This window comes from Chelonoidis abingdonii, chromosome 25 (assembly GCF_003597395.2).
Source record: "Chelonoidis abingdonii isolate Lonesome George chromosome 25, CheloAbing_2.0, whole genome shotgun sequence".
NCBI classification, from domain to species: domain Eukaryota; kingdom Metazoa; phylum Chordata; order Testudines; family Testudinidae; genus Chelonoidis; species Chelonoidis abingdonii.
Window position 1 is genome coordinate 19,564,629 of NC_133793.1, and position 61,797 is coordinate 19,626,425.

The 61,797-nt window shown below is 42.1% G+C and overlaps 3 pseudogenes; 2 read left to right on the plus strand and 1 right to left on the minus strand.

The window, feature by feature from the left end:
- The first annotated feature begins 6,466 nt into the window (after positions 1-6,466).
- Positions 6,467-7,414, plus strand: LOC116833355 (olfactory receptor 4D2-like; annotated as a pseudogene).
- A 38,056-nt stretch (positions 7,415-45,470) lies between these two features.
- Positions 45,471-46,416, minus strand: LOC142045938 (olfactory receptor 4D1-like; annotated as a pseudogene).
- Positions 46,417-57,010: 10,594 nt separating this feature from the next.
- On the plus strand, positions 57,011-57,944 carry LOC116833361 (olfactory receptor 14A16-like; annotated as a pseudogene).
- The last annotated feature ends 3,853 nt before the right edge of the window (positions 57,945-61,797 follow it).

Here is a 61,797-nt window from a genome sequence, read left to right on the forward strand (position 1 = left end):
AATATGGACACTCAAGAGAATCTGTGCTCACAAACACATTATAGTCTGAAGGCAAGAACCCCCATGGAAGTCAAAAAAGGAGTCGGTATACATAAGACATAGCTCCATGAGGGTAAATGGGTCAGTTCCCAACGGAAGGAAATGGGGGCATCCTTCCTAATTGGCTTCCACCACTTGGGCTTTTGACACTGAGAATTGCTAGCTGAAATCCCTCTAAGAATGATTTCAAGTAATGAGGAACTCATGAAAATCAGTTCCTTCTCTGAAAAAAGATCTGTTCAGTAAATTGTGTATCAGAACTAACGTACTGATTGTGATGAGGAAATTACTACAGAATGTTCCAGCAGTTGAACAGGAACAATCTTTTGCTTTATGGCTTGTTCTTTTCTTCTTTTTACATATATACCATTTATCCACATTTATCATGTGACTTCATATCAGAGTGCTTTAATCCCACTGAGAGATTATTATAAGAATTAATTGGTTTCAATTTTGTTATATAATATTTCAATTTCTGTCTATGACTTCACAGGTTAAACTAAATTCATCTTTGGTGGCCTTTTCTGCTAATCATGCAGTTATAAATAGAGGAGGGAAACATTTTGTCTTGGATTTGTTATAGTGTCCTTTTCACTGGCAATCTATAAATAATCTATAAATAACATTATAAAATGTTTTCATATATTTTCCAGATTTTTATTTTCAAGGGAAAAAAGCAACTTTCTTTCTTAAATATATTCAGTTTTAAATTTTTCTACATTTCATCCTTTTTTCTAAGAAAGAAAGAAAGAAAGAAAGAAAGAAAGAAGCAGTTATGAGATTTTTACAATATGAGGGAAACAAATGAAATAGTTCTGTTAACTTTTCAAAGAAAATGTTGCTTTTTTTCCTTTTCCAAACAGTTCTATATTTTCAGATTTGATGCAATAAAGAAAGTTCTGTAGTGAAAAATAGTTAAAAAGAGTCTATCTTTCCTGAAAAGATGGACCCTCCATGTGTATCAAAATTGGCTTTTCAGATCCAAAATGAATTATGACTATTTATAGTCCTGTAAGATCTCATAACCAATGTGGCTCTAAGAGAATAGCTGGCAGCTACTTCTGGCATTAACATCTTAAAAAAAACACTGTTAATGAATTTCAGATCAAGTACACCTGTATATAATGAATGAAGACAACAGGAATGTAAAAAAATAATAAAGGAATGGTTTTCGGCAGAGCTGAGTGGGGGTAGAGAATGAGGAGGACGGGGCTACGAAGGAGCACTGAGACAGGGTGTGAAGGGGACAAAACATTTTTAAATATGTTGAAAACATTATGTATCATAAATATTACTTTACTGGCATGATGATTTTAAAATAAGGTGGTTCTTGACTGAAATTAAAAAATAAAGTGAAAATATTCTAATACGTTTTTGAGGATTTTTGAGGCATAAAAATAAAAAGCAGAAAATCATAATACAATTAATTCACTCTCTGGGTTTATTATTCTTCCCCTTTTTCTCTTCCTCGCTTTCATTTCTCATTAGAAAAAGGAGAGAAAGTAAAAAAAAAGATTAAAAGGGGGCAGGAGTGAAAAACCAAGAAAAGAAAAGAAAACTGAAAAATCAAAACCTAATCATTTTAGTCAAATATGTCACAAATATTTATTTTTAAAAGAATAAGTTATTTTTGAAACCTTTGAAACGCAAATGTTGTTGAAAATTTTTGTGAAATATTTTGTCTATAACTAGGTTAAAAATATTTAGATAAATTCAGAGAGGATATGTCCATCAATGGCTATTAGCTAAGATGGCCAGGGATGCAACCTCATGCTCCGGGTGTCTCTAAGCTACTGACTGCCAGATGCTGGAAGCGGACAACAGGGAATGGATCACTCGATAATTGCCATGTCCTGTTCATTTCCTTTGGGGCATCTGGCATTTGGCACTACTGAAGGACAGGATACTGGGCTAGATCTACCATTGGTCTGACCCAGTATGGCAGTCCTTATATTTATAACTTTTAAGGAGTTAAATTGTTGTTTGACTGTGAAAATTAATTAAGCAAAGAAAGGCCTTTTCTTATTCGACAGATCTGCAATCCAGGTGTATCAGTGATTTTCAGTGGGACTTGTGCTCCTAAAATCTTAGAATCATAGAATATCAGGGTTGGAAGGGACCTCACGAGATCATCTAGTCCAACCCCCTGCTCAAAGCAGGACCAATTCCCAACTAAATCATCCTAGCCAGGGCTTTGTCAAGCCTGACCTTAAAAACCTCCGAGGTTTTCCCTTGCCCAGTGACTATCCACTGTCATCATGAATGACTGTAAATTGCCAATATGAATGGCAATATCTAGTCTTTGGCCTGGGTGATAGTGAGTATTGCTCCACCGCTTGGCTGGTGATGTGGTCCCCTGAGATGGGGGAGACACAAGGTCATGTTTCTGCTCTATTGTAAGTTTAATTATTTATAAAAAAAAGAATATTGAACAGCTTCAATAGGCGAGACTGAGAAGAACTCAGCCCAGACCATCCCATAGCCCAATGTCAGAGTGTTTTCCTATAATGGGGGAGATCCTCATTGAATTCCTTTATTCTCATTAGATGGGCGTTGAGGGGGAATGAATCCAGGTTTCTTACATTTTTGATGATTCCCATGACTGCTGTGTATGGCTTATGAGGGAGCACCCTACCACTACCACCTTGCTGTTTGCCTGAAACAGTGGTTTTGGAAATATTTTGTTTGCTTTTGGCAAAATGCCTGAAAGTCTAAACAAAATTTCTCAGCTTGATACAGAATGGAACACTTTGCTTTGACATTACCAATGTGTCAGTTTGTTTCGAGGTCAAAACTTCTTGGACTTTTCAATCACCAAAATGTTTTTTTTTTAAATGTTATTTTCTGTTTGACCTGAAACTGAACATTAATTTCAAATTTGTAAACAGCCAGTAAACCAAAAAAGTCCGTTATTCACCCAAGTCTACCTGTAATGACTTGGCATGGTCAGAACCCAACAGGTTAGATTTCTATTCTATTCTATTCTAAGCACTAAAAAGGAACCCATCACTTTTGTTACTGAAGTGCCTGATAAAATTAGATAGAAGGATGTTCTAACTGAGATGTTTATACCTCATTAATACAGGCTTCCCCAGGTGCCTGCTGAGCCTCAGTATTGACATTTCAGGTCTCTGATTGTATATTGGCTGCTGAGCCCGAAAGCAGACCGACTTCGGACTTTGATCTTTTTTAATCATATCTCACCAAATGTTCCCAGTTCTTCAGTAAAGCTCTTGGACAATATATGTCAAAGGGGGCCATGAGGAATCCAGAAATACAATTACCCCCTGCTCTAATCATTGAGATCACTCCCAATCCAGAATTGACATGGAACCTAGAAGCCTTGAATTTTTTCTCTCCTGGTCTAACTCCTTGTTCAGATCTTTCCTTCTCAGTGCCAGGAACAAAACCCAGCAGTCATGGGATTTCCTCAGTTTCGGAGGCCAGTCAACTATCCAGGTCTTCCACTGTGTCCCAAATAGCCTCTCAACACAAGAAGGAATTGTCAAAACTTCTAAAAATTGCATGGCTAGAATAAACGTATAAAGAGAATGAAAAATGCCATGAAGTTATTAACAACTCCTCTTGTGAATGAATCCCCAAATCTCCAAAGCAGCAACTTTCTTGATTGTGCCTACCAAAGCTCAAGGGTATTTCAGAAACTCTTTGCTCCTAGTGTCAGCCTTAGCGGGGGTAAATAAGCATATAAAGGAAAGATTTCTGGGGCTGTACTCCTTGGGATCAGGTCTTCTTCCCCTGCTGCTCGGGACCACAATGATCAGCTCTGAGGTTTGACTTCCCAGGCCATCCTCGATCGTTTGGAGGTGGATGGCTCTGAGATCACAGACACGACAGGTCATGTAAGGTATTCACTCTTGATTCATAAAACATGCAATGTGATACTAGGGATATGTACTGTTATTATAGGGAGGACGGATGCTCAGAGACCTCACTGATAAAGAAGGAATGACCTGGTTGGGGAGATAACATTTAACACTCACAGAGTCATCTGACCTCTTCCTGTCCGTAAGTCTCTCAGACTAGGTTTCTCCCATGGCAGGGCTGTAAGCTGCTCAGATCTGAGAGAGATGTCACTGGGAGAGTGTGAAGGTGTGAATGACAGTGAGAAAGAGCCCAGGGAAGTGTCCAGATATGCAGATAAAGCCACAGTGAGATTCCCACTGTGAGCTTCTTGCTTTTATAAAAGCTTACCTGTTTTAGTTGTCTAATAGCGTTAGTCTGGGATTTCAAAGCTATCAGAATTTCAACAGGAGCTAGGCACCTAACTCCCTTAGTCTCCTTGGAAACTCCCAACCTAAAAGTGCCTGAAATGTTCAAAAGCCACGTGTCTAACAGAGATCAAGGTGCAGCCCATGCTAATGCAGTGTGCCTCTCTATTTGATTGGCATGAGCATGGACAGAGATTTATGGGTCTCCTACGGCAGCTGACCTGACAGCTGTGGTCACTTAATTTGGCTCATGCTTTTACATCAAGATAGCCTGAGTTCAGTCCTTGGACATGTCCCCTGTAAACCTCCAAACCTTAAAAGCTGCATCAAAGTAGGGAGTCTCTGAGGTCTACAGGATGCTGATGGACAATGCCTCCTCCCCACAATTTCACTGCCTTCCCCTCAAAGTTATCCACCTCATCGCCATTGTACCTGGAGTGTTTCATGGTCATTAGAGGATTGAGCCTCACAGCACTCCTGCCAAGCAGGGGAGCTGCAGAATTACCCCCATTTCAGATAGGGAAACTGAGGCATCGAGTTTGTGATTTTCAAAGGACTCTGGAGAGGTTAGGAATGCACTGATCAAAGGGAAGATGAAGTGGAATTGGTCACTTAACTTCCTCATTCTCTTTGGAAAATCCGACACCAGGAGGGGATGTGAGTTATCCATGAGCACAAAAATTGTCTGTGGCAGGACAGAAATCGAACCTCACTCCTCTGAGCCCAAGGCTAGAGGTTTACCCGCAAAACCATCCCCACACACTGCTCATAGCAATATCTCACTGCCGTTTAGAGCTGGTTGACATTCTTTTACAGAAACACATGAATAAATAAGTAAATACATAATGCTGTCAACAAATTGTGGATGGGAAAATCTGTTTTAATATTTTTTTTTAAAAAAAATCATCTGAATATTTCAAAGACAAATATTTGTTTCATGAAACCTTGAATCAAAAATTTCAGTCTTTACATTTTCAAGTGGGCAAAAAGTAAAGTAAAGCCATTTTTTTCACCTTCTCACACTTTTTTCTTCCCTCCTCCTTCTCCCCCCATTTTTCCAAATGGCAAACTAAAAATGGGAGAGAAAATGTATGGGGGGATATGGAGAATACAAACCCAAAAAATGAAAACTAGAATATGGTTTTTTTTCAAATGCTGAATGAAAATTAAAATGTCAGTATGAAAGGGATCAAAAAAAAAATTGAGTTTTGAATAGCAATGAAATGAACACTAACATTTTGTCACATTTAAAAAAAATCCCTGTGAAAAAGTTTGAACCAAAAATATCATGTTTTTCCTTTGAAAGATTTTTCTGGAAATGTCTTTTTCAAGCAGCTATAGAGATTTTCCAAAATTTTAATGAAAATCAGGTGTCCACATCCTCTCGCTAAGCGCATACATGGACATCATTGTGTTTACAATTTTTAAATGCTGGTTCACCATTTAAAGATCAGCAGCAGAATCCATAGGCACCGAAACACAGTGACCCAACTTATCTGCTCACCTCAGAAAAGATCAGTCAGTAAGATGTAATCTCTTTGGTGGATGAGCCACTATAAAGGGAAAAAGTTAATATGCTCAGTACCTCTGGTATTGAGGCCATACATTCAGCATCTGAATCCCTTAATTTGGTGGCTCTCAAGTTTTTCCATTCCAGCTCCCATCCCATCTAGTTGAGACCTTACTCCCATTTAGCAATATATGTAGGTCAATCTGGTCATAATGACCTTCTGACACTTGTTTGTGACCCTCAGTCTGAGAACTCCTGGACTCTGAGAATCTCTACCTAAATGCAACTCTTTGCAACTCCTATCCTTCCCAATGCAGAACCTCTAGGCTCCAAGAAGACTCTATGGACCTTTGGAGCACTGCACCACCAGGGCTGCAGGAAAAGGAATTCAGACTGGAGTTAGCTAGTGCCTCTTTGATGGGCAAACCACTCCTCTTCACTCCCAAGCACCCCATGCAGATCCCCAATGGGGTAGCTCTTAGGGTCTGCCGAAGCAGGGTTCCCCTGCAGTGGTACTGCAGAGATAGTGTTTAGGAAAATCAAGAATTACCCATAACCAATGTCTTTCTTACGGTGGAGTTAACATTGATTTAATATCAGTAATTTAAAGGTGGAAAAAATAAAAAAAAACATTTTATTAATTATTATTATTTTCCTTCCATTTCCAGGTACATTTTAAGGACACAAAATGGAGCAGAAGAACCTCACTGCCACAGTGACAGAATTTGTCCTCTTGGGCCTCACCCAAAGTCCTGAGTTGCAGCGATTCCTCTTCATCATCTTTTCCATACTCTACCTGACAACCTGGCTGGGTAACTTCATCATTATCACTACCGTGATCTCCAACCACCGACTCCACACCCCGATTTACTTCCTGCTGGCCAACCTAGCTTTCATAGATATTAGTGATTCTATAGTCAGTGTGCCGAAGATGCTGTTGGGTCTCCTCTCCCAGCATAAAACCATCTCATTCAATGAGTGCATCCTCCAGATGTTCTTCTTCCACTTCATTGCTGGTGCTATGGTCTTTTTACTTGTGGTGATGGCTGCCGATAGGTACGTGGCCATCCATAAACCATTGCAATACTTGACTATTATGAACCGGGGTGTGTGTGGGGGGTTAGTGGCAGGCACATGGATGGGTGGATTGGCTCACTCTGCTATTCAGATTGGACTGGTCCTCCAGTTACCGTTCTGTGGGTCAAATGTCCTGGACAATTTCTACTGTGATATCCCACAAGTTGTCAAACTGGCCTGCACCGACACCTACCTGTTCGAGTTGCTTATGGTCTCCCAAAGTGGAGTACTTGCCATAATTATCTTCATCCTCCTGCTCATTTCATACACTATCATCTTAGTCAAGATAAGGACACACCTCACGGAAGGAAAGCGCAAGGCTCTCTCCACCTGCGGAACGCAGATCATGGTTTTGTGTTTAATATTCATACCCTTCATCTTCATCTACGCTTGACCCTTCCGGAAATTCCCCATAGACAAGGTGGTCTCTGTCCTTTATACTGTAATCACCCCAATACTGAACCCTATAATCTACACACTGAGGAACACTGAGATGAAGAAGGCTATCAGGAGACTGATGAGCAGAATTCTCTTCTCAGGGAGGGAAATGAAGACATAATTTTTTTTAACTATCACTTTTTAAAATTTTGTTTTTCTCAAGTTTCATGAACTTGTTAGTCTGTAAGGTGCCACAGGATTCTCTGCTGTTGTTGCACGGTGTTAACAAATCTTATTCAGAATCTGTGTTTGTTCCCTGTATAAGAGTGTCACCCATGTGCTTTTAGTTCTATCATTAATATAATGGAAGAAGTACCTAACTCTTTTATGGTAGTACTAGAGGCCAGGGCCCCATTGTGCTGGATATGGTAGAAAATCTCTGTCCCTTAAAGCTTACAATCCAATGGCTAGACTATTCACTACCTGAAAACTTTGTTAACACAAAGCTAAGCTGACTGTCAGTGCCTCTAGTACCTGTCTAGAAAGTCAAATGCCCTTATACTTAAACCTCTGAGAATCAGGACATACAGCCCCATAACCTTAACTCTGCCCCTGGAGCTGGGAAGAGCCACTGGGGATATTCTGTAAGCATGGTTCAGTCAGGAGCTGCTCTATAAGAAGTTACCACAAAGAATGACTAAACAAAGGTACCCTTTTATCTGCTGTGAGTTGTCCCACAGATTTCATCTACACTATTATCATTATTGTGCTAGTCCCAAGTGGTATGTCTTCTCTGTAGCTAAGAGTGAACCTCTCAGCCCAGGTAGACAGACTAATGTGCTAGAAACAGCTGTGTGGACTTGTGACATCAACAGATGCTCGGGCTATCCACCTGAGCTCAGATCCAGGGGATCTCCTACTAATCTCCTTGCTTCCAGGCTATCTTGTGACTGTGAATTCCACTGGCCAATTGCTAGTGGATGATGATCTGTGTTTTATGTTATCATTACAGTATCTCAGTGACGCATTCAAAAACTAAGGTTTAAATGAAAAGAAACCCAAGCATTTTAAAGTACAGAAAATAACTCAAAAGACCTATTTAGGTCTTTGCAGGATCAGGGCCTTAGACTGTCGGCTCTTCAGGGCAGGCCACTGTTTTTTTTCCCTTTCTTTGTACAGCTCCTAGCACAATGGGTGCTACTGCAGTACAAATTAGAAAGAAAGAAACAAAGAAAGAGGGGTTATGTGTCAAAATGTGTGTGTGAGAGAGAGAGAGAATGAGATGGCATTTTGTGTGCCCTGAAGATCTGCTTCACTCAGACAAGGGCTGTGCCCAACCAGTCTCATGTCCCACAGTCACCTAACAGCTACTGCATTCTCAGATTTACAGATCTGAATTGAGAATGTACCTGATTTTGCCACTGACCTTCTTCGTGGCTTTGGGCAATAGTCAATACTTGGTACTTCACAGCAGGTCAGAAATCCTCTTGCTCAGCTCTGAAAATTCTTGTATGTAATTTACTTGTATGCCCTGAGGCCAGAATTTTCAGAAGAACTCAGTACCCTGGGTGGTGAGTCGAGCTGTTTGTGAAATGATTTTCATCTTTGTCAAGGTTTTTCCTGGAATTTTTTGGAGGTTTCTTTTCAAGAAAAATCTGACAAATTTCAATGACAACTGAATTTTTTAGAGCAACTTTCAGTGGAATTTGGATGCCTAACTCCCTTTGGCTCAATAAAACCAATCATAGTGACTGTAGCTGACAGGGACATTGGAGGCACAAAGGTTGTGTAGCTTGTTTAAACTCACACCATCAGTGGGAGACCTTAGAGCAGAATCTAGATATCCTGATTTAAGATGAGAGTTTCAAAGGAATGAAAGGAAGTGATATGCCAACACCACTGAATTTCAGTGGGCGTTGGGCATCAAACTCCTATAGTCTCCTCTGAAATTTCCAGTCTACTTCCCCCTTTGAAGACTGCTCAGGGATGAAATAAGCCTCATGATCCACTCTAGTGGCAGGAACTATCATAACTCAACTCTAGAGCTGGTCACAAAATCAAGACCTATTATATGGCTACAGTGTCTGTGCCAGGAGTGGTCAAAAATGTTCCATTCAAACTGTTTTCAATGGAAAATTGCAGACGTGACAAAGCAAAAGTGTTCCCAGAAAGTGCCTACAATTCTTGAAAATCGTCAAGATTTCATTTTAAAAAAAGATGAAAGCATAGAAAATGAACATTTTTGGCTGAAAATATTTTTTTTTAGAATTTAATGTACTTTAATAGTTTTTGTCAACTTTCAGATGTAAATGTTCAGTTTTAGGAAATTTTGTGTTTTTGACAAAAAGTCAATTTTTTTCTGAAAGGAAAAAAAATCCACTTTCCAGCCAGTTCTATTCTAGGCCAATCTTTAACCCATTTATCCTCGCAATCCTGCTGCGAGGCAGGGAAGCATTAATATCCCAATTTAGCAGATGGGGAACTGAAGCACAGAGGCCTAGTTTCACAAAGTCTGAGTTTAGTTTCCTGAGTCACAGTTTTAGGCATCTCTGTGATTCACACAACTCCTGCTGAACCCCGTAGGCCCCTAAACTCATGTGTCGCCTCAATTTTCAAGGTAAATGTTACCTCAGCACCTAAGTTTATGCCTTTGAGAATGGGCACTGCTGAATCACCCCAGGCATCTGGATGTCTGTCTCCTAGAGAGATCCACAAATGAGAGAAAATACACACTTTGTCTAACTAATTAAAGAGTTGTTGGCCCAGAGGGGATAGACCAAAGGCAGGGATGAAAGTAACTCACAGGACTTACCGGTGCGACCAAAGTCCTGGGGGAGGGGGTGGCCTCAAACTGAAGAGGTGTGGCCTCAACTGGAAGAGACAGGGCCTCAAGATTTAAAGGATCTGGGGCACCAGCTGTGGCTGGGAGTCCCAGGGCCTTTAAATTACCCAGGGGGCTCTCAGCTGCAAAGGTGGCTGGTAGCCCCCGGGTGAATTAAAGGGCCCGAGGCTCCAGCCACCGTGGAGCTCTGGGCCCTTTAAATGCCGGCCCCAGCCTGGCTGCCAGAGTTGTGGGCCGGGGCCAGGATTTAAAGGGCTTCTCCGAGTTCCCTGCCACCCGGCCTGGCCACCGCAGTGGGCCGGGGCCGGGATTTAAAGAGCTCCTCCGGGCTTCCTGCCACAGCAAAGAGCTTGGAGAAGCCCTTTAAATGCTGGCCCCAGCCCAGTCCCCGGAGCTGTGGGCCGGGATTTAAAGGGCTCGGGGCTCCCTGTAGAGCCCTTTAAATCCCCGTCGCAGAAGCTGATGCTGTCCGGCACAGTGTACTGGGTCTTACTGGTACGCCAAACCTTACCATACCGGCTTACTGTCACCTCTGACCAAAGGCCTCCAATCTTGTCACTCTAACCATTAGATTACTACAGAGACATTCTCTCTCTCTCTCCTCCCCCGTGTTTTTGTAAGTATTCAATTCACAGTGGAATAGCTTCAACAGGAGTGCCCATTTCTTCAGTTAAATATTGCCAGGCGTAGCACTGAAGTCAATGGAAGAACTCACCATAGTAAAGACTATGCCTGAAGGGAAGTGCTTGAAGAACTGGGTCCAAAACTGCTATGTGGTTAGCAATGAACTAGTTCTTCCCTTCCAGTCATGGAAAGTTCTTGCTCTGGCCATAAAAAAAAAAAGAGCCTGACCCGGAAACACATAAGAACATGAGGAAAATTATTGATAGAATAAGCCTATTGATTTCAGTGAGATCTGCCGCAGACAATGACAGAAATGTAGGGCAGAGGACCTTGAGAGATCTATAGCCAGGCCCCTCCTGAGAGGATTAAGTATGTCTGACCAGGGGTAGGCACCTATGGCACGCCAAGGTGGCAAGCAAGCTGATTTTCAGTGGCACTCACACTCCATTGGTCCGAGGGCCTCTGCATTTTAATTATTTTAAAATGAAGCTTCTTAAACATTTAGAAACCTTTTTTACTTTACTAAACAATAATTTAGTTACATATTATAGCTATAGAAAGAGACCTTCTAAAACATTAAAATGTATTACTGGCACGTGAAGCCTTAAATTAGAGTGAATAAATGAAAATTGCACCACTTCTGAAAGATTGCACCCCTGGTATAGACCATCCTGAAGGTGTTTGAGACAAGTTCTTCACAGGCATAAGTATTTGTTTGCAGCATAGGATCCTGATAGACATTGTCAACCCAATCTCTCAGTCTGATAGATACATAGATAGATAGATGTGTGTATGAGTGATGATAGATGATAGATTTTAAAGAGTTGCAGGAGGTGTGGCACATGATTCTGAGTGCTCCTGCTATCTGCTGGGGATTTATGATTTATTTTAAATAGCTTCTTTCCTGCTGAACATAAAAGTAACACAAACAACAGAGACAACTGGCCAGTTAAGGGTGGAAACACAGAAATATGACTCTACACAAATAGTTTATGTCTAAAACAGCAGTGATCTCCTGGAATCTGATAATATTTGCTCTCTAAGCTCTTTTACTAACAGTTATCTCAGGCGATATTGTGATATAAGGCAAAAATTCCAGAAGAAGTTTGATTTGTAAGATGTGCAGTCCCTTGAAGAAAATCTCTTTAAAAAATCCTATATAATATCCAACAGGAAGTCTCTCCTTTCTCTCTCTTGTAAGCCATTATCAGCCTTAGAAATAAGGGAGCTCAGAATGTCACCTGTGGATGAAATGGGGGAAGAGGGACTGTCATAATATAAAGGTAAACCTTATGTATGCAGCAAAATAAAATCCTTCTGCCAGAGGTACAGAATCACTTTACCTGTAAGGGGTTAAGAAGCTCAATAACTGTGGCACCTGACCAAAAGGACCAATAAGAAAGAAGATACTTTCAAATCTGGGGCAGGAGAGAGGCTTTGTTTGTTCTCTCTCTGGATAGAGAGAGAGACCAAGCAGGTAAACCATCTCTTGAAAGATACCTGAAATGATACATATAAAATTACAAATTATAATAAAGGAAGGAAATGCATTTGATTATCTTTTGGTTTAGCTTGTGAATTCTCCCTATGCTAAGAGGAGTTTTATTCTGTTTTTGTAACTTTGAAGCTAACTTAGAGGAATCCTCTGTGTTTTATATCTTTTTATTTACCTGTAAAGTTACCTTCCATCCTGATTTGCAGTGTGATCTCTTTACTTTTTTTAAAAAATAAAATCTTCTTTAAGAACCTGATTGATTTTCAGTGCTCTAAAACCCAGGGTTTGTTTGTGTCAATTGGTTAGTATATTATTCTCAAGCTCCCTAGGAAAGGAGGGAAGGAACTTGGGGGAATATTTTGGGAAAAGGGACTCCAAGTGTCTCTTTTCCTGAATTTTTTCTAAATCACTTGGACAAGGAAAGTTTTAGCCTAAGCTGGTAGAAATAAGATTAGGGATCTTCATGTGGTCCCCACATCTGCACCCCAAGTTCAGAGTGGGAGGGAACCCTGACAGGGCCGAGAGCAGCTTAAGACTTGCAGTTGTGAAGGACTCCACTGGAGGGAGCTCTCTGCTCGCTGTCTATTGGAGAGCAAAGGGAATTGAGTGATGGGCAGCCTCTTTTTTTGCACTGCATTTACATGAGAGGGTGGAACATTTCGGTAAAATGTTGAGTTTGGGAGGCATAAAGTGCAATAGATCTTATTGGGAGATAGAGGGACAAGACATCAAGCTGAATGTGCCTGGGGTCACCCTGACCAAGCCTTCTGTTAGGCACAGTGGGGAAAGGGAGCCTGAATATACATACTTGTAAGGTTAATTATCAAAGAGTTGAAATGAACAACCCATTGTTATCAAGGGGGCTACACTGGCAGGAAGATACTACTCACCATGAACAAGGGTGGCAGAATCGGACACTTATCACAAAATCCAGCCAAAGTTGAAGGAACTTGTAGTTAAAAGCAAATATCAAATCCTTACATTTGTACTCAGACTTTACTCTGTCAATACTCAGGTAAGACTCCAGCTGAATGTCCCTGAGTAAGGATACTCTGTGCAAAGGTTAAAGCTCTCAGCTAGAACCATTGCAATCTCTCAGGAGCAGAAATGAAGATTAATTAAAACATATATATTAATATATTAAATTTAATTAATGATTAATTAAATCATATAGCCACATATATATATTGATTCACAGACTGAAAGAATAGAATAATTAAAGTAAAAGGCCTTATTTCTATAACCCTTTTATAAATCAATGGCATTGTTCATGAAGGATTTGCCCACATCTTAATCAGCCAAGAAGAAGAGTCATGAATCATGACTGTAGGGGAAAGTTGGTTAATTTGGGGTTCATTGCAAAATTTTCCAAAAAAACCCCAAAACCTGAGGCCACTGTGGTTTGGCAAAGCATAATCTAAGAATCTTTCTTTCCTTCTTTCTTTTCTTTTCTTTCTTTCTTTGTTTTTCTTTCTTTCTTTCTTTCTTTCTTTCCACTCTTGCAAAAGATCAAAACTATCAGCTTGTGGCACTCCTACTCTCATTCATAAGCACTGATTTCAGTAAGAGTTAGGTACCTAAATATCTTTTATGAAGTGGTTTTAATGTGAATGAGAATTAGGCCTAGGGACTCTCCAGCCAAAAAAGGGAAAAGTTTACACTGAAAATCCTAACGCTGCAGTTTTTTTACAACCCAATCAGAGAGAAGCAATGTGAACACATGGGTGTAAAATCCCCCAGTGTGTTGGGTGTAAGCTCCAGCACAATACTGCCCCAAAGGTCATTTAAGGGGGCTCAAATAGACCATAGAAACCAGCACATTCATCCTGCAGAGAAGTGAGCAGAAGGAGCTGGCAGTAGGAGGAACTAATTTTGAATCTAACTAAATTTTAGTTAATGTTCACTTTTACACGGCTTGAAAACATAGCTGAGGGCATGTTGCTTTTGCTCCTGTGACTTGAACTATCTCAGCATAGAAACCGGGAACAGATTTTCAGCTAGTGTCATTTGTAACAAAGAATTTTCACCACCTGAGAGTCAGCCCCTTAGTATTTCCTTTTCTTGCTTTTCTCAAGAAATTTAACACTACAATTAAATAGGTGCCTATCTCTGGAAGTTCCTTGCATTAGCCATCCCAGGGGTCCATATAGAAATGTAAAATCTTCCAAAAGGAATAAGGAGTATGAAATGATGGAATTAGGCTATATGTTCTTTGGGGGGCAAGGGCTGGCTTTTTCTTCTGGGTTCGTCCAGCGCATAGGTCACTGGGACCCTAATCGATGACTGGGGCTCCTAGTTATTAAGGTAATTCAAAGAAAGAAAGAAAGAAAACGTGTCCAACAAGCGATGCAGACCAGAACATACAACTAAACCAGACAGAGAGAGTTCTGTATCTGGCAGATTCTGGCAATTGCAAAGAGATAAATTGATATCTTATAATTAAGTTGAAGGCAAATGAGAGTTTGCATCAGGTTTGATTTCATAGAAAGAGATTGTGTAAAATTAACACTAACGATGAAGTATTTGTTCTGCTTTTTTTTACTTGTTTTTTAATTCCCTGTTTAACTGAGCAGACTGTGATTTCCAGGGATCTCAGACTCTGAATTTGGCCATTGCCAATTACATTTTACTTTTGCCTGGTCATATAATAAACACAGAACTTCCTAATTCTGTAACATTAGAGAAGTTTAGCAGTCAGATAGGATTGTGCACTTTACAGGCAACTCCTAACCATGGGAATAGTTTGGAGGGAGAGAGGGCAGAAGGGGCGTTGCTCCCCCCAAACTGCAAGCCTCAGGCAGGCGTGGAATTTGCCCCTCCACACATGCGGGCCTCCATTGACCTGATGGAGTTGCCCCCCCCCAAAAAAATATAGACATCAAACTATGCCTATGCACTGACAGATATTATTATTCCCCAAATCCAAGCTGTCAAAGCTGTGGTCTCTGCAGAGTCTGTAGTCATGCAGCCTTTACTGGTGTCTTTAGAATGGAGCACCCTGAGTGCCAAACAATGGGACTGTACTGATGGTTGGTGAATGCATGAGACGAACTGTTTGTCTGTCTATCTCTCGGTATATATATATGACCCCCATCTCTGTAGTTTGATTAATCGTATACTTGGTTTTCCACAGAGGTGTATACTCTCACATCTATAGGGAATATTCAGGGGCAGTTCTGTGCTTAGACCAGGGTGACTTATGAGATCTGGAATCTGTTCCTGCGCCACCACACATCAGCTGCGCAACCTTGGAAGAGAATCATTTCTTGCCTCTCTGTGGCTCAGTTTCCCTATCTGCAGAAATGGGATAAAAACTGACCTGTCTCAGCCAGAGGTAGTGAGGCTGACACAACTGATGTTAGTTGTTGAGAGGTTCTCAGAGGAAGGTGCTATATAAATGATAGGTGATAGATTGTGATACCTTCACATTGAATGGGACCTTGTTCCGTAAATTATCACAATGCTTTCTGTGGACTTGCTCATGGAACAACTGAAATGCTAATTAGTAAGTCTAGCATAACAGGCTCAAAGAATTGGCTTATTTTTATTATTATTAATTAGTTATTATTATTATCACTATTATTATTTATTACAGATAAGAATAAGAGCAATACCTTACCTCTTTTTCAGAGCTGGTCAAAAAAATGGAATTTCTGTCCTGCAAGAAATACATAGATTTCAAAATTGGTTTTAATCTCAAATAAGGCCAAAAGGTAAAAATTTCAGACTTTTTCATGAAACAAAATATTCTGAAATATTTCATATCAATAAGGAAAAATGTTTTTTTTAATAAGGTTGAAACATTTCATTTGAACATTATCATTTTATTATATTATCTTTCATTTGGACCTTATCATTATATTATATTATATTATATTATATTATATTATATTATATTATATTGACAAAACAAAATGTTTCAACTTTATCAATTTCCCATGGAAAATTTTGACAAAATCAATGCATTCCAGCTAAATATTTAGATTTTGTTGAATTAGCATTTTCTTATGGGGACAACATTTATCTAAAAATTTTAAACCAGTTCTACTTTTTGTTACATTTTTCTACATGCCTATATACAGTTGTTACATTTCCTTGTAGACCTGAAGTTATATCCTCCTGTTCTCTGGTAATGTCTTCATACTTTAGATTCACCGAGCAGGGCAGAAAACTCTATGCTGATTACATGGAATTCTAGGGGTAAAATGCTGGTGCAGATCAGCATAGCTCCATTTACTTCAAAGCAGCTTTGCTGATCTGCACCACTTTGGGATCTGCATAGTGTACCATTTAGACCATAGTGTAGTCAATCTGTTCCTTATGAATGGCCAAGTTAGAAACGGATTTCAGAATGGTAGCTGTGTCAGTCTGTATCAGCAAACAAACAAACAAAGAAACAAAAAAAAATGAGGCGTACTTGTGGCACCTTAGAGACTAACAAATTTATTTGGGCATAAGCTTTCATGAGCTAAAACCCACTTCATCGGATGCATGCAGTGGAAAATATGGCAGGAAGATATACATACACAGAGAACATGAAAAAATGGGTGTTGCCATGAGACTGGTATGGCAACACCCAGTTTTTTCATGTTCTCTGTGTATATATATCTTCCAGCTGTATTTTCCACTGCATGCATCCAATGAAGTGGGTTTTAGCCCACGAAAGCTTATGCCCAAATAAATTTGTTAGTCTCTCCGGTGCCACAAGTGCATACTGTGCATCCTTATTGGAGCAGGAGAGAAGGTGGGATGGTTAAAGGAATGTGAAAGAGGATAGAATTTAAACAAGTAACTTGGGTCCAAGTGAAACCTATCCATTGGTCTGCTGGTCTATGTATCTATTGGTCTATCTGTATTTCTATTGGTCTGCCTGTGTGTCGGTGTGTCTTTCTGTTGGTTTATTTGTGAGCCTATCTGTCTAACTGAGGGGTCCTTTCCAGGCAGTCCTGACTGCTCACACAGAAATTATGAACTTTTGGGGGTGATTCTTTTTCTTGAGACATTTTCTCCCAGTTTCTGGCCATATCTAGAGTATGGAAATGCCAATCAACCCACACAGGGGATTTTTCAGGGCCTGATGAGATTTGACAGGGTACATTTGAAGAGAGGATTTGCCTATGGCTTTTGGTGCCATTTTCAAAGCAATGTATGCGCTCAGGCTCCCCAGACACCCTTAAGTATTTAGGTGCTAACTCACGAAATCAATGGGAGTATGGAGGCAACTCACTACGCTTTGGGATGTGGGGCATCAACTCTACTGAATGTCCATGGAGATGCGGTCCATAAATTCCATATGTGCCTTTTGAACACTCCACCACTTTATTTCCTGTCAAGTGGGTCATTCTTACAATGTTACATAGTATATTGTTGTCCCCGCGACAACAGATGAATATAAACGAAGGAATCAAGAAGAGGGGACCTCACTGTGGTGAATGAATTCATTTTACAGGATTGTCCAACCACCGTGAGTTGAAGTGCCTCTTTTCTCCTCGCTCTGTCTTTTTACACCATCCTTACTGTTGGAGCTCCTTTACTGAGAATAGACAGAGCTGTAACTAGGCTGTCGGAGAACAGAGGGATTGTGCTGTCTGCAGGGGGCTAAGGTACAGGCTGTGGACCTGAGGTGAAAAGATACTGCGAGAGCGGAAAGATCTTGATTGTCCTCATTCGGAACGAATGATTACGGCTATTTCCTCTGGACTGTATCAAGGAGAGTAATGTCACTGGGGACGGCGTCAGAGGGATTAGGCACAGGTCATTGATTGATCTATCGTTGGTCATTTTTGCCAGTTACTGAGCGGTGAGGACCGGCGACGAATTCCAATTGGCTTCTTTTTTGGAGCGCCAAATTATGATGGACTTTTAACTCGGTGGTTCAGGCAGTGGTGTATATAGGCGGGTTTTTTGGATTGTACGGTCTGGGAAGGTTTCGGACAGGCAGATGATTCGCTCGGCGTGGACCTTCTCTAGTAAACGGAGGAAGTAGACTTCAGGATGGAGGCTCGCCGACCTCTAAGAGAGCTTTAAATAGGGTGGAGGGTATGGTTGGGGAGGATTTGTTCAGAGATGCCCGCCGGATTTGACCTGGAGGGGAAGTAACAAGTGCGAGGATACCTTGTATGACGAGAGATTGAACCAAGGAGGAAGCGGTTTGAAACTGACTAACATGGTGATGTGTGGTGAGGTCTGTGCCGACGGGGAGTGGGAAGTTGACTGACGCCAAACGCCAATTTTATGTTGTCCCTATGCGAGGCGTCATAGGACAATGAGGAACTGGACGTCTGTGCAGAGTGAAACGGTTTTTTTGGAAGTCTCATGTGGGGTATTTATTTTATGTCTATTTAGAAACGGAAGAAGCAAGTGTGGAGGTATGCCTTGTACATCATGATGAGGTGACGTAATGAAATAAGGTGAGGATGGATAAGACGAGTCTGTGGTAAAATAACTGGGTAAAAAGCTACTATAGCTTCCTTGGATATGTTCCCTTTCAGCTTGCTCTGAAGATTGATTGCGAATGTAGAGACCTTTTAATTCTTTAATGAAGTAAACCAAGGGGAAATGTTGTGATTATGTTTTGGGATATAGATTGAGGACGAGTGATTGCAGATAATAGGGTAGATTTTCTGGATGTTTTTTTTTTTCATACCGAGAGGTTTTTATTTGTTTTGTGAGCTGGGGACCTATGAAGAATGGTTTTAGTTTGGAACCTTGGTTCGAGTGATATCGAGCTGAATCAATTAATTAGATGGAAGGATAATTGGATTAGGTTTTTGCTTGAGAGCTAATTGACGTGAAACTTGTGGTCTTAATGCGGAGGCAGGCTGGGATTATTTAAGTGCAGTTATCTCTGTCAGAAAGGGGAAAAAAACCTCAGGTGTGGCCAACTGATAAAGCAACTCAGTTGGTATAGAAAAAGCAGAAGCTTACAGGGAGTGAAAAAGGCGGCATAGCAGGAGCTAGCTTTGAGTCAGAACATGTAGGATAGTGAGGAAGGCTAAAAGCGCGAAAGCGACCTTAACAAAGGGAATCAGAAACCAACTATAAAGTTCTACGCCACATAATAAGAAAAACAAAAGAGAAGTTAAGTGGCCGGTAACACTGAGATGAAGGAGGTAAGGATACCTGCATGGCCCATATGACTACATAAGTATCTTGCCTCGGTCTTTTAGATAAACTGTGAGAGTTAGGGATGGAGAGGTGTAAGCGATGTGTATATAGGTGATATTCTAGCATTCGAGTAAGGCCAAATTGAACAGTTAAGGCGACAAATCGGAGGCCGGACATCTCATCCGAGGATATTAAGGATGGCGTGTGAATTGCGAAGCTGTAGCGAGATTTTTAAGCAATCGTAATCAGGGTTGTACGTACGATGAGTTGCTAACGTAGTTCTCTTTTAGAAAGGGAATAAGTGATCGGGATAATTATGCTGTTGCTGACGTCTGTAAGTTGAGGTCTTGGAAAATTTTAAGGGAGAAGTAGTTAGGACTTGGTCAATGGTATGGGACTATGCAAATGATTTTACTAAGGTAGATGCTGTGCAAACACCTGATCTCTTTCTTTGAGAAGGTGCAGGATTACTTAGAAAGGAATGCGGTAGATTGAATTACCTCGATTCAGTAAGGCGTTTGCACGTTCCGCATGGAATGTTAGTTAATTGGAAAGATGGGATGAGATATAAATTGTAGGTGGATGAAGAACTGGGTAAAGGGTGGCCAGGGGTTACTGAAGGGTGAACTTAGGGCGGAAGGAGGATTACGTGGGTCCTCAAGGTCGGTTTGGGACCAATCTATTTAACTATTATTATGACTTGGCACGAGAGCGAATTGTTAAAGTTTGCGGATGAACAATGGGAGGTATTGCTAACGGAGAAAGGCAGATACTATTCAGAGATTCTGACCCTCTGTAAACTGGAGTATTAGGACTGAAATATATAGTTGAAAGTGCAAGTCATGCCTTAGGATTAATATAGATTTAGATTATACTTGGGTTCGCATCAGTTGGAAGCGACAGGGAGGGAGCTTGAGGTATGGTTTGATAGAGGATGACTATGAGACGTCAATGTGCAATGATGTTTAAAAGCCAATGTGGTTTGGGAGCTAGCGTGGTTTCCAAAGGATAAGGGTGTTTAGTGCCGATATAACGGCGTGGTGGACCACCTGGAATATGTGTGTAAGTTCTTGGTTGTCCATGTTTAGAAGGTGATTAAATGGCACAGTTCGGCGGGCTATAGGATGATCGAGGATGGAAATCTGCTTGATGAAGGAGCCAAGTTGGCTTGTTTTGCCTGCCAAAAGAAGTCCGGGGGATATGCTTGTCTATATATATATTAGGGGATTAAGTTAGGGAGGAGAGGAATTATTTAAGTTTGTGCTAATGTAGGCAAATGGGTCAAACTGGTATTAGGAGTTTAGACTTGAAATAGACGAGTTTCTAGGTTCTAACATTAGGGGGTGAAGTTGGACAGCCTTCCAGGGAGTGTGGGGGTCAAAGAATTATCTGGCTTAAGACTGATTGATAGTTATGGAGGGATGTTATGATGGATGATTTGGGCATTGATCTTGGATTACAGCAGTAGTCTGCTCAATGGTTGTGGATGTTGATGGGATGGGATCTGAGTTATGCAGAGAATCTTTCCTGGGTGCTGGCTGGTGAGTCTTGCCACATATCAGGTTAACTGATCGCTATTTGGGTTCGGGAAGGAATTTCTCAAGGCGGAATTGGCAGAGGCCCTGGAGTTTTTCGCTCCTCTGAGCGTGGGCATGGTCGCTTGTGTGGATTCTCTGCATTGGGTCTTCAATCACATTTTGAGGATTTCATATACGTCTGGGTTAGGGTTGTTGTAATGTGTATGGTAGGGTTTTGGCTGCCTTGTGAGGGTCATGCGATGATCATATTGGTCTTCTGATCTATGGGTCTATGAGAAATGAGTTATGAGTGGAAATTTCTATCCCATCACATGGATCCGCTTCACAACCCATTGTATTTCTTTCTCCACGTCTTATCTTTGGATATCGCTTACATCGGTCCTGTCCCCAATATGTGGTGACTTCCTCTAGAGCAAGGATTTCCTACATGGGCTGTGTTGTTAGTTTTTCGCTTGCTCTCTGGGGCCTCTGAGTTGCTTCCTTTGGCCGGCCTGGCATATGATCGCTATACTTGGCATATCAAGCACGAGGTACAGGCTCATCATGAACAGGATGATGTGCCTTTCATTGGCAGTTCTTTCATGGTTCAGTGGGAATGTGGTGTCCCTAGTACAGACAGTTTGGGTTTTCACCTTGCCATTTTGTGGCTCCAATAAGATAAACTATTTTATCTGTGACATTCCCCCACTGATTAAGCTTTCTCGCATTGACCCTTCTCAGTATGAAATGCAGTTGTTTTCAGCTTCTATACTGGTCCTCTTCACTCCATTTACTCTCATCCTTGTGTCCTACATATTTATTATCTCCTCAATCTTAAAGATGGCATTGGCTGAAGGCAGACACAAAGCCTTCTCCACTTGCTCCTCACACCTCATTGTGGTGACATTGTATTATGGCTGCAGCAGTCTGATCTATTTAAGACCCAACTCCATTAACTTACCAGATAGCAACAAAGTGCTATCTCTGATATACACAACTGTCACCTCGACCTTGAACCCTTTTATCTACACCCTGAGGAACAAGGAGGTGAAAGAGGGTCTGAGGAAAATATTGGGAGACGATGAAGAGAAAAGTATTTTCTCATAGAAAGTAATTTGGGTATACATCTTTTTTTCTGATGTCAATTATACAACTGTGCAAATCTGGAGTAGCTCTTTTGAAGTCAATGGCATTCAATGCTATGGTTAAACTAGTGTCCATAAACTGCAAAAAAGAAACACATAAAATATTAATGTTCTGTCCAATTTTTACATGCATTGGAATTAGAAATTTTGGCCAAAAAGCATCATCAAAGTTTCAGAAATAATTATCATCTCCATAACTTATTGAAACACTGGAAAAAATCACAAAAATTCATCTGCATTTAATATAAATAGGCTTTTATTGTTTTCATTTCAACTCAAAATTACAATGAAGAATGTTGTTGAAATATCTAATTTTGGAAAATATTGTCCTCTATGTAAAATCATTATACTGGAGATCACATGGGTACATGATTGTCTTCTAGATACCAGTATTTATTGAGAAGATCTTGCATGGGAAAGGAATATCGATAGCATCACTTCTAGGTTCATTGCCCCATTAAGATTAATGTTGACCAAATCTTATTAATTTAATCATGAATGTTTGGTTGACTGTGGCAAGGTAAGCTGGTGGTTCAGTCATTCTTTCCTATATCTGAGGAAAGTTCCTCTGAATTTTCATTCATCCCTACCCTGTTTGGCCAAAGTTTGAAAGAAACTGTGGAATATGATGGCATGAATCTCCATGGCCTTGCAACTTCTGTAGTTGATTACACTTGTGCAAAGCGATTACAGTCCTGATGCAATATGCTACCAGAGCAGAATAATAGTGCCTGGTTCTTCTCTGACTGACATCAGAGTAAATCAGAAGTGACTGCACTAACATCAGAGGCATAAGTCAGAGGAGAAATAGGTCCTGAGCATTTATATTCTCATTCAGAAGTGTGAGTGATTGCACAAGATGCAAGGCAGTGGACATTCATACTTCCCTCCCCTTCCTACAATTTTGTCCATATAAAGTAGGCCAGAGGACTAGTTGTTCTCCAGTTTCTCCACTCTAGGTATACTACAAAAAAGAATTTTTCTCCACAGACCCTTCGGCCAACTCCTGAGTCTCTCAATCCTATTAGGGAATCATAGAATCATAGAATATCAGGGTTGGAAAGGACATCAGGGGGTCATCTACTACAACCCCCTGCTCAAGCAGGACCAACCACCAACTAAATCATCCCATCAAGGGTTTTGTCAAGCCTTACCTTAAAAAACCTCTAAGAAAGGAGATCCACCACTCCCCTGGTAACCCATTCCAGTGCTTCACCACCTCCTACTAAATAGTGTTCCTAATATCCAACCTAGCCTCCCCACTGCAACTTGAAACCATTGCTTCTTGTTCCGTCATCTGCCACACTGAGAACGGCCGACTCCATCCTCTTTGGAACCTCTCATCAGGTAGTTGAAAGCAGCTATCAACCCCCTCATTTTCTGTTCTGCAGACTAATAACCCAATTCCTCAGCCTCTTCTCATAAGTCATGTGCTCCACCTCCTAATCATTTTTTCCCCATTGTTGAACTCTTTCCAATTTCCACATCCTTCCTGTAGTGTGGGTCCAAAACTGGACACAGAACTCCAGATGAGGCCTAACCAATGCCAGATAGAGGGGAATGCTCACATCCCTCATCTGCTGGAAATGTTCCTACTTATACACCCAAATATCATTAGCCTTCTTGGCAACAAGGACACACAGTCACTCATATCCAGCTTCTCGTCCACTGTAACCCTAGTCCTTTTCTGCAGAACTGCTGCCTAGCCATTTGGTCCCTAGTCTGTAGAAGAGCATGAGTTCTTCCATCTAAATGCAGACTCTGACTTGTCCTTAGTTGCACCTGATCAGATTTCTTTTGGCCCAACACTCTAATTTGTCTAGGTCCTCTGTACCTCCAACATAATCTACCCTCTCCCAGTTTAGTGTCATCTGCAAACTTGCTGAGGGTGAAATCCACACCATCTTTCAGATCATTAATGTAGATATTGAACAAAATGGTCCAGGGCTGACCCTTGGGCACTCTGCTTGATACCTGCTGCCAGCTAGACATGGAGCCATTGATCACTACCTGTTGAGCCGACAATCTAGCCAGCTTTCTATCCATCTTATAGTCATTCATCCAATCCATCCTTTTTAATTGCTAGCAAGAATACTGTGGAGATCGTATAAAACTTGTTAATGTCAAGGAATAACACATCAAACTTTCCCCTCATCCACAGAGCCAGTTATTTTGTCTAGAAGCAATTAGGTAGTCAGGCATGACGTGCCCTTGGTGAATCCATGTGATTATTCCTAACATTTCCTTTCCTCTAAGTGCTTCAGAATAGATTGAGGTTTGCTCATGATTTTTCCAGGGACTGAGCTGAAGCTGACTGGCCTGTAGTTCCCCAGATCCTCCTCCTTCTTTTTTTTTAAAGATGGGCACTACATAGCCTTTTTCAGTCATCCGGACTCCTCTGATTGCCATGATTTCAAAGATAATGGCCAATGGCTCTGCAGTCACATCCAGCAACTCTTTTAGCACCTGATGCAACGCATCCATGCCCTGGGACTTGTGACCATCCAGATTTTCTAAACAGTCTTAACACTTCTTTCTCCACAGAGGGCTGGTCACCTCCTTCCATACTTGTGCTGCCCAGAGCAACAAAAAAACAATGACTATATTAGCTTTTTTCACATCTCTGTCACTAGGCTGCTTCCCCATTCACTAAGGGCCCACCTTTCCTTGACCTTCTTTTGTAACATACCTGAAAAACCCTTCTTGTTACTCTTAACATTTCTTCAGCTGCAACTCCAAGTGTGATTTAGCCTTCCTGATATCACTCCTGCATGCCTGGCAATATTTTATATCCTTCCCGGTCATTTGTCCAAATTTCCACTTCTTGTAAGTTCTTTTTGTGTTTAAGATCAGCAAGAATTCCCTGTTAAGCCAAACTGGTCACCTGCCATATTTAATATTCTTTCTACACATTGGGATGGTTTATTTCTGCCACTCAATAAGGATTATTTAAATACAGCCAGCTCTTTCTGACTCCTTTCTCCCTCATGTATTCTCCCAGGATTCCTACATCAGTTTCCTGAGAGAGTCAAAAATCTGTTTTCTGAAGTCCAGGTCCATTTTCTGCTGCTCTCTTTCTTCCTTGTGTCAGGATCCTGAACTCAACATCTCATGTCACCGCTCTCCAGGTTCTCATTCATTTTTGCTTCCCCTAGAATTCTTCCCTGTTCGTGAGCATCAGGTCAAGAAGAGCTCTGCCCCTAGTTGGTTCCTCAGCACTTGCTCCAGAAATTGTCCCTTACACATTCCAAAACTTCCTTGATTGTCTGTGCACTGCTGTATTGCTTCTCAGCAAGTATCGGGTGATTGAGTCCCCATGAGAACCGGCCTGTGATCTAGTAACATGACATCACCTTGTTGCTCACACTTCTAAACTTAATGCAGAGACTCTCTGTGTTTTCTGCAGTTTCATACCAGAGCTCTGAGCAGTCATACTGCTCTCTTACATACAATGCAACTCCCTACTGTCCTTCCTGAACAGTTTATATCCATCCATGACAGTACTCCAGTCATGTGAGCTATCCCACCAAGTCTCTGTTAGTCCAATATATCAAATTCCTTGACTGTACCAGGACTTCCAGTTCTTACTGCTTGTTTCTAGCTTCTTGCATTTGTGTTAGGCACTTAAGATAACCCGCTGATCTCCTGCTTTCTCAGTATGAGCAGGAGTCCTCCTCTGTGCATTCCTGCTCTATGCTTCCTACTGTATCCCACTTACCTCAGGGCTTTGGTCTTCTTCTCCTGGTGAACTAATTTAAAGCCTCCTCATAGGTTAGCCAGCCTGCTTGCGAAGATGCTCTTCCCTCTCTTCATAGGTGGAGCCCTCTCTGCCTAGCAGTCCTTTTCTTGGAACATCATCCATTCTTTGGTTAAGAATCCAAAGCCTTCTTTCGACACCACCTGCATAGCCATTCATTGACTTCCATGATTCAATGGTCTCTATCAGGGCCTTTTCCTTCACAGGGAGGATGGAGAGAGCACCACTTGCTCCTTACACTCCTTTATCCTTCTTCCAGATCCATGTGTCTTCAGTGTACTCAAGTCATCCTGGCAGTATCATTGGTGCACATGGAGAAGCAGGAAGGGGTAGCGATCTGAGGGCTTGATGAGTCTCAGCAGTCTCTCCGTCACTTGTGATCCTAGCTCCTGCAAGCAGCACATTTCTTGGTTTTCCCAGTGGGAAGGAACCAAAGCCCATGAAGTCAATGGAGAGACTCCCATTGAAGTCAGTGAGCTTTGGACCATGTCCAATTCTAAAGGTGAAACTCACGACTGTTCAGAAATCAATACAAGACCTGAACTACTTGACTCCCAGTTAATCCTCAAAATATGCCGATATGTTGTGTAAGCTAATGCTGGCACTCTGGGAGGTAATATTTCACCCAAATGATGATTCTGAACCTATCACTGAGAGCTTGGTGTAGAACATGTGGCTTCAAAAACTCTTTGATTATCACTACAATGGGTCTAGTTTAACTGACATGATGCGGATCACTAGTGGGCAGAACATTGCTGAAGTGAACACTTGACCTGTTTTGTGAATGGATAGAGGCTCCCAGATCTTTCTGGTGACATATGAAAACTCTTGATGTTGAGTAGAGCTGGTGGGAAAATCAGGATTTTTCCTATGAAAAAATTTAATGGGAAATATCCCCATTAGAAAGATTCCTGTCTGGAAATTCCAATTGTCCTACAAAAAATTTTGAAAACATAGGAAAGTATTATAGGAAAATATTGTTTTCTTCATACTTTCTTACTATTTCCAAACTATTTCCACCTAACACTGAATATTGTTAAGTGCCGAAAGCATTTTCATTAAAAGTGAAAGTATTGCTTTATCTCTGACAGTCATATTTTCAGCACTTAATTATTATTTTCCAAATGGCAAAGTTAGAGGGAAGTCAAATAGTAGGGCCTTTTCCCCCCAACCTTTTTATCCTTTTCCAAATTTTGCCATTTGCAAAATATCCTGCTGGGGGGAGGCTCCTGGGATGGGAGTTTCCCAGGACACCAAGGGAGCTGGGTGCCCAGTGGACACTGTGAGATGTATGCCATTCAGTAGGTGACATTGAGACTGGAATCTATCTCTATATATGGCTGGCTTGTAATTTTAAATATTGTCATGTTTTTAAACTACCATGGTGTTTAAAACAAAATAAAATATTATTATATGAATTTAAAATAAACAACAACAGTAACAACAATAAAATAATCAATCATACAAAATCAGAGTAGTTAGCACAACATGATTTTGGGGCAAAATATTTTTTTCTTTATTTGTATGTTAAATCCCCATTCAACCATCTCTGGTGTTCTAGAAAAGCTAAATAAGAATCATTTGATCTTCCTGATTACAAAATGGGGAAAATGATAACTATCTACCCAGATGAAGATTAACACTTTGAACTTTCAACATACAAGCTGTGATTCAGCACTCTGCTTTATGTTAGCACAACAGCTTAGATTTCAAGAGTTTCAATCAATGTATAACTAGAGTAACACACGAATATCTCAGGGGCATTCTGTAAAGTCTCAATCAATAGGTCTGGTAGCAACAGACCAGATGAAAATGAGCTAAAATTCATAGAATATGAATGGCTTCCTGCTTCAATGAATGACGAAGACTCCGGTGATCTCTAGTTATCCAGGCTCAGATCCACAAAGGGGCTTAGGCACCTGAAGACTAGATTCAGGCAGTTTCAGGCACCATGGCAATCCACAAACACTCGCTTTGCTGCCTCTTAACTCTGTAAGCACCTAAACTTACTTCTGGCCAGATTCTTAAAGCTATTTAGGTAGCTAGTGGGATTTAAGCACCTAACACACATTGAAATCCCTACCTTTAAAAATACCTTTAAAAATCTCTCCCTAGGCACCTAAATTTGCACTGTAAACATTCCCAAAGTCTCTTACTTTGTGCCTCTGGGCACATGCATCTGGGCATGCATCTCTGGAAGCCCCAGCATGATCCACAAACCTGTGAAGATGAGCGTTGCTCAGCTTATCTCACCTGCAAAACCTTATCCAATAGGCAGGTTCTGAACACACATAACTCTACACAAAATGGCCAGAGGGACACAGGGGTGCTGGAATAGGGGGGAACAGGGGACCCACCATTTTTTACAGGAGTTAAGGGCAAGTGAGGGGGGGAGGAGGCAGAGAAGAATAAGCAATATGCAGGGCCTTCGGAGGAAGAGGTTGTGTGGGAGTGGGGCCTCGGGGGAAGGGGTAGTGTGGAGGCGGGGCCTTGAAGGAAGAGGCAATGTAGGGCTGGAGCCTCAGAGAAAATGGCAGTGTGGGGGTGGGACTCGGAGAAGAGGTGGTGTAGGGGTGCGGCCTCAGGAAAGAGGCACTGTTGAGACATGGTCTTGGGCAGAAGGGGCAGGGCCATGGTTCCGGCAGTGGTAGCCCCCCAACTTCCAGGGAGCTTCTGGTGTCTTTTAGGAACATGGGAGGAAAAGGAAGCAACAGCAGCATCTTCCCTTACAAAATTTAGCCCAGTGCTTAGGGCACCCACCTGGGCTGTTGGAGACCCCAGGTCAATTCCCTCCTCTGGTTGATCAGGGGAAGGAATTTGAACTGGGATCTTCCATCTCTCACATGACTGACCTGACCACTGGGATACACAGTACCTTTTGCTCACTATAGGCCCAGTGCATATTTAATTGTTTATAAACAGGGAAACAGCTTCAACAGGAGAGACTGGAAGAGCGCCATATTAAGATATACTTTAGTTAGGCTTGGCAGAATTCAATTATTATTATTTTTTATAATTTCAACGTATAATAGCAGTGTGTACTTTTAAGCATTTTTTTCTATTTTTATCAATTTTCATTTTCACAGTTGTGCAATATTATGAGTTTTAAGGATTGTTTTTTTTCTGTTTTTTATTGATTTTAACAATCACAGGTGTGAGAAATTGTGAGGGTGAGTCACACAACAGAGTTGGTCAGACAGTAATTATTTCATGACAGGAGATCTTGATTTTTAAAAATTAAAGCTTTACAACTGTTACAACACACACTGACAATATCACGTGTCAAAACACCACAAGGCAAATATACGTAAATCAAACTCTAATAAAGTCTCAAGTAGCATTTTTCTTACTTTGCCTATCTGTAAATTTCTATTCTTATCAATGGAAATATTTTTTTCATTATTTTGTGTGTGTGTGGTAAAATTGATGTATACGGGTAATTTACAGATAAAAATCTAACATCTAATCCTTCAGCCTATCTTTTTCACTGGTTAGAGCATGTATCTGAAATGTAGAAAACCAATGTTCAAATTAACAGGGTCTTCAATATTCTTGGTGAGTGGCTAAGCAGTGGGCTAAAGTTTATAAGAGAAGCCTTCTCCTCTCCCTGCATTTGGTAGGGCTTGTTCTGAGAAAGCCTACCAGCTGAGGTATGCCACATGTTGTGATAGCCATGTGTACGTCCATGGATCCGGAAACATGTGTTGTGGTAGGTGTTGACCATCATGGCAGTGTAGATATGTGGCAGGTTTCGCATCTTTGTCATGGCAGGGGCTGTGCCTCTTTGAGTTGGTGTTCCTGGTCTGTGGGAACTTGCTTCTGATAATGAGGTTGGAGAGTTGCAGGGGTATTTTGAGGCCAAAGGAAAGGGTTCGGAAAGATGTCTTCAGGATGTGGTCCCAGTGAGTATGGGTTGTAATTGTTTAATGATACTGTCAGGTTTTTTCCCACTTTGAACTTTAGTATAAAAAGTGGGGACCTGCATGAAACTTCTAAGCTTATTACTAGCTTAGGTCTGGTACGTTGCACCAGCCAAATTTAGTGTCTGGCACACTTTCTGTTCCCCCAAACCTTCCCTGGGGAACCCAGATCCAAACCCCTTGGGTCTTAAAAAAGGAGAAATAACCATCCCTCTCTTCCCCCAGATTTCCCCTCCCTGGTTGCCTTGAGAGGCTTCAACGATCCAAACTCCTTGGATCTTAAACAAGGAGGAATTAACCATCCCCTCTCCTTTCCCCCACCCATCCGGGTGAGTTCAGACCAATCCCTTGGATCTTAAAACAAGGAAAAATCAATCAGGTTCTTAAAAAGAAAGCTTTTAATTAAAGAAGAAAAGGTAAAAATTTCTCTGTAAAATCAGGATGGAAAATACTTTACAGGGTACTAGATCATATAGACCAGAGGGACCCCCTCCCAGCCTTAATTCAAGTTACAACAACAGAGTAAAATCTTCAGCCAAGAACATTTACAAGTTGAGAAACAACAAGACTAGTCCGCCTTGCCTGGCTATTACTTACAATTTGAACATGAGAGACTGATTCAGAAAGATTTGGAGAGCCTGGAATGATGTCCTCCCTCTCAGTCCCAGAGTGACAAGAACAAAACAAAAGCACAAACAAAGACTTCCCTCCACCAAGATTTGAAAGTATCTTGTCCCCCTATTGGTCCTCTGGTAAGGTGCAGCCAGGTTTACTGAGCTTCTTAACTCTTTACAGGTAAAAGAGACATTACCCTTAACCATGTGTTAGACATGATACTTAAATTCATAAATCTGCTACCTAGCAAAAAATCATGGCCTTAATAAAGACATTGGATTAATGGCTCATTCCAGCAATCTGTAACTCACTAACTCTCTTTCCTGTGACTGGAGAGTGTTAACTGCCCACTTCACCTGAATAGCCTCTTGCAACATGTGTTAATGCATTATCTTGTTCCACATTTGTATGTAGCTGTGACATGTGAGTACCTGTCCCCAATCTGAAAGACCTTTGTGTAAACTCGAAGCTTGTCTCTTCACAGCGGAAGCTGGCACAATAAAAGATATTACCTCATCCACCTTGTCTGCTTAATATCCTGGGGGAAAACACTGCTACGTGCAAACATCTTATACCTCATGTAGACCCTCTGCACTGCAGGGAATTTCATCATGAATAAACTCCTTAAGTCCCCACTGACATCGGTGGAGTTCAGTTCACGGTGGGCTGGACGTGCTCTGCCCATCTCACCGTGCAACTCGTTTAGCTCACATTACCCCAGGCAGATCCAGAATCCATCTAGAATGTGCCTTATGAGTCAGCGAATACCTGGTTCTGCAATCATTACTTAAAAACTGGCCCTTCTGCACACCAGGGGTCTCACTGTAGGTAATAGAACAGCTCGAATAATTCAGGGCTCCCACATGTGCTTTGGTTTGCTACATTACACTGCTTGATGAGCTCCCACTATATATATTTTATTGTGACTTCACAATAAATGTCGAGAAAAAAGTTTGTGATTGGTAACAAAAGTCATAGTCTTACTCAGGGTTTTCCCAGGTCCTCCTTGACCTCCTTGTTTCTCAGGCTGTAGATGAGGGGATTGACCATGGGAGTCAGGATGATGTAGAAGATAGAGGACACTTTCTTCAGGTCTCGCAGTGCAGCAGTGTCTGGGAGCATGTAGACAACGAATAGAGTCCCATAGAAAATTGTCACCACTATGAGGTGAGAGGAACAGGTGGAAAAAGCCTTTTGTCTCCCAATGCTGGAAGAAATTCTCAGGACAGTGCTGATGATATACAAGTAAGATGCCAGGGTTAATAGAAATGGGGGAAGAAGGAATATGAAGGAGAGAGGGGAAATCACAAGAACCATCAAGCTGATGTCACTGCAGGACAGTTTTATCAATGTGGTGTAATCACAAAGGAAATGGTCAATTTCATTGGGGCCACAGAAAATCAATTGTGATAGCCAACATGCTGTCATTGTGCTGGCTACAGACCCAGTTAGCCACTGCTAGCTGGAAGGAAAATCTACTATTCATGTGGGCTGCATATTGCAGTGGTTTGCATATAGCTAAATACCGATCGTAAGACATCACTGACAAGAGACAACATTCTGTAGCTAACAGAGAACCAAAGATATCAAATTGTACGATGCAGCCACTAACAGAAATGGATCTGTCCCCAGTTCAGGAGACTGGCCAGCATCCTGGGCAGGATGGTGGAGTGTAGCAGGTCTCCAAGAAGGACAAGTTCCCCAGGAAGAAGTACATGGGGTGTGAAAGTGCTGATCAGCCACAATAGTGCAACAATGGGATGTTCCCAGCCACTGTCACAATGTAGATCACTGCAAACAGTGGGAAGAGAAGAATTTTCAGTTCATGGAGATTCCCAAAGCCCAGGAGGATAAATCCTGCAATGGACGTTTGATTTCTCTCTTTTGTGTCAGCCATGGGTTCTATCAAGAAAAATAGTTTTTAAAAAGTAGCAATAATAGCCTTGTAAATATGACACAAAACAGATACCTTTGGGGAGGGGTTACTTTGTTTTTCGTTGATGTTTAAATCTGGTTAGAGAAGAGGGACAGATTGTCCGGATTTCTGCTCTTGAACCTTTGCCCTGCAATATCATCAGTGTCCCTGTACATGCTCTAACCCCAAACCCTTTGGCTGGGTTGGTACCTCAGTTATCCCCAGTAACACTGTGCACTTCAGCATTGTGCTGTGTAATGGGCAAGACTGGAATCAGCAATCTGGGCTTCATTCCTGACCCAGTGTGACTTCGAGCAAATCATATCATTCCGCGCCTCACTGTCTCCAGCTGTAAAAGTCAGATAATATTTTAGCCTTTATAAACTGGCTCACCTTCTGCTGAGAAACATAGTTACTAAGTCTTCATGGTGCTATGAGACCACTCACAGCTTTCTGCACACACGAACAAGCGAAGCCAGAATCATCTGTTGTGGTGTGTGTAAACCCGGAGGTATTGTTCTGCTCTACTCATCACCAAGAAGGCCTAGCTGGAGAAATATGTTCAGTTTTGGCCATCACACAATAAAAAATACATGGACAAATTGGGGAGAATCTAGAAGTGAGCAACAAAATGATAAAAATTTAGACCTATGAGGAAAGGTTGAAAAAATTGGTCATGTTTTGTCTAGAGAAGAGAGAACTGAGGGGACTGATGAGTCTTCAAACATGTAAAAGGTTACTATAAAGAGGAAGTGATCAATTGTTTTTTATGTCCACTGAGGGTGCATAAGAAGGAATCAGCTTTATCTGCAGCAAGGGAGATTTAGTTTAGACAGTAGAAAAGCTTTCTAACTCTAAGGTAGGGAAGCCTAGAACAGGTTAAAGGCAGGTTTTGGAATCCCCAATTTGACTTTTTAAAAAGCAGCTTAGAAAACACCTGTCAGAGATGTCTAGATGGTCAGCCCAGGAGGACGGACTCGGTGACCTCTCAAGATCTTTCCAGCCCTTCAGTTCATATGATTTTATTCTACCTCCTTGTCACACAATATCTGAATTTTTTATTGATGCTTTTGTTAGTGATGAATTTGTTGTGAATTTTGAGTTAAGAATACAATAATGTTGTTGATTTATTCTATGTCTTTGTTTAGTAGTTTTAACAGGATTACAAATAATAGCAAGCAAATATCAGATACAATACAATATTCATTTTAATACCTGCCTATTTCTTCTTCCTATCTGCTAGACATTGCATTTTTTGCAGTCATACTGAACTATAAACCCTGTGTTTTAGTTGCTTTTATCTTATGTAACTTAGAAATCACTCTGATGGCAAATTAATGCAGTTAGATAGATAGCTAGACAATGAAGGGGAGACAGAGACATGCCAGAGAGGCAGAAAATAAACTAGATTGTGGACTGAAGGATAGATAGCGAGCAAGGTCAGAAGACAGTTAGCTAGCTTATACTCATTTAAGATCGTTCTAAATGATCTCATATGACAGATTCATAATATTATCTATCTTAATGCAGTTAGTACTATTCTATTAAGGATTGTTCCTCCTACTGAATTTGTGTTACATTTATTTTTATCCATATGCATAAATATGTTACCCTCAGAACAAGTTTATTTTCTCAGTTTCTACCTTCTCTCCCCTCTGGGGTTCACTGCGCTGGCTTTAACCGCATTGATCATGGAGGTTGGCTTTACGCAGTGAAGGACAGGAGAGGCACATATCTCATAAATCTTCACAAATTCCTGACATCTAGCTCTGGCTAGGGCTGACTCTGAGTAAACCCAGGGTGTTCTACATACATCCAAAACTGTCTGTTCAGGGGTGTCTCAAGAAACACAGTATCTCTGTTACATGTTATTCATGACAATTACATCATCTTTACCTTCTGTGAATCTGATGAGAAAGGTTGTGCTTCTCAAAAACAGGTATAATAAAGCTGGAGTCTCTGCTGTGACCTCTTCATACAGCTTTTCAGAGAACATGATCCAGAGTCTATCATCATGGACCTCAGTAGAGAGACCTAAGAGTTCTACAGAGGACCCCTGTTCTATTCTCCTGCTTGGCACAGATGGCTTTTATCTATCTCCAAAAATGAAGCCTTTTCTGATTCATTATATAAGAGTGAAACAATTCCCTGGAAACTTATGTGAATGGATTTACAACTGCCAACAAAGGCAGCGTTAATGCTACATTATTTTTTAGAACTTACAAAAGTTTAATACATAACTCCTACTCAGTGAGAAAGTTGTGGAGATAGGACAACTTCTAGCTTCAAAGGAATAGTTATGGAAGGAAAATGTCTAACATCAAAGGAGGTTTTTCTTTGCCAGTTCTAAGGAACATAGGAATTGCCATTCTAGAGGAGGCCAGTCACCACCTTGTCCGCTATCCTGTCTCTGAATTACCTAGTCCAACTGCTTTAGAAGAGAGTTCATAGATTCACCATCTTAGGCCCAGGGACATTAAATCATCTTCTTGAGCTCCTGTACATAGAGGACATTACATTTCACCTAGTTCCCAGTATTTAGCCCATAACTTGTGCTTGGTTAAAGCAACTTTCAGAAAAGCATCTGGTCTTGATCTGAAGATATGAAGAGATGGAGAATTCACCACTTCTCTGGTAGCTTGTTCCAATGGTAAACAATTTCTCTAGAAGTGTTTCTCCCTGGCTACGTGCTCCTCATGGCTGGGCAGCATAGCAAGGTCGTCTTCTTCTTTGGCACTCCCTGCTGACTGTCACTCTGGCCATGCTGTGATCTACTTCTCATAACTCAGCCTCCAGCCAAGTCACATATATTCCCACCCAATCTGAGGTAACACAATCTAGCTCCTCAGTAGTCCAGTGGCTTCATGCCAGTCTTCATCCTGACTTGAGGCTTTATTGGCCTTCCAGGTCATCTCTGGGGGGCTTCGTGCCAGTCCTCAAGGGCGTGGTAGGGGAAACCAGGAATACTATCTACTCTGGGTACTCTGTGTAAGCATTCAGGTCTGTCTATTCATACCATTCTCCTCCTCGGCTACTTTCTAACTCAGCCTGTCATAGAATCATAGAAGATTAGGGTTGGAAGAGACCTCAGGAAGTCACCAATCCAACCTCCCGCTCAAAGCAGGACCAACACCAACTAAATCATCCAGCCAGGGCTTTGTCAAGCCAAGCCTTAAAACCTCTAAGAATGGAGATCCACACCTCCCCTAGGTAACCCATTCCAGTGCTTTACCACCATCCTAGTGAAAGAGTGCTTCCTAGCCAACATAGACCTCTCACACTGCAACTTGAGATCATTGTTCCTTGTTCTATCTGCCACCACTGAGAACAGCCAAGATCCATCCTCTTTGGAACCCTCCTTCAAGAAATTGAAGGCTGCTTCAAATCCCCCCTCACTCTTCTCTTCTGCAGACTAAGTAACCCCAGTTCCCTCAGCCTCTCCTCGTAAGTCATGTGCCCCAGCCCCCTAATCATTTCTGTTGCCCTCTGCTGGACTCTCTCCAATTTGTCCACATCCCTTCTGTAGTGTGGGGACCAAAACTGGATACAATACTCGAGGTGTGACCTCAAAAGTGCCTTAATCACTTCTCTTGATCTGCTGGCAATGCTCCTAATACAGCCCAATATGCCATTGGACTTCCTGGCAACAGGGGCACACTGCTGACTTATATCCAGCTTCTCATCCACTGTAATCCTCAGGTCTTTTTCTGCAGGAAAACTCAAGAGGGCTCATTTGGGATTTGAACTCAAGACAACTTGCACCCACAGCAAGAACCATGCAGCTAGACCAACAAACCAATCTGTCAGGGCTCCTTACAGCCCCTTCTCAGGCTCACTCCTCCACAGATCCCAGAAGGAAAGAGGATTTATTATGGTGGACAAAGCAAATCTACAGGTCCCACACTGGGTCTGTCTGCTCCAAAGAGGATCTGGCACATAGCAGGCTCAGGACAGCCCCTGGCCCCAGACCAGCCTGCCTCCACACAATCTATAGGTTTTCTCTGAGCCCAGTCAGGCCTTCCTTCAGGGTGCTAGCACTAGAGGTCCACTCCGTTTCCTGCTGAGATGCAACTGTATTGGGCTTTCCCTTTTTAAATTGCTCCCTCCAGGCTTTGACCCCTCTCATAGGTGTAACAGGATAGGGTTGACTAAGCGCCCAGGCCCTCATTAGCCTCTTTCCAGACAATGTGGGGTCATTGTACCCCTTCAAACCCTCACTGTTAAATATTTGTGCCCTATTTCTAATTTGCATTTTTCTGGCTTCAACTTCCAGCCATTGGTTCTTATCCTGTTAATTTGAAAGTGCCCTTTAGAACCAGGTCCTTTCTCCCCATGAAGGAGCATATATGCTTTAATCAAGTCACCTCTCAGTCTTCTTTGTGATAAGACTGAAAGGTGGAACACCATGGCCCCATGGAAAGTCCCCTTGTATCCTAATCAGTTAGTGGTTGGTTTAATATGGGATAAGTGCTCTGGTAAATCTGAAACAATAAATAATTTATCACTACAAGCAGTAAAGTCCTGGAGTCCTAACTCTGCTTTCCTTATTTACCCAAATTTCCCATTGATCCTTGGTGGTAAGGAACTGGGCGCTATAGCTTGGTACGCAATGTTGCACCCAAAGTCTTACTCACATAATGGGCTGAGCAGAGAAGTGGGCGATCTCTGAGTCGGAGTCCCATTTCTTCTCCTGAGTGGCCTTGATAGTAACTTGCACAACACCCCTGTCAGTGGGATAAATATGTTAAAATATATTGATTAGAGCTGGTAAAAAAAATCCTATTGAACAATTTTCCACTGGAACATGCTGTTTTGACAGAATAGGAACTTTCCATTGGAATGCGTTGAATCCATCGAAACTTTTAGTAGAAATCAGGCAGGCTTCTGGTTGACTTCAGCTTGACTGCTGCCCAATTCCTCGGATGCCCAGATGCCCATGCTATCTGGCTTCCCTGCTGCCCAGCTCCCAGCTGTCTAGCAGGAAAAGTAAATTTGGATGAAACAACATTTTTCAAGGGAAAAATCTCTTATGTGAAAAATTCCAAACAGCCCTTGAAAGAAGTTAATGGAAAAACTAAAGGCAGATTTCCTCTAGCAATCTTAACTCTTTGCCTCTGGGAATGTCAGTCTTCTGTCTCCACCACAGATCAAACTAACCCCTCCCCGCACACAACTCTACTACATCAATATCCACAAATTATGTGGATAGCAGAGGAAAGGGTAGTTTGGTAAAGGGACTTGTAAATAGAGTGGCTGCCTCTGGAATGCCACCTCATGACTTGGGATGACTCCTCAGTGCCTGGCCTTCATTTCCTTTCTTGGAGCTCCTCAATAACTCCCCAAAGGCGCATGTGTCCTTTCTTAGCGTCTGTCTTATTAACATAAAATTCAAAGTAAGCACAAAAGAGTCTTCCAGCCTGGGCTCAAGCTGGACCCAGACCCTCCTCCCTGAGGTCTCTCTTTCTATCTTCATGTTTCCAAGTTGGTAACAGCTTTTCATCCCTTCCCAGGATCTGCTTCTGCTCTCCCTTCAGTCAAAAGTCTGTCTCCTGTAGGTGCCTTCTTAGCTCTGCAGCCTCTGCCAGAGCTTCCTCCCCTATTTCCTCTTCCTCTCTGGCTCTTTAGAAAGACCAGCTGCTCCCTATCACGCCCCATTGAGAGGCTGTTAAGAAGGCATAGATGGTTTGGATCCATTCCCTCATAAAGGCCCAGCTCACCCAGTGAAAGGGTGTGTGAAGAAAGGGAAGCTGAGAAGGTGCAGTTCAGGTTATGGTTTATGGTCTGAAGTTTATGGGAGCTGACGAAGTCAATGAGCTGTCTCCTTGGTTCTTGTAAATCAACATAGCTCCATTGACTTCAACTACATTGCTTTGCATCAGCTGAGGACATAGCTTACTAGCAAATTTTTTATGATGTGTTTGCTATGGTGTGAAGCAAGCTGAGGTCTCTGTACACCAAGTTCCAGACCTTCTTTAACACTGTTTAATGTTGGAAAGTGACTGGATTATGTTAACACCTTTAGCCCATTTATTCCATCTAAATGAATACATGAAAGTGTGGATGTATTAGGTTTAAAATGATGAAGACACCTGTGCAAGGCTCGAGGTCCCCAAACATGTCATTGCTAATACAATACAATCCCAGCACCATCAAAATAATCCTTTCAACAGGAACTCAGCCATCCAGAGAGCTACAGCAACTCCTTTCCACCCCGTGATCATCGTGGAAAGCAAACCTTAAGCTCACTCAGTAAACAACATCAAAGAGATGGCACGTTGGCTTCCCAAACACAAGACAGAATATTGACGCCCCCCCCATGCAATAAACATTTCCCTCCCCTCCCCAAAACAGAAAAAAAACAACTAAAACCAAATTGGAAAAATAAAACAAAAGCCAGATAAGCAAAGTGTTACTACCTGGCCCATTATCCAGCAGTACAGTCACCTGTCTCTTACAAGACAGCCCAATCAATGGAGGCCATGTACGTCCAAGATAACTGCATCTGGGTAGAGTGTCATCTTTGTTTCTAGCTCTGGGGCTGTAGGAAACACTTTCCAGCTCAGACCCCTTTTCTGACACGCTTTCTTTGTCTATGGGATGTGCCACTGTCCAGCTGCCTTAGAATTCGGCCAGAGCTTCACCTAGGCAGTGCTCACTTGGGCTTCTAGCTGAATCCCTTTTAGCAGAATGTGGCAGGGAGGCAAGGAACACAGGTTTAGCAAGGGAAACTTTATGCAGTAAGCCCTCAACAGATATAGATCTGCAAAACAAGACAGTTATGTCCTGCCTGTGGTGGAAGAAGAAAAAGCAATGGTCAAGATTAGATTGAGAGAGAAAATGACCTAATTCTCTCTCCATAGTATCTCATGATGGGAATGTCAAGGGTGCACAGCTCTCATCACTTCCACTGACTAGGATTTGGGAATGCTCCTCACCCCTGTCAGTCAGCGCACTAATGAAATGCATTATCACATCAGTGAATATTTGATTATCCTCTTTAAAGTTAAGGGATCTGGGTCAGTTTACACCATCTGAGGATCTGGCCCAAGATGTGGCTTGATAAGATTCAGTATGAAGGCTGGAACAAAGTACAACCCAAATCCAACAATTCTAGCCAATATAGTACCAAATTATGACAAACAGCAGGCTCTAAATTTGGGCATGAAATTTAAATACTAACATGGCTATTACTATTGATAACGCTAAAATATTGATTCCCACTTTCTGGAGAAATACATATTGATTCACCAGTGTCCTACATGGTAGCTTGTCTGTAATAATTCCACCACAACACCACGTAAACGGCCAGCTACCTATTTACACATTGATTTGTGGCAAGACAAGCGTAAAGTATAATTAGGAAGGTCAGAAAAGAATATGAAAAGCAACTAACAAAACACACAAAAACTAAGACAATTTTTCTTAAGTACTTTCAGAAGCAGGAAGCTTGCCAAACAACTAGTGATGTCGCTGGAGATGCTAAAGGAGCACTCGAGGAAGGCAAGGCTGTTGCAGAGAAGCTAAATAAATTCTTTTGCATCAGTCTTCTTTGCAGAGGATGTGAGGGAGATTCCCACACATGAGACTTTTAATTTTTCAGATGACAAATCTGAGGAACTGTCTCAGATTGAGCGCGCAGTAGGGGAGATTTTGAAACAAATTGATAAATAAACAGTAATAAGTCTTCAAGACCAAATAGTATTCACCCAAGAGTTCTGAAAGAACTCAAATATGAAACTGGGAGAACAACTAACTGTGGTATGTGACTCATCACTTAAATTAGCCTCTGGACAAATGACTGCAGGGTAGCTAATGTAATGCTGATTTTAAAATGGGCTCTAGAGGCAATCCTGACAATTACAGGCTGGTGAGCTTAAGCTCAGTACCGTGCAGATTGGCTGAAGCTATTTTAAAGAACAGAATTATCAGATACATAGCTAAACAAAGTATGTTGGGGAGGAGTCAGTATGACTTTTGTAAAGGGAAATCATGCCTCGCCAATCTATCAGAATTCTTTCAGGGAGTCAACAAGCATGTGACAAGGAGATCCAGTTGATATAGGGCATTTGGACTTTCAGAAAGCTTTTGACAAAGTCCCACACCAACAGCTTGAGCAAAGTAAGCAGTCATGGGATAAGAGGGAATGTTTTCTAATGGATTAGTATCTTGTTAAAAGATAAGGAACAGTGAGGTGGCAGAATTTGCAGACAATACAAAATGACTCAGGACCATTAAGTCCAAAGCTGACAGTGAAGATCAAAAAGGGATCTCACAAAACTGGATGAATGGGCAACAAAATGGTAGATGGATTTCAATATTGATAAATGCATAGTAATGCACGCTGGAAACATAATCTCAACTATACATATGATGGGGTCTAAATTAGTTATTACTACTCAAGAAAGAGATCTTGGTGTTGTCAAAGTCAGACTCAGGACTCACATTTGTCAAATAAAGCCCACTCTGTTTTATTAGCACAGCGCTCTGCTAATAACACCCAGATAATGTGAGCACCACGCAAGACACAAACTATCTTATTTATACAGATAAAAGGGCAAGAACGTAACAAGATAACAAAGGAAGCAGAATCTGATAAGTTTACCTGGGCAAGTATCTGGCTTGTTTGTTTTATTGTTATCGTTTGCCAGTTTGGTTTTAGTTCCATTAGCACCCTTGTTTATGCCTAATGTTTCTTTTCCTGGCACCTATATTTCAACATTTCTTATTTCTGCTTAAAGGTACATACAACATTTCTTTAATCCATTCTTATTTTTACAATATAATTCATTCTACTGTCACAGTGTCATCGTGGATAGTTCTCTGAAAACATCTGTTGAATGTGCAGTAGCAGTGAAAAAAACTAGCAGGATGTTAGGAACCATTTGGAAAGTGATAGATAATAAAACAAAAAATATCATAATGCCACTATATAAATCCATGGTACGTGCACACCTTGAAAAATGCATGCTGTTCTGGTTGCCCCATCTCAAAAAAAAGATATATTAGAACTGGAAAAAGTACAGAGAAGATTAACAAAAATGATTAGGGGTATGGAACAGCTTCCATATGAGGATTGATAAAAAGACTGGTATTGTTCAGCTTAAAAAGAGACGACCAAAGCGGAATATGATAAACGTCTATAAAATCATGAATGTTGTGGAGAGAGTGAACAGGGAAGTGTTATTTACCCCTTCACGTAACAAAAGGACCAGGGGTCACCCAATGAAATAAATAGGCAGCAGATTCAGAACAAACAAAAGTAATTACCTCTTCCCGCAACGCACAGTCAACTTGTTGAACTCATTGCCAGGGGATTTTGTGAAGGCTAAAAGTATAACTAGGATTAAAAAAAGGAATTACATAAGTTCATGGAGGATAGGTCCATCAAAGGCTATTAGCCAAGATGGTCAGGGACACAACCCCATGCTTTGGATGTTCCTAAACCTCTGATTGCCAGAAGCTGGGATTGGACACAGGGGATGGATCATTTGATAATTGCCCTGTTCTGTTCATTCCCTTTGAAGCAGGATTCTGACTATTTTGTCATTATTTTGTAAGCAGAATCAGAATGAGCTCTCTCTTGAAATTTGGTGGTGAGCTGTGGAAAAGGACTTCAGGGGCTGATCTCGTTTGCATGGGCAAACCAATCCTGCTTAGCATGATGGGACTGCTTGCTCACATGGACACTTTGGCTGCTGTGGGATCCCCAGTCTCTTTGTTATTGGGGCAGGAGTAATAAAGAATTGTTATCCCAGTTATGTGCATCAAGGACAGTAGAACTGTACTTAGAATTTTATGACTGAGGGACTCACCCTCAACTGAGTTGCATTCACTAGGTAAGAGACATGGATTCCAAAGCCCAGGGACTTGTGAGAGGGCGGAGACAGGTATTTGTATCACTTGGTGAAGGTCTTAAACACCAATTTGATCATTCTGCTCTGCAATAATAGAGTTAATTTAAACTCAGTTAAGAGTCTTTTTACATGCTGCAGAAGTTGTTGATGCCTAGGTCTCAGCATTAGACCTACTTTGGGCTAGTGGTTCTGGTACAAGAAGACTACCCACATGCACCAGCAGTGAGGCTCCCCTACTAACAGCTGAAATCACTGAGAGCTGTGTTAAGAGTTGAGGGGGAGGGGTGCAAACATATTGGTGAATGTCTAATGGAGAGGTGTGGTGTCTGGTGGATAGGTCTGGGCAGCTGGTGGAGAGGTGTGGGCAGCTGGGCACCTGGGGGTGAAGACTGGAGCAGAACCCCACAGATAGGCATGGCAATCAGCTGTTGAGGGCCTGAGTAGTGAAGCGTGTAAGGCAGACGTCTCAAAGTCCTGGCCCACGGGACATCTGTGGCCCAAGAACCTCCCCACTGCGGCCCATGGAAACTTTTTAAAAAGTTCTTTCATCTGACCCTCATGGCTGCTGGCTGAGGGGAGGGTGAGGGCGGGAGGGAAGTGCACAGGAAAGATTCACATGCCCCTCCCCTGAACGTTGCTCCTTCTTGCTGCTCCTGGGATCCTCCAGGGGCTGCACTCGGCAAACTGTCATTGACCTTGGGCAGTTCCACTCCCTGCAAATGGTTCCCTATCCCTGCTGTTCCTGGCAGAGCTGCAGAGGAGAGACCCATGCAGCCATGCTGCTGGCTGTCTGCTACAAGGCGCCCCCTCCTGCCCCCGCAGATCCCATTAACTGGGGAAGAGGGACAGAGATACCATCACTAGTTGCTGAGCAGAGTCAACCATGGAGGCAGCATCACTAGTCACCAGGCAGAGTCAGCTGGGGGGGCATGAGGCCAAGGGAGTGAGGGAAAAGGGTGGGAAACGGGCTGGGAGGTGATACGAACACCATCTTCAGTGACATTATTGGCCCACTGAGAGGATTTGAGGACTGGCTCTGCCCCTAAGGTAAACTGAGTTTGAGACCACTGGTGTAAATGCCTCTGTACCTCCCTCCTTTCCACCCAGGCTGGAAGGTAAACTTTGCAGATGAACTTCTGAACTCTGGGGCTTCACTGACCAAGAACAGCAACTGTGAGTGAAGTAACTTTTGGATTGCTGGACTCAAGAACCCAAAAGGAAAGGACACGGCCCAACCTACTTGAGGATGGGTCTTCTCATTTTTACCTTGTGTTTATGAACCCTAGTTGTGGTGTTTTCCCAATTTCATGCTGAGTTGTTTACCTCCTGTTATTAAAGATGTTTTGCTACACCTAGACTCTGTGCTTGTGAGAGAGGAAGTATTGCCTCTTTGAGGTATCCAGGGATGTGTGTGTAATTTTCCCAGATCACTGGGTGGGGGCTCAAGCCAGTTTTGCATTGTATTGTTGAAAAGGAACCTCTATGTACTGAGCCCAAACCTTGTTGCTATCAACTCTGCCTGGCAGAAGGGTTACAATTTATCTGTCTGTCTCTCAAGACTCTATCGCTGTATTAGCCACAGCCATTTCCATGCCCTTTCGCTGGAGTTGCTGGGTCTCTGTAGTTCCTAGCAGACCAGGATCTATTCCACAGATGGGTGCTCCCTGCTTTCCTCCTAGGGCAGGCTTGCCTGAGAGATGATGGACTAAATGGGATCAGGGACTGAAATCCCCTCCCAGCTCTAGAGATGATCCCAGCTTGTGCAGGCTTCAGACATGGTCACAGACCAGGATGTCCCTGTTCTGGGGCTAAATAGCTGAATCCAGTCTCCAGGGCTGTGAGCCCAGCTCTGATCTCACCTCGGAGCAAACCAGCCAGACAACCTGCCCTAGCTGACCCTAAACCACAGAGGGAGAACATCAGCTGCCCAAATCTCACACAATGGCAGCATCCCTGGAAGGACCCTTGGATAAAAACAAGGCAGGGCTGAGGCACAAAGGGTGTCCCAAGGTGTTTGCAGAATAAAAAATATACTTATAGTACCAACATGTGACCTGGAATAGCTAAGAGCCTAGTGGGACCAGAAACTTATCTGTCCTGAAAAAGCCTGTTCCTCCATTAACTCCACATAATCTCTTCTAGATGAGCAGGGATTCCCTCCCGCCTGCCCACATCACATTAACCATTCTAGGGATTCAGCCATCAGAAGAACCCACAGCTCAGGCTGCCCTGGCTGGTTGAAGTAGGTCATTAAGTGGAACCCAAAAGCAAACACTAAAAGCTAAGGACCAGGTCCTCTGCTGATGTATATTGATACAGTTCCACTCTCTTCATAGTACCTAGGCCTATTTTCACTAACTGGGGATCTGGCCCTTTTATATCAGCTGGGCAGCTGGCCGTTTACACAGTTTTAAATCCATATTCTTTGTCTGTGAGTTTAAACCAAAGATGAGAAAAAAATTCTGAACCCATTTGCATGTTCTTAGCTCTTCGTCCCATGGGATTAATTACAAGATTGGAACTTTTAATGGTTACAGTGTGATTCATTCCCACTAGGGATAGAACTTTGGAGGAATTCAGTGTTGCTAAGATTTTCTCTATCTGATCTTCAATTTATATTGGGATAAATGGCCCCACTTCTTTCTTTCTTTCTTTCTTTCTTAGAAAAGGAGTAAATGTGGAAAAATCAAAATGTGTATATTATGAATGAAAAGGAGAATTATTAAAAAATCCATCAAAAATATTTCCCATTCTACTCCCATTCTGTATCAGGATTAGCAGAAAAAGGAAGCAAAGAAAACTTCAGTGTAACTTGTGAAGTTAGGGTTAGAAATAGAAATAGCATGTAGAGAACTAAAACCGAAGTATTTTTTAAAGTAAGTTGTGAAGATTATTAAAAGATTTTGAGAGACTTCACATGGTAAATGCAGATAAGTGCTGTATATGTATAAGGAATAAAAGAATTAGCCATAAAGTAAAAAATGACCTTACTCATTATTGGAACATTTGATAGTAATTTCTTCATCACAATCAGTCCATTAGTTATGACACAAAATTTATTCAACAGATTTTTTTAGAAGATATTTATTTTCATGGATTCCTCATTAGTTGAAATCATTCTTAGAATAATTTTGACCATCAGTTCTCAGGGTCAAAGCCCTAGCTGGTGGAAGTCATTTAGTGAGATGCACCTATTTCCTCCAGCTGGGGATCTGGACTATTTATTTTACCGATATGGAGCTATGTCTTATTTCCACTGACTGCTTTTCTTCCTATGTGGAGTTCTGGCTCTCCATCTATTATGCATTTGTGAACTGAGATTCTCATGAGTATGCAGGATTTGATCTTTATTTGACCACACACACATTTCATGTGCCACATATGTCTGATCTCTAATTATATGACTGAGATCAGGTTTTTAACACAAACGGACATTGAGAGATAAACTATGTCTGTCTTTCCCGCAGTGAAAACGGCATTCTGTTCAATAGTCTCCCGATGGCCTTCTTCATCTCAGCGTTTCTCAGCGTGTAGACCATCGGGTTCAGCATTGGGTGATTACAGAGTAAATGACTGAGACCACCTTATGCAGGGCAAACTGCTTGACGGGCCAAGCATAGATGAAGATGTTGGTATGAATTGCAAACACATCACAGTGATCTGGGTTCCACAGGTGGGCAGAGCCTTGTGCTTCCCTTTCATGTGGACATGTGTCCTGATCTTGATTAAGATGACGGTGTAAGAAATAAGCAGAATGATGAATATTATTATGATCAATAACCCACTGTTGAAATTCATCTGCATTTCAGCCAATTGAGTGTTGGTGCAGGCCAGTTTGATGGCTTGTGGGACATCACAGTAGAAATTGTCCAGGCTGTTTGGATCACAGAACGGTAACTGGAGGAGCAGTCCAGTCTGAATAGCAGAGTGAGCCAATAACCAGCCATGCCAGTGCCATATCCTCATGCATACACCCCGGTTCATGATAGTCAAGTACCGCAGTGGTTTATAGATGGCCACGTACCTATCGACCGCCATCCCCACAAGGCAAAACCCCATAGCGCCAGCAAAGAAGTGGAAGAAAAACATCTGAAGGATGCACTCATTGAATGAGATGGTTTTATGCTGTGAGAGGAGATCTGAGAGTAATTTTAGAGTACTGATTGATGATTCGCTGATATCTAGGAAAGCCAAGTTGGCCAGCAGGATATACATGGAGGTGTGGAGCTGGTAGTCAGAGATCACAGTGGTGATGATGATGAAGTTTCCCAGCCAGGTGTTTATGTAGACTATGAAGAAAGTCACATAAAGGAATGGCTGCAGCTCAGGTCTCTGAGTGAGGCCCAAGAGGACAAATTCTGTTACTGGGGTGGTGAAGTTCTTCTTCTCCATTATTAACCTCAAAATATGCCTGAAGAAGGAACAGTGATGATAATAATTATGATGCAATCCCAGTACATTACTGTTATTAAAAGAATATTAACTCCATGTTAACTGATTTCTTGCTTGAAAATTTTCTTTGTTTACCAATTCCAGACTGTGTACTCAGCCCAATGGTGAGTACCCTGCTTCAGCAGAATTTCTGAGCTCCACCAGTGGTCATTTCCAATTTGGGGTCTTTGGGAGTGAACAGTAGCAACCTACACACACTCAAAATGCCCCCTGCTAAACAACTGTCTCCATTCATCTTCCTGAAGCCCTGATAGTGCACAGCTCACATGGGCCACAGATTCCTCATGTGGCCTAGAGGCTCAGGGTGGGACTTTCTCTCTCAGGGAGAGTCTGGTAGGGGAGAGAGAAGGAGGAGGGAAGGTGAATTTTCTTCTGTTTTGTAATTCAAGGAGGTTGAGTCACAGTGAACTTCCAGGATAACCCAGGGAGGGGAAGCCTGTGAGAGGCAACGGTGGGGGAAAGGGTTTACTTTCCTTGTGATAAGATCCAGAGGATCTGGGTCTTGGGGGTTCCCAGGGAAGGTTTTGGGGGGACCAGAGTATACCAGATACTGGAATTCCTGGTTGGTGGCAGTGCTACAAGTAGTAAGCTGGTAATTGAGCTTAGAGGAATTCATGCTGGTACCCCATCTTTTGGACGCTAAGGTTCAGAGTGGGGAATTATACCATGATATCTGCATTGTCTTCCCCCTTTTCTGCACACTTCAGATATTAAAGGTTCATTGCTTCTGTACAGAGTCAATATAAAATAGTTTTGCTAGTTTAACTGGAGTTACCAAACAGTTCAGCTGAAACACAGCATTGGATTGGTTTAGATTACAAAATGAAACTAATTTATAAAAAAAAGAAGACAGGACTTTTAGTGAATTCAGGTATAAGACACAAAGTTAGAAATGGTTACCAGCAAGTAAAAGTGCGAACATGCAGGCAAAAGTCTAAAGATTTATTTAGCAAGTTTTGGTTCAAAGCTTTGCTCAAGTTGGCCTTTCTCACACACTGTCTTCCAGCAAGATGATGACTGACTCTTACCGTGGTCAGGATCTCTCCCAGTGGGCCAAAACTGCTGGCGTTTTTAGGTGAAAGAAAGAGAGAGACAGATAGCTTGGGGTTCCCTACCCCATCAGAGGTACTGAATTCCTCTATCTTGCCTTAACAAAACAATGGTCTTTGACCCCTTAGAGTGGCTACATAAAGAAAAGGAATTAAGTCTGATTGGCTTGAGCAGGAATAACTTTTGCTGAAGATTTCTGAAAAAATCATGTCTCTGTATTTTGGTACACATGCATTCTAGTGCTAAGCTTCAGACATTTCTATTGAAAAACTATGAATGTGTAAAGATTTGCAGGTATTCATCTACAATGAAATATTCAAAGCTGCCATGGTATTATGGACACTCAACTCACAGTAGTATTTTTGAAAATCCCGAGAGCTGAAAATATCAATCAGCCCTAAATAAATATTTCATTCTTAAATGACAGTGCTCTGTGCTGGGAGGAGAGGGGAAGGATGGCTTTATGGGTAAATCACTGGCTGTGGATTCTAGGGAGTTGGGTTCAATTTCTGCCCTACCATGGACACCTTCTGGGGCCTTCCATAACACATATCACTTCTCAGTTTAGGATCATCAAAGCGGAATAAGAGAGTTAGGTGCAGGGAATCTCACTTAGGTTTCATAAGCAGATATGGGAACTTCCCTTGGCTTTTTCAGGTTTTAACTTCGAAGCTCCAGCCAGCCCCAGAGAAAATGGCTTTCAGATCACAGCAGCATAGAGCTGTTGCCTAATGAGAAGCTTTGTCAGACAGAATTAGTCTTACAAAGGTGTCAGATAGTTTTGGTAGTAAAGGCTCAGTGGGCTGATGTACTCCTAAATCACTTGGACTTCTCTAATACTCAAGCCTACATTTGAAAAGCCTCCCACTCACCTCTTCCCCCTTCAGTAACAAAGCCTATAGCTAATTGTAGTTTGTAGATTATTTACAAAAACAGTCACTACCTCATGCAATCTGCTGCGCCGGTGGTATCAGATCCAGTTGCCTCTTAATGATTAAGGATGACCAGGGGAAGTCACATTTCAAAGCTGATCATTGCTCTCTGAATAGAGAGGGGAAGGAAATCATACTCTAAAGAAGAGGAAGTCCCAGAAATCTTCCCCTTATACCATATCTGACCCATGCACTAAGACTGGCACTAACATCAAAGACTCTCTGAAATCCCCCTGAGCTTGAGCCGGGCCTGATCAAGAAGATGCCAAGGGTTAATAACTCTCACAGTTAAAAATTTGCACCTTATTTTCAGTCTGAATTTGTCTAGCTTCAACTTTCAGACACTTAATCATGTAAGACCTTTTTCAGCTACATTGAAGAACCCATTATTAAATATTTGTTCCCTGTGTAGACACTTACATAGCCTGTAATCAAGTCATCCCTTATCCTTCTCTTTCTTAAACTGAACAGACTGAGCTCGTTGGGTTATCACTAAGAGGTACATTATCTAATCCTTTAATCATTCTAGTGGCTCTTCTCTGAACCCTCTCCAAATTTTTTAACATCTTTCCTCAACTGTGGCACGAAAACTGTACTCTCTATTCCAGCAGAGGTTGCATCAGTGCTTTAGATTCCCCTGTTTATCCATCCCAGGATCGTTTTTGTTTTGGCCAGAGTGTCACATTAGGCTCTTATGTTCTGCTCATTATACACCATGATTCCCTAATCCTTTTCAGAGTCCCTGCTTCCCAGGATAGACTCCCTCACCCTTTAAGTGTAGCCTGAGTTCTTTATGTATGCATTTACATTTTGCCTGTGCTAAAATGCATATTTGCTTGTGCACAGTTTACCAAACAATCAATTTTTAATCATTTGAGGACCTTGGGGCTGGATTCACAATGGGACTTTGTCTTTCAGACAATTAAAAAACCTCCCTGGTATTCACAATGCCTGAGTTCAGTGCCCAGGCTCCCTAACAAATGGGGAGAGGTCGATGTCTAAGAATGGGATTCACAAAAGCCAGCAGGCTGAAGGGCTCGCTGCCTGTGTTTGCGATGGGAGATGGCACAGAAAGGGGTGAGTGCTCTACCCCACCCTTCTCACAGAGCTTGGATCCACAGCCAGGACCACTCCACTGGAGCTAGGTGTCTACACCATTTTTTGGCAAGACATGCCAGAGGGGGAGGCAGCAGAACCCACCAGCTTACAGTGTTTAGCCCAGGGCTTAGAGCACTCACGTGGACTGTGGGAGACCCCTGTCAAATCCTTTCTCCCCTAGCACATTGCACCACACCACCTCCTCTGGCTTGATTCTGAGTGGGCCCCGGTCCAGTAGGTGAGCTCTGAGCTCAGCTGCCAGGAGGAGAGCCCTTCCTCCACTCACCTTCCTCTGCTTTGTGGGACACACTGGGGCTGAGGCATCGACCTGTCTGGAGGTGCCTAGTGGCGTAAACTTAGGTACCTGGGGAACTTTTGCAGCAGAAATCTAGGTGTTGAGTGAGTTTAGGTGCCCACGAGGCAGCTAAGCAGGGGTTGTGAATATGAGTGGCAGAAAACAATGGACTTTGGCACCAAAAATAGCCGTGAGGCACTTCTGGTCCATTGTGAATCTAAATAGGGGGTTGTGAATGCCAGCGGCACCGAGATGTTGTACTTAGACTCTGAGAGTAGCAGTGAGGCACCTGTGTTTTTCTTAGTCTAGCCCTTAGTGTGAATCTAGGCTGTTTTCGGGGCCCCAGGGCTGGGATTCTTAAAGGAATTCGGAAGAGTCAGGTGCCAAATTCCACCTTCAGTTCTGATGCAGGTTTACTTTGACCCCTCCAGTCCACAGCTGCTGGAGAGCCACAGAACCTGGACTATACTAAGAGAAAGAAATAATGAAACCCATGGTGGGAATCTCACTATGGTTTTATCCATCAATCTGGGCACTTCCCTGGGATCTGTTTTCCAGCTCTAACCTGCCCTGGAGATCTGAGCTCCACAGATTCTCTGCTGTGGGAGAACCTGGGGACACAGCTAGTCACAGGAAGGTTTCAGAGGATCATAGCAAGAATGGCAGGGCCACCAAGAGCGGGTTTGGGCCCCAGTGAAGAAGAATGGGTCTGTGGGCTATTATCCTCCAAACTCCTTTTATCTGACAGCCCCGCCAATAGCTGTAATAACCCTTTCGAACAGAAAACAGTACAAGTGCTCAGTGTGATGTCCCCAACCAGACCTCTCCTTCCTTCTCACTGTGGGCTCTGAGCATCCCCCTATCTGGCAATAACATTGCCTATCCCCAATATCACATTGCACAGTTTAAGAATCAATAGTCAATACCTCGCATAACCTGCCGTGTGCATGGTCTCATAGCCAGCTGCCTCCGAAAGAGCAAGAAAGGCCTGGGGAAGTCACATCACAGAGTTGATCACTGCTGTGCTGAGAGGCTGGGGAAGTGGACCTGGTTCCAAAAATGAGACAGCCCCAGAAATCTTCCTCTGATATAATAGCTGACACATGAGGTAAGGCGGCTCTAGGGTGAAAGAGTCTCTGATATCTCCCTCTGCTTTCCTGGCAGGATGAGGAGACCTGACTCTTTGGAGATTTAGGGAATCTGCCACCAGCGGAATCATTAAGAAATCCCTGGAGTGGTTCGGTTTGGTTACATGTTTATTTTAGCCACCCAAACTCAGCCTGCTCTGGAATTCCCCTGCAGGGCATGGTGGACACGAAGGAAGTATTTGGGATGCAGGGAAAGAAATGGACATTTGAGTGGCCCCAGTTTGAGGGAATTCCAGTGAGTTTTATTGCTGGCACTGGGAGGGAAATGTGATCAAGGGTTAGAGCAGGAGAAAAGGAGTCAATCCTACTGGGTCCTAGGCTAGTTCTGAAGGGCATGGAGTTAAGCTCCTTGGGGCTGAGATGGTCTTTTTGTTCTGTGTTTTTACAGCACCTTGCACAACGGAGTCCTGGTCCAGGATTGGGGTTCATATGCACTAAAGCACCAACATAACAAAACAACAACAAAAATCATGAGCGGCTATTGAAGGGAAAATATTCAGATCTATCAGACTCCTTTGACATCCCACCCTCTGCTCACTGAGGACAGCTTCTAGACTCTATTGTACAACTTTCTGAAATGTGCTTGTAAAATGACTTTATCTGGGCCATTTGGACACTTCATCAGTTTACAAATTAAACTTTAATTCCCTACCTGCGTGTTTTGTGAGCTCAGCCTGGGACCTGAGCGTGAAGCTGTGTCTCAACTTCTCTGTCATCATACAAGCAATAAACGCTCTATAGGCAATATCAAGCTTTAAACTGTGCAGCCCCCTCTCCTTCACATGCTGCCTACATGTACCCCTGTACAGTCCCCTCTCCTTCACACCCTGCTGTCATGTACCCCTGTGCACTCCTGCTGCTTTCTGTAATTTCACAAAGGAGTCACTGATGAAAAATCAGTTCACAATTCTGTTGCCAATATGCCAGCCAGGAATAGCCACCGTCAGTTTCCCAGATCTGTGCTGACTTTGAAGGAGCCAATAGGAGTAACAGTATTTACAATTTATTTATTTCTATTTGTTGCTGAAAATCTGACTCGGCTACACATGGTTAGTAGATCTGTGTGTTGAGTAAGAAGAGGCCATTTTTACTGAATCACTTTTCCAAGCTTTCAACTATTAAAAGTATAGAATTGTTCAGGAATAAAAACATTTGTTATAATTATTTTTGAAATATTTCAAAAACATTTTAATATTTAAGTTCATAAAAAGAACCATTTTCCAATGTTGGAAAATTTTCATGAAGATTTTAACTGAAAATGTTCAGGTTTTGGTATTTCAATCGTATTAATTATTAGTAGTAGTTTAATATTAGTTTGTTTTCCTTATAAAAAGAGCTGAACATAGGGAACCAGGGGTAGCATTGGAGGAAACACAAAAAATGTGGTTTTCCCCAGTTCTCTGTTGTCCTTCGAAAAAAATGTGCACAATTTCTGAAAATACTTTTTCATATTTTTAACTTTAATTAAAATGCAGTTTTTCAAAGAAAAAATAATCCCTCAATTTTTTTGACCAGCTAAACACATTTTATGAGAGAGAGACAAGGTAGGTGATATCTTTTATTGGGCCAGATAATACTGAATGATGGGGCAAGTTCATCAACCTTTCCTCTGCCTCTGGGGGCCGGGTCTGAATGGGACCAGATCTGGGAGGTGTCCTCTAAGCACACCTACCAGACTGGGCCCCTCATGAACACTATGCAGGTGAATACCCATCTTCTCTGGGTTGTGGATCACTCCAAACACCTAGAAGGAGATGGTATTGCTTATGCTAAAGTCAGAAACTTAGGTGATGAGGGAACTGTTACCCTGGATGTTTAAGCATTGAGTGATTAAGAGATAATCTAAAAATAAATAAATAAATACATTCAGTCAATGGAAACATTTTGTTTTGATAATTTTCATAGTTTCACAGAGTTTAAGGCCAGAAGGGGCCATTCGATCATCTCTTCTGACCTTGTGTATATCACAGGCCATTTAACTTCACTCAGTTACCCCCATCTTGAGTCCAAAGACTTTAGTTAAATTAAAACATTTCAGTCCTCAGCAGACTACACGCTCGCCACAGGCAAAGACTGGGAGAGACGGAGATGCCGCTAGTGTCCAGGGCAGGGAACTGATCAGCTGAGGCATGGCCAGTGGGTCCCACCAGGCAACGTGCCACATGCTCCAGAGGAAAGTTTTGCTTTGATTTTGACCTTTTTAATTATTTTCACCTTTTCTTTAGTATAAATTAACTGAGACATCAAAATGAAAAAAACATTTTAAGCAGGAAAATGTCAGAACAGGATATTTCAGCCATTCTTGCACCTTTAACAAATAAAAATTAAATCAGAAGATTCATTGAATCCAACCCTTTCCCGAGAAAAGTTTTTGTTTTGATGAAATGGCATTTTCTGACCAACAAAACATTTAGATAGAAAATGTTCAAGAAGCTCTCCTGAAGAGCTCACAAATCCATTGACCTGGGGAACTCATTGCCACAAGGTATCACTGAGAAAAAGAGCTCAGCAGGGTGAAATATTGGCATGGATTACAAGAATCTTCAAGGTTACATAAGGTAAGAGAATGAATTAAACTGCTATGGTGCAGTCTCCAACTAGCCACTAACTCACAGGGAACCACCCTTATGATCCTTGCAGGAGTCACTTCCCTGAGCAGGGCTGTTCCATGAGCCTGTGGAAAGAGGCTGACTCTCAGAGCTGGGTTCAGACACTCCAGGGCCATGCATGGGGCTCTGCCCCCTTGACCCTGTGTTCACATGGAGTGTCAGAGGTGGGTGGGATGGTGGCATGGGACCCATGCTCCCTCCCAGAAGAGACAGTGGGTGACTCTCTCCCACCCCTTGGGCTCAGCAAGGTGCCCACAGACAGGCAGAGGGCAGTCATGGCCTCCCCAGTCCTTACATTCCCAGCCAGGGTGTATCTGCTTGGGTGATGGGGTCAGGACTGCTGTGCTCTTCCCCTCCCCCTGCACACTGAGCCCCTTGATGGGCTGGGGTTGTTGGGGTCCTCAGAGAAGTGGGACTGGGAGTTCAACACCATGGAGATGTGTGGGGCAGTTCCGCTCTCCCAGAGCCATTGTCTCAGGCTCTCTGCAGACTCAGGTAGTCAATGCTGCAGCAGCTGCACTGGGGACAGATCTCCCCACTCTCCAAACCTTTGCTCCAGGCTGTGGGTGGTGCATGATCCGGGGCTGGCCCCAGTCAGACCCAGGGCACTGGTCTCTGGCAATTCCTATGTTCCTGTGGAAAACAAGGAAAATCTGCTTGAAAAAAATAACATGACAAATCTTTCACCCAGATCTGTGAAAATTCATTAAAAGCTCAAACAAAACTGAATCATGGATCAGCTCTAAATAAATGATTCTTTATGAATTGTTCTTCCCGTATCAGTTAATATTCCTCAGATTAATTGTTTTGATAAACTGAGGCACAGAGAGTTGAGGTAATATAGTGCATAGCCAGGCTTAGATCACAGGATCTTCCAGTGTCTTGACCTCCTTTCTCTAGCCACTGCTGACTGCTCTGCATGCTATCATTTGAGCTCACGATTCTTACTGGAGTCTTAGGGAGTTAGAAGCCCAAGATGTACATGCTTTACTCCATTAGGCTCCTTACAAATCTCTGCTGTCATTTTCTGGAATTGCAGAGAAGCTCAGGCCTCAGAAATCAGCAAAATAGATCCAGAGCCAGGATTACAAAGGGGTTTAGGCACCTAAAGAAGCTGATAGGTGTCTACCGGGATACAATAGCATCAACAGTTTAGGCACCCAATTCCCATTGAATGCCTGTGGGATTTAGGCACTTAGCTCACATAGGAGCATTGATAGATGCCTAAATCCATTTGTAATCCTGGCCAACAGATAACACAGAAGCTGGGCTGGAAGCAGGGAACCCAGGGGGAGACTGTAGGCCCTGTGCTAGGCAGGGGATCAGATTAGAAGATCAAAATGACCCTTTTGGCTTTATCACCAAGGCATCTATGCACTTGCCTCTGGGCCCTTGCTGCTGAGCTGTGCAGGGCTCCAGGGAGTGAGTCCCACTAGCCCTTAGAAAATAGAAGTGAATAAATCACCTTCCTGCAGCATGGGTCCTTTAATGCTATTTCAAATCAAAGCCAGGTACACACGGCTCACCTGCAGAAAGCAACAGATCAGAGTCTAGTTCAGTCACAGAGTGAGGGGTGAAAGGACACTCAGATACCTTGGCCTTTAGCTTCCAGGAGGTATATAGATATTGATCAAAGAATCCTGCTGCTGGATGCGTCATATCCTGGGGAAAAAGTCCACAGAGATCAGCACAGTAAGTTTGTTATTTCAATTAAATATGTTTGCGGATCAACATACAGGGGAAAATTAAGATGATAAATATGAATTACAATATGAACTAATTAAGACTTTACTCTCAGTTTAATCAATTATCTACTGCTGATAGGAATTTTTCTGCCTCTCAGGAAAAGGTTGACTTTTCACTGAAAATGCAAAATCTATTTTTTTTTAATTTTTGCCAAATGAAAACTTTCTACTGAAAACTGGATTTTTTTTAATTGCACCAAAAATGTTTGGTTTTTGAGTTTTCAGATTCTTTAATCAATAAACCCAAAATGTTTGAGAAAAGAAGAGTCTGAGATTTGTTGTTGTTTAGCTGAAAAAACAATCTCCATTATAAAAGACACAGCTAAAAATTTCCAAGCAGCCTTAAACTTTAAATAAGTTGAGGAACATTAATATTCTCTGATAAAATATTAATTTCGGGTCCATTTATTCTATTGCATCTGTGTGATTTCTCTTTCAAAGGGATAGTTGCATGAAGGTAACAATTGAATAACTGGTAAAGTTGATAGTGCAGAGACTGTGTTTTATACAGACTAGCCCCTTTTAACCCTGAGTTAGAGTTGAACCAAGCAACCAAACCTTGTCTATCCTGACCCTGTTCAAGGACATACGGGAACTCACTGGGAGTAGAACCCTGAACTCCTGGCCCAGCTTCACACTGCTGCTGGCTGAGTATATATGGTGTAAATGAGTGTGCAAAACTTACACCTAACAAGACACAGAGCAATGTTTCCAAAGATATTTCAGCACCTAGTGGGATTTTCAGAAGGACCTAGGAGCTCACAGCTCATTGATTTCAAAGGGTGTTGAGGGCCTTGATGTTTTGAGAATCCCACTAGGTGCCTCAATGCCTTTGAAAATCTACCCCCTGGCCCCTTTCCGAAAGCCCTTACAGTCCTAGCAGACACAGCAGAGAAGGGGGTGGGGAACAGAGGCAGAAAGAGGGAAAATGATTTGTCCAAGGTCACACAGCAGGTCACTGGCAGAGACAAGAACAGAGCCCCGCTATCATGACAGCCACTGCACTGCACTGCACAGAGTAAATGATACAACTTAGCGATGATGGAGGGATGCTGCTAGTCCACTGTTACAAGCAGGCAGAAGTGCAGCTGGGAGTTGTTGCCATAAATCAGTTTGGAAGCAGACAGCTGGACATCTAAGCACAGATCCTGGGGTAGAAACATTAGAGATGAGCTGCTACTTACGATGCTGGAGGAGTCTATGTCATATTGCTCTGCAAAGTGGGAATCACGCTGTGTTGACATTTTAATCTATTAATTTCATGACCAAACTGTGAGCTTGGTGATGGTCACAATAGAGGGACCGTCTTTGGAAAAACTGTTGGGTTTGGAGTGTGCTTTGTTCCATTCTTCACACTGCATTTTATCAAACCACACCTTGGGCCAAATCCTCAGACGGGGTAAAGTGACAAAGCTCCATTAACTTTAAAGGAGCTGATCCAATTTACATTCGTGCAATAATAGACTGATTAATTTCAGAGGCAAGGAGCACTAACAATACCTAACTATTGCAAGTGACGAGTTCTGTGTACCTTTGACATTCATATAATGAGGTATTAGGGTAAGGAGAAACAGGGTCATTCTCTCGGTCACTCTAATGCTGATCATTGTCCTTCTCATTCCCTCCACAGCCATCACACGATGTATTGAGGAAGAAAATGTCCAACCAAACCGCTGTAACCGAGTTCCTTCTCCTGGGATTCTCTGACATTCAGGAACTTCAGATTTTACACTTTGTGGTGTTTCTACTGCTTTACCTGATATCCCTGCTGGGGAACCTTCTCATTATCACAGCCATAGCCTGTGACCGCAACCTTCACACCCCCATGTATTTCTTCCTCATGAATCTGTCCATCATAGACCTCAGCTCCATCTCTGTCATCATCCCCAAATCTATGGCCAACTCCCTCATGAACACCAGATGGATTTCTTATTCTGGGTGCGTTGCCCAAGTCTTTCTCTTTGCCTTCTTTGCTTCAGCAGATTATGCCATACTGACCATCATGGCGTATGATCGATACGTTGCCATCTGCCAACCACTGCACTATGAGACTGTGATGAACAGGAGATCTTGTGTCCAAATGGCAGCCAGTGCCTGGATCAATGTTATTCTTTACTCTGCAGTGCACACTGGAAACACATGTGCAATATCCTTTTGTGGCGCAAGATGGTAGATCAGTTCTTCTGTGAAATCCCCCAGCTCCTCAAACTCGCCTGCTCTGGTTCAGACCTCAGTGAACTTGGGTTTCTCATTTTTAGTTTATTCTTATGGTTAAGCTGCTTTGTTTTCATAATTGTGTCATATGTTCAGATCTTCGCCACAGTGGTGAGAATCCCCTCTGAGCAGGGCCAACATAAAGCCTTGTCTACATGCCTTCCTCACCTCATTGTGGTCTCCTTGTTCCTTTGTACTGCCATTTTTGCATACCTGAAACCCATCTCCAGCTCTCCATCAATTCAGAATCTCTTGGTGGCTGTTCTCTATTTGTGTTGCCACCAATGATGAATCCGATCATCTACAGCATGAGGAACAAGGAGCTCAAAGGTGCACTGAATAAACTGATAGGTTGGAGGTTATTTATTGGGAATTAAATGTCCATATTTATCTTTTGATCATGATTTCATTCTGTGTTTCTTTAGAAATATAATTATCTGACAATATTATTGTCTCCATGAGAACATAACATGCTATCTCTTCATGCAGAATTGGGTATTTACACTAGTAAAAATCCAGACAAACTTGACTGAAGAGAAAAAAAGAGTTATTATACATTTACACAAAAGTAAATATCATTATCTATCTATCTATCTATCTATCTATCTATCTATCTATCTATCTAGTGTTTATATACTCTTACCCATCACCATGCTATATGAGCACCTTGCACATAATATCAATAGCCATAGCAAAAGTCCTTAGTGGGATCTCTGGCTCTTCTTGCTTTGAGAGATAAAAAGTCTTATTGAAGTATCAATGCACATGTTGTTTGTTTCTCTGTTTTTTAATTTATTTTTGTTTAGCTGGTTGTTTGCTGATTTGATTTGTTTCTTTGTTCCAGGTGGTTTTGGAGGTGGAATGGCCCAGGGACACAGTAAGTGTTTGGATGGACAGGAGTGCCCATATATATCATCTCTTTGATGGTTTTTTTCTGAGCGCACTGAAGGGTTGCTCCCCACAATGATAAGAGATGCAAAAAATGTTTCTGCATGGTTGAATTCCTGCTTAAATGTTTATGTTGATATTGTTAGGGTATTATTGTATTATTAATGATATGTTAGGGAACAAAGAACCTCGGGGAGGCATATTTTTTAACATAAATTAATATTTAAAAACTGTGTCATTGGTCCTGTGGTGGAAAGGCTGTTCTGAAGAAAAACTTTTTCCAGTGTCTCCTAAAGAAAATCTGACTCAGGATAATGAGGACAAAATTGGATCCCATTCAAGTTACTGGGGTCTCGCCATCACTTCTAAGAGATCAGGGTTTGGCCAATGACCAGTGCACACAAGGATCCAGATTTGGCTGACAGCACCCTGGAAAAAGTGAGGGTAACAGAGATGTAAGGGTCACATTTTTCCAACTCAGCTAGACCAGCACCAGTGCAGAGTAGATCCACTGACATCACCACTATAATACTGATGATATTCTGGCCCAAAGTCTCTGGGCTACACCCAATGGTAATATAAACACTGGTGTAAGTAACTTGTCTGGGGTCATTTTGTTCTAACCTTGGTGTAAGTGGAAAAGTGCCATCACATACACTGATCTGGTGTTCCATATGCCATCCAGTATATATATGATAGCATGTGATTAGATAGACAGACAGACAAGATAGACCCATGAGAACAGCCATACTGGGTCAGACCAAAGGTCTAACAAGCCCAGTATCCTGTCCTCTGACAGTGGTCAATGGCAGGTGCCCCAAAGGGAATGAACAGAAAGGTTATCATCAAGTGATCCAGGCCCTGTCACTCAATCCCAGCTTCTGGCAAACAAAGGCTAGGGACACCATTCCTGCCCATCCTGGCTAATAGCAATTGATGGACCTACTTTCCATTAATCTATCTAGCTCCCTTTTGAACCCTGTTATAGAATTGCCCTTCACAACACTTTCCACAAATCCACTCCCCTAACTTTCATCCTGTTGCCTGCTTTCCTCTCCTTAGCGTTTTATTCCCAATCCTCTTATAGAGTATTCAAACAAACTATGCCGGGGACATAGGAGATTCAGTGGATATAGTGTAATTTTGAATTTTCAGAAAAGCCTTTGACAAGGTCCTACCAAAGGCTCTTAAGCAAAAAGCAGTCAGGATAAGAGGGAAGGTTCTCTCGTGGATTGGTAACTGGTTAAAAGATAGGAACAAAGGGTAGGAATAAATGGTCACGTTTTCAGAATGGAGAGAGGTAAATATGGTGTCCCCGAGAATCTGTATGAGCCAGTCCTATTTAATATATCATAAACGATCTGGAAAAGGGGTAAACGTGAGGTGGCAAAATTTGCAGATGATACAAAACTACTCAAAATAGTTTAAGTCCTGGCAATCTGTGAAGAGCCTACAAAACAAAATGCGCTGTTTTCAAGCAGAGACAGGAGTTGCCATACCATGCACTGAATACGTGAAAAACAAAAGCCAATAAAAAATCAAAATCAAGTCTCAAAAGATTATATATAAAGAAAAAGTGGATATATTACAGACTACAAAGTTTTTGATACCATAATGATAGACAATAAACACATATGTATGTTTACTTCATGTGAGATAAGAACTATAAATACTTCTTAACTCCTGTTATAGAATAAACAAGTTAAAATAATCTAATCTCGCTGAAATTTAAGTAATGAATATACCCATATTATTTTCAAGAAAAAATCAGAAAGTTAAGAGAGAGAGGAGGGTTACGCATCTTATGAGACCTCCCGTGAACACGAATTCGCTAGTGTTACTTTGAGGCAAAGTCCATTGGTAGTGGAGTAGAAGGTACTTGTTGTTCATATCAATCGCAAATTAGGACGCTCACGATACGCAAACAGTAGTGGTCATGACGGCGAACATAACGGCTAGAGTTATGAGCTGACCGGTCAACACACAACACAACAATCAATGGCGATTGGAAACATGTGGAAAATGTATGGCAGGAGTCCAAAGTCAGCCATAAAGAGAGCCAAACAAAGAAGGAAAGACTAAATATCAAGATGACGTAACTGTGTGAAAAAATAGATATCCATACAAACAACAGACCAGGTGATATTGTATTGGGGGGTGAGGAGAATTTTATCCACCAATGGCGGTTCAAGGAAACTGTTTCTGTGCTTGAAATCATTTAAATTAAGATGATTAAAAGGGCAGCGTTTTTCTTCTGCACTAGTAAAGTTTCCAAAGCTCGTCATTATTAGACGTCTAGGAATGTTCTCAGTGTTCGTATTGAACTCTTCTGAGACGACTCGTATGGTTGCCAATGTTTTGGTTGAGAGTTTGAATGTTTCAGAATTACTGCAAAAGCCCTCCATTCCTCGACGGATAAGATATTAACGTAACACGACATAATCTTGAGGTTCTAACATTTGGAGGCATGCAGCACTGGTTTTGTGGTCGGCCGATCCACAATATAAGGGCCAACAATAACAACAAAGATATGATTAATTGTTCAGCGGGCTCACTTAACGATATCTTGTGGTGCAGCGGGGTATCCGAGTGGGGATATGTTCACACAAGTACTGCGTTGCTGCATGGGCTCTTAGATTCATTACATGCGTCAACTTATGGATATGACAGAGTGGCCCGATCTACTAATGGAAATTATCGAGCTGTTTAATCAGGGATCGTTATCTTGTGTGCTCCTCATAAGCACAGTTTTCCTCCTTTTCCTTGTTTAATGGTTACTGTGATCTCTGTTCTGTGTTTAAACAAATGAATGTATTTGACTGGTCAGTGCCGAGTGATGGGCCACAGGAGATGATAAGAATTACGAAGAGTAGGTATATATTGGGCCCAGGATTACGCAGGTTCCGCTGTTGTGCTCCATTGAAAAAGATATGGGCTGTTCCGGAGCAATCAGGAAGTTGCTGGAACCAAAAATATAAAAGGATAAGCGGAGGCGGAATTACGACTCCTGGGTAATTGCCAAACTTAATGTAATTGCTTACTAAGAATCAATTAAATAGAAAGTACACAGAGCTACTACAGGACACGGGCGTCGGTTTCCTAAAAAGACACTGCAAAAATTCAGTAACAGTGATGGGAGCGTGCGACGAAGAGCTGGGAGCAAGAAGGCGCGCAGAGTTAGAACGCATGAGAGATCCCGGAGCACAAAGCATATCTGCTGGAGGACTGAGAGAAAAGCCGTTTATCAGACATCAGGAGGGAAAGTCCTGCAGCAAGCATAAAGCAGGTATTAGAGTTTTTTTTTCCAATGCAATCCACTGTACTCTGAAATCCTTGCCAAAT